At 31.6% G+C, this 72,089-nt stretch overlaps 2 protein-coding genes and 2 pseudogenes across 4 annotated transcripts; 3 read left to right on the top strand and 1 right to left on the bottom strand.

Annotated features, from left to right (window-relative positions):
- Nucleotides 1-14,417: 14,417 nt before the first annotated feature.
- Nucleotides 14,418-22,840, top strand: LOC118061192 (probable disease resistance protein At4g27220; annotated as a pseudogene).
- Nucleotides 22,841-44,547: 21,707 nt separating this feature from the next.
- LOC118061193 (uncharacterized) lies at nt 44,548-51,540 on the top strand. Of its 3 annotated transcripts, XR_012170765.1 has the most exons (6): nt 44,548-44,770; nt 45,338-48,483; nt 49,457-50,086; nt 50,197-50,862; nt 50,981-51,177; nt 51,286-51,540. XR_012170765.1 is itself a non-coding variant. In XM_073411451.1 (5 exons), the coding sequence occupies exons 2-5, from the start codon at nt 45,385-45,387 to the stop codon at nt 51,125-51,127; spliced, it is 4,542 nt and encodes a 1,513-aa protein (XP_073267552.1). In that variant the 5' UTR covers nt 44,548-44,770; nt 45,338-45,384; the 3' UTR covers nt 51,128-51,540. The 3 variants fall into 3 exon arrangements, 2 of the variants coding, with proteins under 2 accessions (XP_073267552.1, XP_034930473.2); XM_073411451.1 differs by having other exon boundaries at nt 50,981-51,540; XM_035074582.2 differs by lacking the exon at nt 44,548-44,770 and having other exon boundaries at nt 44,961-48,483; nt 50,981-51,540.
- A 991-nt stretch (nt 51,541-52,531) lies between these two features.
- Nucleotides 52,532-55,033, bottom strand: LOC118061194 (uncharacterized; annotated as a pseudogene).
- Nucleotides 55,034-63,867: 8,834 nt separating this feature from the next.
- Nucleotides 63,868-65,789, top strand: LOC118061191 (benzyl alcohol O-benzoyltransferase). Its single transcript, XM_035074581.2, has 2 exons — nt 63,868-64,408; nt 64,575-65,789. Exons 1-2 carry the CDS (start codon nt 63,962-63,964, stop codon nt 65,526-65,528), a joined length of 1,401 nt encoding a protein of 466 aa, XP_034930472.1. The 5' UTR covers nt 63,868-63,961; the 3' UTR covers nt 65,529-65,789.
- Nucleotides 65,790-72,089: the final 6,300 nt, after the last annotated feature.

The following is a 72,089-nucleotide window of genomic DNA, read 5'->3' as shown; positions in this document are numbered from 1 at the left end:
CTAATTAACTTCTGATTTTTTGTATTATACCTCATACATAATTGCTGGAAGATAAAATAATTTATTTTTTATTCATGTTTATTTGCTTTCTATCTATTTTACATGCAAAAGTTTATCTTATAATACTTTTAACCAAACATATTTTTTAAAAAAACCCAACTAAAAGTGTTTTTGTTAAACCTATTTTTTTAAATCACAACTATAATATTTATTATTATTGTATGTTTGGTAATGTGGTGTAGAATGCTTTTACAAAAATGTTTTTCAATTGAAATGCATTAAAATAATTTTTTTCAATTAAAAAAAAAACACTTCAAAATCATTAAAAATACTTTGAGACTTTTATTATTGTTCGTGTAAAAATATTTTTTTTTCCACTGGTATATCTGAGAGGTTTTCAAGGAAGCCAACAAGTGGATTGGCTCAGCAAATACCATGAAAGGTTACTGGTATTTCTTGGAGGTTTTCAAGGAAAGCAAGAAGAGGATTGGCCCTCACACAAATCATTATAATTGTATATTTGGTAAGCTGTCTTTTATTCCCAGCTTTTGCATGCATTCTGAGTTGCATTTGTTACTGTTCAAGTGAAATTTAATTCACTTGAACAGTAATCGGGCAATGTGTATTTTTATTTTTTTTGTGTTGTAAAAATAGAAATCTATGAAAAAGAGAGCACGTTTTGATACCACGTTTTTTAGACCATTTCAAAAGAAAAGGAGATTTATGATTTTATGTTATTTTTATTTTAAGGTCTGGTTTTTCTTTTGTATTGTAAAAAATAAAAATCTCGCATTTAGAATACCTGGTTTTCAACGCAATGTGACAAATATACATATATAGAAAAAAAAAATGGTTTTCTTGTGTGTTGCATACGGCCAATACCCTAACATGTTTTGAATTTTTTTTTATATACAAAAATATTGGAAGTTTTAAAAATGTGTTTTCGCATGGATTTCGTAAACACAACAAAAAAATTATTTTCTTGCATTTCTGGATTTTACAACATGTTTGTAAAACTGTAAAGGGTATTGACAAATATTCTAAAAAAATATAAAAATCTTATTTTTTTGGGAATTTATCTATTTTTCACCGCTAATGTTTGGATAAAAATATATGGAACCTGATAAAAAAACAATTTCTTCTTCAATATTTTTAGTCATGATTTGTAAGTCTTGATATAAAGAAAATGAGGAATGAATTTCTCATGCCTCCAATAAGTGTATGTTCAAGCCTCATTCTCAATGTGGAGGGGCGAGAGTATTAAACTTCAGGATTAAGATATTATTTGGTTATTATTTTGAGATAAAAAAATATAAAGATAATGGAAATATAAAAGATATATCTTTATATATTTTTTATTTTAAAAATATTAAAAAAAATATAAAAAATTATTTCAAAAAAAAATTATTTTATGTAGCTATTTTCATCTTCACCATCAAACACATTTTCATCACTCCTGCATTTATTTATTTTGTTTTAAAATGCTAACTAAAAATAACTTAATTTTTAAATCTGAGTTTATAAAAAAGATATGAATATCATAATATAGGATAAATTTTTTAAGAAGAAACAACAACAACAATAAGAATAATAATAATAATAATAATAAACCTTTCCAAATTTTTGTGCTATAAAATAAAAATAACCTCAACAAATCTAAATACTAATTTTACATTTATCCACAAGCAAGTTGTGAATTGGTGGCCCATTCCAGACTGTCAAGTCAAGCATTGAACCTTGAACTTTTCAAATTGCATTTTCCTTTTCAATATTTTGTTCCAAATTGCATTTTCCCCTTCATTTTTTTGTAGATTGATTGAATGGTACAGTCCTCATTTTCATTTACTTTTGGAAATAACCAAAAAATTCCTTTCAAGTTACTAAACGACGTGCAGCTCAATCAATGCCTTCATTGCCTACAGCCTCTAAAAAATCAACTCATTAGTTAGTTTCGTCCTTGGCTCGCTTAGAATGACATCCACCCGAATGTTTGACATGTGGCACTTGAAAATCAGATTAAGTGAATGTTAGATGTTCCGTTAATCTTTGAATTCTAGAAATTAAATTTTTTTTTAGCTAAAATGAGTGATAGGGAGATATCTAATAAGTTAAAAAGACTGATGTCTAGAATGCTAAGATGATAAGTAGTTGTTACTTGCAAATTTGATAGATGTAACTTACATGCTCAAAAAAAGAATACAAATTATATATATTTTAAAAAGATAAATTTTAAAAATATATATACTAAAATTATTAATAATGAAGATATCATGACCCTTAAACTTGGAAGATTCATTGAGTATTTATAATCCACAAGTTTTGTTTTTTGTGAAGAGGAGAAATTGAAAAGTAATTTTATCCTTATGGTATTTTGAATTGTATTTCACTCAAAATAAAAATATTGAGGGACTCGTATGGGGTGTTGAAAAATTAATTTGATCCTTGTGGTATTTTAAATTATATTTTACTCAAAATAATAATATTGAATCAATATAAAATAGTGAGAGATCTATGTGGGATCTTGAAAATATTAATTTCATCCCTGTATTTTGAATTATATTTTAGTCAATAATATATATTAATTTAATATAAAATATTAAAAAACCTACGTGGGTCTTGAAAAAATTTGAATGGAAGGTAGGCTCAGACATGTTACATATCCACAAGTATTGTCTAAACCCACACATTGGATTCAAAATATACGCTAAAGCTCATAAAGATGCTGGGATGTATGCGGAACAAGGTAGATGGGTCAAGGCACCGTCTGGATTCAAGGGCAGTTAAGCTTTGGGAGGTTTTTTTATCCCATTAAATTTTGGTCTAAAGCAAATAGAAAGTTATTGTTTTGTTGATAGTTAGTCATTTTCTTTTATTGACTCGGTTTCTACGGGTGCTGACTAGTTATTCATGGTGAAGTGATAATCTCTTCTTTTGTTCTACATATGCACACGATGTTTAGGCTGGGAATAAATTTAGCTTCGCCTGTTTACCTAGAAAATTGAGGGAAAGTAGCTGAAATAATTTAAAACCATTTAAGGTTTTTGCCAGTTTAGTTCACTTTCCGGTAGTTTCGCAGATACCAAACACATTGTTATGTGTTGAATAAATAATTAACCACCAATTAAAGCAGAAGGAACATTTGTTCTTGAATCCTGAGATAATCAAGTAGGAAAATTTTGCATTTTATGAAGTTTTTTTTTTCTTAGTTATGATGATTTATTTTCTTGGAGGTCCCTAAAAGTGGAATAATGGTCCCAAAATTTACAAAGTTTTCCAACAATCAAACAGTGCCTTTTTGAAATTACTCAATTATTAATCGCTTGGTGTTTTCTTGACAATACATTACTTGTTCTCTGGTTGTCCAATGAATTGACCTCTTACAACCACATGCCTGTTACTGTGGTTGATTAGAGTTCTATCTTCAAAAGTTCAATCTTCAGATCTTCTTCTAAATTCTTTAATTTTGCTCTCATATGGAATTATGAAAATATTATCTTTTTTATATTATTGAAATGATGTCAAGTCTTAAAGACTGTTAGCCATGTGTTACTAATTATCTTCTGATTTTTTGTATTGTACCTCGTAAATAATTGCTGGAAGATAAAATAATTTATTTTTTATTTGTTTTTTTATCTATTTTACATGTAAAAGTTATCTTACAATACTTTTAATCAAATATATTTTTAAAAAAAAAAAACCACAACTAAAAATATTTTTGTTAAACCTTTTTTTTCAAATCACAACCATAAAAATTATCATTATTGTATGTATGGTAATGTGGTGTAGAATGCTTTTACAAAAATATTTTTCAATTAAAAATGTATTAAAATAAATTTTTTCAATTAAAAAAAACACTTCAAAATCATTAAAACAAAATACTTAAAAAATTTAATTAACAACATTAATTTAATATTTTTTAAAAATTAAATACATTTTAAAAATTAATTAATTTAAATCAAAAAATTAAATTAACAAGTTTTTCCTTTATATTATACTATATACTAAAAGATATCAGCCTTTCACTATGGATTCGTATAGTGAAAAGCTAAAGGCTGATTGTACCCTTTAGTGGGCAAACTAGCATGCCTTGAATTTAGGGATATAATGATCTTTTTCATGGGACACATTGGTCATTATTTCAAAGAGAAGGGCTAAATGATATTTTTGCATTTTCTTTGCACAATCTGATTATTTAATTACCCTTGGAGAACAAAGAAAATCACTTGGGTCTAGGGGCTTATTAGTCTTTAACTTGATTTTTCAACAAGTATATTACTTCATTGCCCTTGAAAATTTATAACAATTATCTTTGACTCTGAGGCTCTTTTGTCATTTAAATGTGGTCATTTAGTAGTTATTAGGTGTTATTGGAGATAATAAGATAATTTGATAAATAAGAAAATTAAATTTTAAAAAAAAAACAGAATCATGTGAACAATGTTTGCCACCTCCAAATGGTGTGTGCAGCGTCATTTGAAAGCCAAAATGGTGATTCCAAGGAGGCTTCCGAAGAATCTCAACATCCCCCCACGAATCAACAACGCGTGTAGCATTATAGCGGTTAGTGTAATGCGTGTGACCTTTTGTTTTTTTTCTTCCCCCCCCTCTCCTACTCGATTTTCGCATTGGGATTAAAAAATCAAATTAGTCCATAAAGTTTATTGTACTTGTGATTTCATCCCTATTCTCTTTATTATAATTTTTTAAATTTAGAATACTTTATGAAATTATGTGGTTTTTTCAATTTCATCCTTATTCTCTTTGTTGCTTTTTTATTATTATTATTATTTATTTAGAATAGTCTACTAAATTAAGAATTGTTTTCAATTTCAGATGGTTTTCACAATTTGTTTTTTTTCAATTTCATCATTTTTTAGTTTTTTTTTTTCTGTTAAATCTAATCCCTTTTTTTTTATTATTGTCTTTTTTTGACCTTGCAAGATGTTTTTAGATTGATTTTTTTATTATGTCATCCTCCAACATTTAATTAGCCGAGTCTTTAGCTTCTTAGTTGAGTCCGGGTCTAAAATTTAACGGTTTATTAGTTTAAGAGATTGATCTCAGTTTCTTTGTTTTTTTATTCCTATCCTCCAGCATTTTGTTATTTATTAATTCACTTTATATGATATTTTTTTTAGTCTTTTTTAAAAATAATGCAGTTGCCTTGTTTTTTTTTTTTTTTTTTTTTTGTCTTTGTTGAGTTTAGTTTTTATGACGGAATTTTATTTTTCAATTGAATTAAATTGATTGATTTCATCTTCTAACATTTAATTGTTTAGGTGTTGAGCTCCTGTTTTGAGCTTGGGTTAAGAATTTAATGGATTGCTGGTTTGAGAGTTTAACCTAACTTTATAGGGTTCACTCGGGCTTCTTTGGTGTTTTGTTTCTTTTTTTAATCTCTCTTTTTTTTTTTCATATTTCAACCTATAACATTCTTTTTTTATTCTCTTTCTACAGGATTTTTCTTTCTGTTTAAAATAGCAAGGTTGCCTTAAAGTTTTTTCTTTCTATCTTTGTTAAATTTTGCTTCTTTAAAAGGATTTTTTTTAATTTCATCCTCTTGCATTTAATTTGAGGCAATACATGAGAGAATTTTGTTTTTTTTAATTAATTTTTTTGAAAATTGGTATCTTTTTTTCTACTTTTTTTTTCTATAGAGTTATCCTGATATTATGTCTCAAATCATCGATTCAATAGATTTACCAAGTTTGACTTAGACTTACATGTAAAAGTTATCTTACAATACTTTTAACCAAATATATATATTTTTTTTTAAAAAACCGCAACTAAAAGTATTTTTGTTAAACCTATTTTTTCAAATCGCAACCATAAAAGCTATCATTATTGTATGTTTGGTAATGTGGTGTAAAATGCTTTTACAAAAATATTTTTCAATTAAAAATGTATTAAAATAAGTTTTTCAATTAAAAAAAACACTTCAAAATCATTAAAAAATACTTAAAAAATTAAATTAACAACATTAATTTAATATTTTTTTAAATTAAATACATTTTCAAAAGTAATTAATTTAAATCAAAAAATTAAATTAACATTTTTTTCCTTTATATTATACTATATACTAAAAAATATCAGCCTTTCACATGGATTCACATAGTGAAAGGCTAAATGTTGATTTTATCTTTTAGTGGGCAAAGTAGCATGCCTTGAATTTAGAGATATAATGGTCTTTTTCATGGGACACATTGATCATTATTTGAAAGGGTAGGGCTAAATTATCTTCTTGCATTTTCTTTGCACAATGTGATTATTTAATTACCCTTGGAGAGCAAAGAAAATCGCTTGGGTCTAGGGACTTTTTAGTCTTTGACTTGATTTTTCAACAAGTATATTACTTCATTGTCATTGGAAATTTAAAATAATTATACTACTCTGAGGCTTTTTTATCATTTAGATGTGGTTATTTAGAAGTTACTGGGTGTCATTAGAGACAATAAGATAATTTGGTAAATAAAAAATTAGATTAAAAAAATACAGAATTAAGTGAACAATGTTTGCCACTTCCGAACGGTGTGTGCGACGTCATCCGATACCCAAAACGGTGATTCCAGGGAGGCTTCTGAAGGATCTCAATGTCCCCCTACTAATCAACGACATGTGTAGCACTATAGCAATTGCTGTGATGCGTGTGGCCTTTTGTTTGTTTTTCTTTTCCCCTCTCTCCTACTCAATTTTCGTGTTGGGGTTAAAAAATCAAATCAGTCCCTAAAGTTTATTGTACTTATGATTTCATCCCTATTCTCTTTATTATAATTTTTTAAATTTAGAATACTTTATGAAATTATGTGGTTTTTAATTTCATCATTGTTCTCTTTGTTGCCTTTTTATTTATTTATTTAGAATAGTCTACTAAATTAAGAATTGTTTTCAATTTTAGATGGTTTTTCACAATTTTGTTTTGACCTTGCAAGATTTTTTTAGATTGATTTTTTTTATTATGTCATCCTCCAAAATTTAATTAGCCAGGTTTTTAGCTTCTTAGTTGAGTTCGAGTCTAAAATTTAACGGTTTGTTGGTTTAAGAGATTGACCCTAGTTTCTTTGTTTTTTTTTTTTCCATCCTCCAACATTTTGTTATTTTTTAATTCATTTCATATGGTATTTTTTTAGTCTTTTTGAAAATAACATAGGTTGCTTTGGTTTTTTTTTTTTTTTTTTTTGTCTTTGTTGAATTTAGTTTTTATGAAGGAATTTTATTTTTCAATTGAATTAAATTAATTGATTTCATCTTCCAACATTTATTTTTTTAAGTGTTGAGCTCTTGCGTTGAGCCTGAGTCAAGAATTTAATGGATTGCGGGTATGAGAGTTTAACCCGAGTTTATAGGATTCACTCGGGCTTCTTTGGTGTTTTGTTTCTTTGTAAAGCTCTTTTATTTTTTCATATTTCAACCTCGAACATTTGTTTTTACTCTCTTTCTATAAGGTTTATCTTTCTTTTTAAAATAACAAGGGTTGCCTCAAAGTTTTTTATTTTCGATCTTCGTTAAATTTTGCTTCTTTAAAAGGAATTTTTTTTAATTTAATTTAATTTTTTTATTTCATCCTCTTACATTTAATTTGAGGCAATACATGAGAGAATTTTGCTTTTTTAATTAAGGTTTTTGAAAATTGGTATTTGTTTTTCTACTTTTTTTCTATAGAGTTACTCTGATATTATGTCTCAAGTCATGGGTTTAATATATTTACCAAGTTTGACTCAGGTTTTTTTTTTTTCATTTCTTTTTATTTTTTTTATCTTGAGTCAATGATCAAAATCTTAAATTTTTTTAAAAAATTGCATCGTCAATAGTGTTTTTTTTTCTTCTAAATCTATATTTCTTTCTCTACTTTCATACTTCAATATTTTTTTGTACATTGATTGGTTGGTTGGTTGAATGGTACAGTCCTCATTTTCATTTACTTTTGGAAATACACAAAAAAAATCCCTTTCAAGTTTCAAGTTACAAAACGACGTGCAGCTCAATCAATGCCTTCTTTGCCTACCGCCTTCAAAAAATCAACTCCTTAGTTAGTTTCGTCCTTGTCTCGCGTAGAACGACATCCACTTTAAATGACAGCCACACGAGATGTTTGACTTGTGGCTAGAATATGAATTATGTGTTCACAATTAGTTTTAATTCTAGTAATTTGATTATTTTAATGAGTTACGGTGGCTGATAGGTAGTATCTACTAAGTTAAGTAGAAGGTGCTAATAAATCAAGATGACTAGTAAATAAATATCTATAAAAGGTTTTGTTTGATGAGTAGGATGATTTTTAAATGTTTAAATATCTATATAGATAAAGAAAATATAATAATATTTTAGAAAGATAAATTTTAAAAATACATATGCTAAAAATATTAAAAATAAAAATATTATAAACCTTAAACTTTGAGGATTCATGTAATATTTATAATTTATAAGTCTTGTTTTTTTAATAAAGAAAAAAGATCGAAAAATAATTTTATCTCTGTAATATTTTATGTTATATGTTATTTAAAATAATATGTGTTGACATCAAAACATTAAAAAGAAAAAAAGTATATCAAAAAATATTAATTAAAAACAAATAAATAAAATTTTATTTTAAAAAAAATACTTGTAAAATATCTAAGTAATCATTCAAATTATTTTATTTTCTTAAAAGAAAAAAAAAGTCACGTACGAGAGAACCTGTGTTATTAATAGGGTTGTTCACGGTTCGGTTCAGACTACAAAAATCTACCGAACTGAGTAACTTAAATTTTGAAAAATTTAAACCGGACCGGACCGAAAACCAGTTCAAACCGGACCAGTTCGGTTCGGTGAAATTCGGTTTTTTTTCCATAAAACCGAGAAATCCAATCCTATCATATATGCCAAAGAGATGGAGATATTGATTTTTGTTTGGCTTGCGTAGAAGAGATGGAGATATGGGTTGTGCAGAAGAGATGGAGATGATGCACAGAAATAAAACGAGAAGCCAAGGAGATCGAGATGTGGGTTTTTGTTCGGCTTGCGCAGCAGAGATGAAGATGATGGACAGAAATAAAAAGAGAAGCCAAGGAGATGGAGATGTGGGTGGATGACTTAGCTTTTGAGTTTTGAGATGGAAAGTGGAGGGCAGCGGCTTTTTATGTTATCAGTTTTGAGATGGAGAGTGGAGGGCGGGGCAATTTGTTAGGGTTAGGTTAATTGCAGTATTTATACTCCTCTTTTTTTTTTGGTTGGGTCGGTTCGGTTCATCGATTTCAGTTTTAAAACCGAAACCGAACCAAACCGGCAAGATTTTATGGTTTTACAAATCAGTTTAATCGGTTTTTCATCTTGGTTTGATTTTCTCGGTTAAATTTTTTTTAACTTTTTTGATTTTCTCGATTATTCAGTTTTTTTGAACACCCTTAATTATTAATATCACATGCAAACTTCTTAAAACATTATTGGAATCATTATTGACCATTATATTATTGTCCTCGTGAAAATGACATCTTCTCACTATTATGAGAAGAACATGAGAGTGTTTTGAAAAGCGGGGACAGAGTGAGAAACAAGAACATGATTTTAAGGCACGTGGTCAGTTCCTTGTATGGTCCTCAATCAGGACGGTACTGTGTGGTGCTAAAAGACAAGGCAGAATAAGGTTAAAGGGACCTAATTTACAAATTTTTACTCTTAAGGTGTACAGTGGAAATCCACTCTCCCTTGATAATTTCTATATTTCCATCAAACTTATTATAGGGTTTGTTTTCTTGTATATTATTGTTTTAATAAAAATAATTAATTTGAGTTAATTTGATTATTTATAAGTGAATTTAAAGACCAAGTAATCTATAAATTGTTTTTCGAGGTTAGTCCATAATCAGGTCAAGTACAACAGAAAATGATAAAAGTAAAACTAGAGAAAGATTAATGATTGATATTTTAGATGTAAGCTGTGTTTAAGGATTATTTTTATTTAAAAATATATTTAAATCATTTTTTAAAATATTTTATATTAATATATTAAAATAAAAAAAATTCTAATTTAATATATTTTGAATTAAAACTCATTCAAAATCAGTTAAAAAAACATAAAAAAAAATATAAATAAAAACTCGGTGCAGGTCTTTGATTGCACACACGAGAGTTACTGATCAACAACCTTGTTGGTTACTATCAATTGGTTGTAAGGATGAGATAAGGTCGAACGAGTGGCAACAATCTATTGGCTTCTCAGATTACCTTATCTCCATGTCACAGGTCCTTTCTCTTTTAGGCCCCGTTTGTTTGCTGGAAAGTAGTTTTTATTTGGAAAATGAATTCCGGAGAAAATGAATTCCGGAAAAGTGAATTCCGAGAAAGTATTTTCCGATGTTTGGAAGTGTAATGGAAAATAAGTTGGAAAACACTTTCCAGTGTTTAGTTATGTCATGAAAAATGAGCTGGAAAATAATTTATTAATATTTTATTTTTCTCAAGTTTATTAAAATAATAAGAAACAAATCTTACAAATTAAAAAGTTGAATGAGAATGAAATTGAAAAAAAAATATAATTTCATAAATTATCTCAAATAAAATAAATAATAATCAAAATAATAGAGATCAAATCTAAAAAATTAAAAAAAAAATGAAAGATGAAGAAATTAAAATAATAATAATCAATATTTCATAAATTATTTCAAATAAAATAAGTAACAATCAAAAGAATGAGGTTCAAATTTGATAGATAAAAAAATTTAAATAAAAAATGATAAGAAAAAAACAATAGCAATTATAAAAATAAGGACCAAAGTTAATATAAAAATAAAATTTTAAGAGATGAAATTGAAAAATAAATATTCAAAACAAAATATATGTAGCAATCAAAAGTTTGAGGATCAAATTTGATATAATCAGCAAATAATAATATTTCTAAATTTTTCACAACTTCCGGAAAGTGTTTTCCCCTTAAGGCTCCGTTTGTTTGCAGGAAAGTAGTTTCTTTTGGAAAGTGAATTCCGGGAAAGTATTTTTCGATGTTTGGTAGTGTTATGAAAAATAAACTAGAAAACACTTTCCAGTGTTTGGTTGTGTTATGGAAAATGAACTGGAAAATAATTTATTAATGAATTAATTTTTTTTTCAAGTTTATCTAATATATATAAAATATTTAATGTCACTTACAATAAAAAAATTGAAATCTAAAAAGTATAATGATGATTTTTTTTATTATATCCTATATTTATACATAGCTTATTTTATAAAATATAACTATATATGTCATATCATATTATAGAGAAATAAGCTTGTGAAATATTTTTTCGTTGACCAACTTTCCTAATGACAAACAAACACAGGAAAGTTTGGAAAATGGTTTCCCGAAAACTACTTTCCGGAAAACAAACATGGCCTTAGGCCTTGTTTGTTTCCAGGAATTCATTTTCCTGGAAACCACTTTCCCATGTTTGGCAAGCACAAGGAAAATCAGTCAAAGGAAACTCAATTCCAGTCAACGGACAAATTAAAACGTTAGCGTAGGAAAGTGTTTTCCTGTTTTTAAAACCGGAAAACACTTTCCTTTTTTTTATTAGCAAAAAGTGTTCTTTGTCTCAATAAACCAAATCTCTCCCAAATAATTCACGCAGATCAACTGCAAGCATCTTTCATCTTCCAGGTAATTTTTTTCCCTTGTTTATCTATTATTTCACTGCAACCATGCTCTGTAAATGGTTAGAAGCCAGGTATTTCATTGCAACCTCCCATGCTCTGTTAATTTCACTGGAACCTCTGTAAACCAAAACCCATGGGAAGGCAACCCATTCAACCATAGCAAACCGAAATCATAAGGAAAAATCAACCACAGCAAACCGAAATCATAAGGAAAAATCAACCACAGCAAACCCAGAAATTGAACCCAGAAATTAACCAAACAAAGACCCATACACATACACGGCAAAATTATTTCTTTTCGCCATTGTTGTTATCACAACAAACAATCACCACTGTCACAACAAACAATATGGTGAATTCAATTCAATTAGAAGGAAAGGCATTGGATCCGGGAATGGAAATGGAGAATTGGAGAGGGAACCTGTTGGTAGAGAGCTGCATAGAATCGCTTGGGGTATGTGGGGCCAGAGCTTGCCCTCGCCATCGCCATTTCTTACAATAATTACTCTGCGTGTGTGTGTTGTTGTAAAATTTGAATTCATTTTGAGTGAGATTGGAAGGGAATGAATGAATGAGAGAAATATTAAGAAAGGAGGAAAAAAAATGTTTGGGATCGGTTATGCAGAAGGAGTGCTTGTAGTGATAGGCATGTTTGGTGGGGTTTTGTAATAATTTGGTTTTGTAATAATTTTGGTGGGGATTGCTTTTTTTTTTTCTTTTCTTTTTTTAAATATTAAAGAGATAATTGCCTTTACGTGTACAAAAAACCCATAAAAATATTTTTGTATGTATTTATCTTTTAAAAAATTCTTTATACAAAAAAAAAAACCCAAATATATAACTCTTACCATAAACTAATTTGGCTTCTTTCATATGGAAAAAAAAAACTTATTTTAAGCTTTTAAAATTGAAAAAAAATATATTAATAGGTTTTACGTAAAAAAATATTTCACAAGCTTATTTCTCTATAATATGATATGACATATATAGTTATATTTTATAAAATAAGCTATGTATAAATATAGGATATAATAAAAAAAATTCATCATTATACTTTTTAGATTTCAATTTTTTTTATTGTAAGTGATATTAAATATTTTATATATATTAGATAAACTTGAAAAAAAAATTAATTCATTAATAAATTATTTTCCAGTTCATTTTCCATAACACAACCAAACACTGGAAAGTGTTTTCCAGTTTATTTTTCATAACACTACCAAACATCGGAAAATACTTTCCCGGAATTCACTTTCCAAAAGAAACTACTTTCCTGCAAACAAACGGAGCCTTAATTGTTTTCCAAATTTGAAACTGTAATTTGTAATTGTAATTCCCAGCATAGCATATCCGAGGGAAATCACAACAACTCGAGAAAAACAACACCCTATTAAATCAAATTAAAAAAAAAACAATTTGAAGCATCGAAGGGAGAAATAGAAAAAATGGAAGGACTGAAATGAAATAAAACCTTGGTGGGATGCTATCAACAGCCTTGTTCTTTTAGCTTTCTGTATAATGTAATGGGCAGGTCTTATTACTTGAGTGTGTGATGCAAGAGATAGTCATTGCAGATTTTAGTTGACTAAGTTTGATCCTTTGTGGAGTTCCTTGCAAGTCTCTTTTTTTTCTCCTTATTCATAATTTTCAAAAAAAAATATAACATTTACCGATCATAGCTTTAGATTAATTGTTCGTGCAGGTGTCAAAGTGATCTTCATCAGCCTTCCATTCCTTTCTCTCCTTGCTAGGTGAGTACTTGTACATATTATTCTTTTATTTGTTCGTAATTATCTTTATATTATGCTTTTTATCTTAATTATTTCATAAAATTGCATTTTTGTGGGAATTGCTGCTTTAAACTCACAAGTGTAAACTATTTTGTTTCAATGTATTCGTTAGATCGGTGGTATGCTATCTTTCACTAATGAAATTCTTTTTATTGGTTTTGAGAAGCAAAAAAAAAGTATTTCTATCTTTTGTTTTATGGAAAAAGCACATAGATCTATGAACTATATATAATCGAGGAAAATAGTGTTTAAAATTAAGATAATAAAATTGAAACCAAATCAGCTTCGTTAGATAAAGCTGTTGTGTAAATAAGTGATTTTACTCATGGCATAGATAGACATAGTCATTACAGATTTTAGTTGCCTAAGATTGAGCCTTTGTTGAGTTCGTTCCATTAATTATGTCATCAAATTGCATTTTTTTTTATGGGAATTGCTGCTCTGACTCGTAAGTTAGAATCCATGTAAACTATTTTGTTGTAGTACTTCTCCTCTTTTCAACATAAAATCGTTCTTTTATAAATATATTCATTAGATTGATGATATGCTATCTTTTCTTTTTATTGGTTTTGAGAAATAAAAAAAAAGGTATTTCTATCTTTTTTATGGAAAAGCACAGAGATCTAAGAACTATTGTGTAAATAATTGTAAGGGTAAGCGTGAATTTTAACACATTGCATGGATAGATATTGATGAGGGGACATAAGGATTACAATGATCTATGAACTATTGTGTAAATAATTGATATGTTAGGACAAGGAATTAAAATGTTTATCGTTCTACTTATACCTTGCCTTGTTGCTCTTGAAGCTGGCTTCCATACAGAGCTAAAGGCCTTCTCCTTTTGTTCCTCTCGCTATATTTTATTATTGAGCAGTCAGTACCAGTGCTTTCCGCATATATTTTCACAAATTAAGGTAATAAAATTACTATTCTCATTCTCTCAATGCCTGTTTTACTTGTAATGACTCACTCTCACGTTCTGTATCCTTATTTCTTTGATTTTCAGACCGGTGGAAAATGGCTATCGAAAGTGTTGGTGGATCCGTTGTATCCAAGATAACAGAGCTCTTGGTGGAACCAGCAATAAGGCAGTTCCGTTACATGTTCTGTTTCAACAATTTTGTTCAAGAATTCAATGAACAAAAGAAGAAACTGGCTTTGACACTAGATCGTCAAAAGCAGCTTTCGAACAGAATCCAAATGTCATAGACATTCAGGATTCACGCCTTCAGAATCGTCAAAAGCAGCTTTCGAACAGATTATGAAAGCTCTCAAAGATGAGAATGTCAATATGATCGGACTGTACGGCATGGGAGGGGTGGGTAAAACCACTCTAGTGAAAGAAGTAGGAAGGAAAGCCAAAGAGTCGCAGCTGTTTGATGAAGTTTTGATGGCTACGCTGTCCCAGAATCCAAATGTCATAGACATTCAGGATCGAATGGCAGATAGTTTAGGTCTGCATTTTGACGAAAAGACTAGAGAAGGGAGAGCAGATCGATTATGGCAGAGACAGAAGACAGAGAAGAAGATGCTTATAATCCTGGATGATGTTTGGAAAGTTATTAACTTGAAAGAGATACGGATCCCATTTGGTGATGCTCACAGGGGTTGTAAAATTGTTCTAACAACACGTCTTGAAAACATATGTTCTTCTATGAAGTGCCAGCCAAAAGTGTTCTTAAGTCTCTTATCAGAAAATGAAGCATGGGCTTAATTCAAAATCAATGCAGGTTTACATGATGAGGACTCTACCTTCAACACAGTGGCGAAGGAGGTTGCGAGAGAATGTAAAGAATTGCCTATAGCACTTGTGAAAGTGGGAAGGGCTTTAAGAGATAAATCTGCTGTTGAGTGGGAAGAAGCGTCTAAAGAGCTCAAAAACTCTCAATTTCGGCATATGGATGAAATTGACGGACAAAGAAATGCATATGCATGTCTTAAGTTGAGCTATGATTATCTGAAGCACGAGAAAACCAAGTTATGTTTCTTGCTATGCTGTTTATTTCCAGAAGATTACAACATTCCAATTGAGGACTTGACAAGATACGCAGTTGGCTATGGGTTACATCAAGATGTGGAGTCCATTGAAGATGCAAAGAAACGAGTTTATGTGGCAATCAAAAACCTCAAAGCTTGTTGTATGCTGTTAGGAACTGAAACTGAAGAATATGTGAAAATGCATGACTTGGTTCGTGATGTTGCTATTCGGATAGCATCATCAGAAAAAAAGACGGATTCATGGTAAAGGCTGGCTTTGGGTTGAAGGAGTGGCCAATGAGCAATAAAAGATTTGAAGGTTGTACAGTAGTTTCGTTAATGGGCAATACACTAGCAGAACTTCCTGAAGAATTGGTGTGTCCACAGCTCAAAGTTCTATTATTAGAACTGGATCGTGGTTTGAATGTTCCAGAGAGGTTTTTTGAAGGGATGAAAGCAATAGAAGTTTTGTCTCTGAAGGGAGGCTGTTTGTCATTGCAATCACTTCAATTCTCAACGAACCTTCAATCGTTGCTGTTGAGAAGGTGTGAGTGCAAGGACCTCAATTGGTTGAGAAAGCTGCAAAGACTTGAGATTCTTGGTTTCATGTGGTGCTCCTCCGTTGAAGAATTACCCGATGAAATTGGGACGCTCAAGGAGTTAAGGTTGTTGGATTTGACAGGTTGTCAAAATCTAAGAAGGATTCCTGTGAATTTGATAGGAAGGTTGAAGAAGTTAGAAGAACTGTTGATCATGAGCTTCAAGGATTGGGATGTTGTTGGATGTGACAGCACAGAAGGAATGAATGCAAGCCTAACAGAACTAAGTTCGCTTTCTCATTTAGCTGTATTATCATTGTGGATACCGAAGGTTGAATGCATTCCCAGAGATTTTGTTTTTCCCAGGTTGCTCAAATATGATATAGTGTTAGGGGATGGGTATTCAAAAACAGAATACCCAATCTCGACAAGATTATATTTGGGTGATATCAGCGCCGCATCCTTAAATGCAAAGACATTTGAGCAGTTGTTTCCTACTGTGTCTCAAATTAGTTTTCGTAGAGTGAAGGGTTTAAGAAATATAGTATTGTCCTCTGATCAGATGACCACCCATGGCCATGGGTCGCAAAAGGACTTCTTACAAAGATTAGAATATTCGCACTCTGTTTCCAGCAAAATGGCGGCAAGCTTTGAAAAATCTAGGGAGAGTGAAATCTTATGATTGCAGATCATTGGAAGAGGTATTTGAATTTGATGAGGCTAAAGAAGGAATTAACAAGGAGAAGGAGCTGCCGCTACTATCATCTTTAACAACGTTACGGTTGTCAGATTTACCTGAGCTCAAATGTATATGGAAGGGGCCCACCAGACATGTCAGCCTCCAAAGTCTTATTCATCTGCAGTTGTCGTTTCTTGACAAACTGACATTTATCTTCACACCATCCCTCGCTCAAAGTCTTATTCATCTGGAAACACTACATGTACAAGAATGCGGTGGATTGAAGCGTCTTATCAGAGAGAAGGATGACGAAGGGGAAATAATTCCAGAGTCTCTTGGCTTCCCAAAATTAAAAACTCTCTCTATAATATTCTGTGAAGAACTGGAATATGTCTTTCCTGTCTCCAAGTCTTCAGAACCTGGAAGAGATGGAGATTTTTGAAGCTGACAATTATTCCTATAGAGCTGTTCAAGCAGGTCTGAACTTTCTCTCTAGATGGTCTGCTTCTCGGTTTACACCAGCACATATAGCAATTCATCCTAGTTTGCCTAAATGGGAGAAACCTCCTCCTGGTTTTATCAAATGCAATATAGATGCAGCAGTTGACAATAATCAAGAGGCTATGGGAGCAGTGTTTGTCTTGCATGATGAGGAGGGGGCTTTGATAATGCGTGGCTGCTGGCATGCTAATGATTTTTTCCCCAAAGTTAGCAGAGGTATTATATATATATATATATATATATATATATATATATATATATATATTATATATATATAATATATTGGCATCACCCTTGAATATGAACCAAATATAACCTAAATAACCCTAATTTTTTTCATTTAATTTTTGATTTTCTGAAAGGATTTGATTATTACAACATAAAATAGGATAAAAGTTGAAAAACAAAAAGCACCCACACCTACATAATAAAATGGGCTAATTATATGGTCACAATCACATTAGCAGATGTCGGCTATAAATTACAAAATCAAAATAACCTTAACCAAAATTGATTACCCAAAATTAATTTTAAAATTAGATTTATTTAACTTATATCTAAAATATATTAATATGAATTTCTTCCTATTAAAATATATGGAACTTGATAAAAAACAATTTCTTCTTCAATATTTTTAATCATGATTTGTAAATCTTGATATAAAGAAAATGAGGAATGAATTTCTCGTGCCTCCAATAAGTATATGTTCAAGCCTCATTCTCAATGTAGAGGGGCGAGAGTATTAAACTTCAGGATTAAGATATTATTTGGTTATTATTTTGAGATAAAAAATATAAAGATAATGAAAATATAAAAGATATGTCTTTATATATTTTTATTTTAAAAAATTAAAAAAAATATATTTTAAAAAAAATTACTTTATGTAGCTATTTTCATCTTCACCATCAAACACATTTTCTTCACTCCTGCATTTATTTATTTTGTTTTAAAATACTAACTAAATACAGCTTAATTTTTAAATTTGAGTTTATAAAAAAGATATGAATATCACAACATAGAATAAAAGTTTTAAGAAGAAATACTCACAACAACAACACCACCAACAACAACAATAATAAAACCTTTCTAAATTTGTGCTATAAATGACAAAATAAAAATATCCACAACAAATCTATTCCTAATTTCACATTAATCCACAAGCAAGTTGTCAATTGGTGGCCCATTCCATACTGTCAAGTCAATCCTTGAACTTTTCAAATTGCATTTTTCTTTTCAATATTTTGTTCCAAATTACATTTTCCCTTTCATTTTTTTGTACATTGATTGAATGATACAGTCCTCATTTTCATTTACTTTTGTAAATAAACAAAAAATTCCTTTCAAGTTTCAAGTTACTAAACGACGTGCAGCTCAATCAATGCCTTCATTGCCTACAGCCTTTAAAAAATCAAGTCATTAGTTAGTTTCGTCCTTGGCTCGCTTGGAACGACATCCACCCCAATGTTTGACATGTGGCACTTGAAAATCAGATTAAGAGAATGTTAGATGTTCCGTTAATCTTTTAATTCTAGAAATTTTTTTTAAAAAAATTTAGCTAAAATGAGTGGTAGGAGATATCTAGTAAGTTAAAAAAACTGATTTCTAAATGCTACGATGATAAGTAGTTGTTACTTTCAAATTTTATAGATGTGAGTATTCTTAAGTGCTCAAGAAAGAAATTATATAGAGAGAAAAAATATAATAATATTTTAAAAAAATAAACTCTAAAAATATATATGCTAAAATTATTAAAAATGAAGATATTATGAATTTTGAACTTTGAAAATTTATTTAGTATTTATAACTCACAAGTCTTGTTTATTTGTAAAGAGGAGAAGTTGAAAAGTAATTTGATCATTGTGGTATTTTGAGTTATATTTCACTCAAAATAAAATATTGAGGGACTCGTATGGGGTCTTGAAAAAATTAATTTGATCCTTATGGTATTTTGAATTGTATTTCACTCAAAGTAATAGTATTGAATCAATATAAAATATATTAAGAGATCCATGTGGGATCTTGAAAATATTAATTTTATCTTTATGGTATTTTAAATTATATTTTATTTAAAATAATATGTATTAAATCAATATAAAATATTAAAAAACTTGTGTGGGGTCTTGAAAATTTTTTGAATGGAGAGGTAGGCTCAGATGAGTTATTTAAGTTTGTTATGAGTGAAAAATAGATCTACACGTGTTATATATCCACATGTATTGCCTAAACCCACACATATTGTATTCAAAATAGACGCTAAAGCCCATAAAGATGCTGGAATGCCGAACAAGGTATATGGGTCAAGGCAGCATCTGGATTCAAGGGCAGTTAAGCTTTGGGAGGTTTTTTTATCCCATTAAATTTGGGTCTAAAGCAAATAGAAAGTTATTGTTTTGTTGATAGTTAGTCCTTTTCTTTTATTGACTTGGTTTCTTTGGGTGTTGACTAGTTATTTATGGTGAAGTGATAATCTCTTCTTTTGTTCTACTGGAATTCTTGATGTTTAGGTTGGGAATAAATTTAGCTCCTCTTGTTTACCTAAAAATTGAGGGAAAGTAGCTGAAATAATTTAAAACCATTTAAGATTTTTGTCAGTTTCCTGTAATTTCTCGGATACCAAACACGTTGTTATGTGTTGAATAAATAATTAACCACCAATTAAAGCAGAAGGAACATTTGTGCTTGAATCCTGAGACAGTTGAGTAGGAAAGCTGTGCATTTTATGAAGTTTTTTTTTTCTTAGTTATGATGATTTATTTTCTTGGAGGTACCTAAAAGTGGAATAATGGTCCCAAAATTTACAAAGTTTTCCTGCAATCAAACAGTGCTTTTTTTAAATTGCTCAATTATTAATCGCTTGGTGTTTTCTTGACAACACATTACTTTAATTTTGTGGTTGATTAGAGCTCTATCTTCAAAAGTTTAATCTTCAAATCTTCTTCTAAATTCTTTAATTTTGCTCTCATATTGAATTTATGAAAATGTTATCTTTTTTATATTGTTAAAATGATGTCAAGTCTTAAACACTGTTAGCCATGTGCTCCTAATTAACTTCTGATTTTTTGTATTATACCTCATGCATAATTGCTGGAAGATAAAATAATTTATTTTTTATTCATGTTTATTTGCTTTCTATCTATTTTACATGTAAAAGTTTATCTTATAATACTTTTAACCAAACATATTATTAAAAAAACCCAACTAAAAGTGTTTTTGTTAAACTTATTTTTTTAAATCGCAACTATAAAAGCTATCATTATTATATGTTTTGTAACGTGGTGTAGAATGCTTTTACAAAAATGTTTTTCAATTGAAAATGTATTAAAATAATTTTTTTCAATTAAAAAAAAACACTTCAAAATCATTAAAAATACTTAAAAAATTAAATTAACAACATTAATTTAATATTTTTTAAAAAATCAAATACAGTTTAAAAAGTAATTAATTTAAATCAAAAATTAAATTAATGAGTTTTTCCTTTATTTGAAAGGGATGGGCTAAACGATATTTTTACATTTTCTTTGCACAATGTGATTATTTAATTACCCTTGGAAAACAAAGAAAATCACTTGGGTCTAGGGGCTTATTAGTCTTTGACTTGATTTTTCAACAAGTATGTTACTTCATTGTCCTTGAAAATTTAAAATAATTATTTGACTCTGAGGCTCTTTTATCATTTAGATGTGGTCATTTAGTAGTTATTGGATGTCATTGGAGACAATAAGATAATTTGGTAAATAAAAAATTAAATAAAAAAATAGAATCAAGTGAAATATGTTTGCCACCTCCGAACGATGTGTGTGGCGTCATCCAATACCCAAAACGGTGATTCCAGGGAGGCTTCTGAAGGATCTCAATGTCCCCCTACAAATCAACGACGTGTGTAGCACTATAGCGGTTGGTGTGACGCATGTGGCCTTTTGTTTTTTTTTTCCTTTTCCCCTCTCTCCTACTCGATTTTCGTGTTGGGATTAAAAAATCAAATCAATCCCTAAAGTTATTATACTTATGACTTCATCCCTATTCTCTTTATTATAACTTTTTTAATTTAGAATACTTTATGAAATTATGTGAAATTATGTGGTTTTTTCAATTTCATCATTGTTCTCTTTGTTGCCTTTTTTTTTTTTTAGAATAGTCTACTAAATTAAGAATTGTTTTCAATTTTAGATGGTTTTCACAAAAAAATTTACCTTGCAAGGTTTTTTTAGATTGATTTTTTTATTATGTCATCCTCCAACATTTTAATAGCCAGGTCTTTAGCTTTTTAGTTGAGTCGGAGTCTAAAATTTAGCGGTTTGTTGGTTTAAGAGATTGACCCCGATTTCTTTGTTTTTTTCCTTTTTTTTTTCCATCCTCCAACATTTTGTTATTTTTTAATTCACTTTATATGGTCTTTTTTAGTCTTTTTTAAAATAACACAGGTTGCCTTGTTTTTTTTTTTTTTTTTTTGTCTTTGTTGAATTTAGTTTTTATGAAGGAATTTTATTTTAAAATTGAATTAAATTGATTGATTTTATCTTCCAACATTTATTTTTTTAGGTATTAAGCTCCTACGTTGAGCCTGAGTCAAGAATTTAATGGATTGCGGGTTTAAGAGTTTAACTCAAGTTTATAGGGTTCACTCGAGCTTCTTTGGTGTTTTGTTTCTTTTTTAAGCTCTTTTTTTTTTTTTTCATATTTCAAACCTCTAACATTCTTTTTATGTTTTTATTTATTGGTATCACCCTTGAATATTAAACAAATATAACCTAAATAACCTAATTTTTTTCATTTAATTTCTGATTCTCTTAAAGCATTTGATTATTACAAGGATAAAAATTAAAAAAACAAAAGGCACCCACACACCAACATGATCAATCGGCTATAAATTACAATATCAAAATAACCTCAGCCAACATTGATTACTCCAAATTAATTTTAAAACTAGATTTATTTGACTTATATCTAAAAAATATTAATCTGAATTTCTTCCTATAAAAAAATATGTGAGCAGAGTATTTCATGAAACCTAATAAAAATAAGAGTCTTCTTCAATATATTTTTTTTTATCATCATTTGTAAATCTTGATAGAAAAAATGAGGAATGTATTTCTCATGCCTCATCACTCCTATATTTGTTTATTATATCCTAAATACTAACTAAGCACAACCTAATTTTTAAATCTGAATTTCTTAAAAGCATTTAATTATCATAACATGTGAATAAAATTTTGTGCTCCAAACGACAAAATAAAAATAACCTCAACAAACATGATTAGTACTAATTAATTTTTACATTAATACACAAGCAAGTTGTCAACTGTTGGAGGGAAGAACATGTGCTGTCAAATTTATGGAAGGTTTATTTAATCAAACTCTTGGTTAATACCAGTCAATAAAAAGACAAAAAGAAGGGAGAGAGAGCGCTTAAAAGTAGAAACACCATGAGCTTAAATTAACCAACGAGTTGACTGGTTTATCTGAGAGATTTTCAAGGAAGCCAGCAAGGGGATTGGCTCAGCAAATACCATGAAAGGTTACTGGTATTTCTTGGAGGTTTTCAAGGAAAGCAAGAAGAGGATTGGCCCTCACACAGATCATTATAATTGTATATTTGTGCTAATTGTCAGGAGGTCCGCTCTTTACAGAAAACATAAAAAAAGGAATACAGAAACCATCGCCAGTGTGAACAGCTTCCTGGTGTTCATATTTTAGGCAGGAAGAGGAAAGAATACTGTAAGAATTCAAGAGGCAAGCGAGTGTGAAAGCTTGAATTCCACATGTGGGCTAAGCATTTTAAAATTTATTTGGAGTAAAATTATAATTTTATTATTGTTCGTGTTATTTTTTACATGTCAAGTTGATCAAATCATATTGTATAAATTCTTATATTTTTACTTGTATTTAAAATTTAAATAGGATAATTCCTAGTTAATTTATTTTTAAATTTAAATTTAAATTATATATATAACCCCATAAAAACATGTCAAAATACCCCAATAAAAATCAATGCAGAGCCTTAATATACGGGACTTGTTAAAGATTTCTTTAAATTGCTTGAAAACGACTCCGAAGTCCATGCCAAGTACACGAAGAAAAAGTGACTCTAGAGACAAGGCCATCTAATTAATTAGGAAACATTTATTATCTTTTACGGCATTAAAAATGAACAGAAGGAGGACTCACTGTAACCCTTCTTATAATTTTTTATCCACCGTAATAATTATTTTGTTATTCTTATAAAATATAAAGATATTTGTTTTTAATTGTAAATTTGGTTGAGAGTAGCTATTGTTATCTTCTTCTTTTTTTCTAAACTAAATAAAAAAATAAACACCATAAACAAAAATAGTTTTCTAAATTAAATAAAAATAACTAAAAAATAAATAATTTCCCCTAAGAATCCTCGTGTACTTATCCTGAGTTATTTAAATGTTTGTCTCTAGCTACTGGGGAGCACCGCCATGAAAAGTTGCGTGAGTGCCTTTGCGCTTCATGGATTTCTAACATATAATCATCCACTACCAAATCATTCCCACTCAGATAAAATATGCCAAGCATCAGTCCCACTCTCCACTACCAAATCATTCTTTATTGATGATGTTTGGACATTACTGCGGAAGAAGATGAAGTTCTAGAATCTAAATTATATTTCTATCGCAAAACCATATTTCAAATCGATTTATATATGGACAAGTGAATTCGCATCAGAATCCTATGCAACTTTTCAAACGTGCAGCTAACTCTTTAGAAATATTATATTGATAATTGGCATATTCAAAAGTGTACGAGGATCGATGACCAATCTTCAGATTACTTAAATTCAACAGTTTTAGAAAACAATATAGCCCTGAAGTCCAGCTTTAGGTGCATGTTTTCTGCACCTATTTGACATGTTTTTTGCACATATTTAAAACAATCGCATTATCAGTATGAACAAAAAGTCGCATTATCTTCTCTCTTTTCTCCAAATATTTGACACACGGGAAAAATAAAACTAGTTGTTAATCTATAGCATACCTAAAACCATCATCTTTGCGTAAAAGTACATCAGTCATGCTAAAGCGTCCTGATACTTTATCAAATAGATAATAAATTTATATTTTACCAAGTATAAGATATCAGTAAGCCACCTTTTATTCATAAAAAAAAGTCTACCAGCCACCTTAGTGTTGGTAAATGCGAATCGAGAGTCAACATTCAACACTACAAAGTACAAACTACTCAATTTAATGGAAAGAAAAAAACAAATAAAAAGTAGACATATAAGATTTAATGTGGGTAATTAAGCAAAAATCTATCTCCTCGGCACACCTAGAGTAACCATTCTTTACTTGAGAGGAAATATAAGAATATCAACGTGATTTTTATACTTGAATATAAATTCCAAAACTTCTTTGGTAAACCTACTCACTCACTCACTCACTCACTCAAAAGAAAAAAATTTGATGAACAAGAAAGAAAACAGCCTGGTGACTATTCTCATAGGCAAAGCCATGATGATTCGTAGTTAAGGGGGACACACATAAAAATACTATCCCTTCACACAAATTTATGTATAACTTTTTTATACATTTCTAAGAATTATCTTTATAATTAATTGCTTATTATTTTTTTTTATTTAAAATAGTTTTAAAAATAATAGAAAATTGAAACTTAAGAAACATGTTTAATAAAAAAAAAAAAAAAGGTTAACGGATGCATGTTATGTGATTCAAAGAGTTATTATTCTGTCTTATATAACAATGCTATAACAAAAGGCTGATATTAAATATATTACTATCGATATAAGATTTACCAGACTTGAATCTAATGAGATTCTCGTTATAAAATACATGTTCTTATTCATAGAGTTTATAAAGGTTATTACCCTTTTTTATATTGTTGAAATGATGTCAAAGTCTTAAAGACTGTTAGCCATGTGTTACTAATTAACTTCTGATTTTTTGCATTGTACGTCGTACATAATTGCTGGAAGATAAAATGCTTGAGACGAGTTTCTAGAGTAGATAGACTAGAGAAGGGGAAGCAGAAGAGCCAGCCTGAAATTTGATTAAAATGAAATAAAAAGTAAGCGCGTATGTCACTGGGTTATTTTTTATTCTTTTTTTTTTATTTATTTTACATGCAAAAGTTATCTTAGAATACTTTTAACCAAATATATTTAAAAACAAAAAAAAAATCACAACTAAAAGTGTTTTTGTTAAATTTATTTTTTCAAATCACAACTATAAAAGCTATTATTATTATATGTTTGGTAATGTGGTGTAAAATGATTTAAAAAAATATTTTTCAATTAAAAATGTATTAAAATAATTTTTTTTCAATTAAAAAAAACACTTCAAAATTAATTAACAACATTAATTTAATATTTTTTAAAATTAAATACAGTTTCAAAAGTTATTAATTTAAATCAAAAAATTAAATTAACAAGTTTTTCTTCTATATTATACTATATACTAAAAGATAGTAGCCTTTCACTGTGGATTCGTGTGGATTCGTATAGTGAAAGGCTAAAGGTTGATTTTACCCTTTAATGAGCAAAGTAGCATGCCTTGAATTTAGAGATATAATGGTTTTTTCATGGGACACATTGGTCATTATTTCAAAGGGAAGGGCTAAATGATATTCTTGCATTTTCTTTGCACAATGTGATGATTTAATTACCCTTGAAAAACAAGCTTGCACAAGGGAAGGGCTTATTAATCCTTGACTTGATTTTTCAACAAGTATGTTACTTTATTGCCCCTGAAAATTTAAAACAATTATTTTTTACTCTAACACTTTTTTGTCATTAGATGTGGCCATTTAGTAGTTATTGGGTGTCATTGGAGATAATAAGATAATTTGGTAAATTAAAAAATTAATTTTTTTTTTTAAAAAAAAACAGAATCATGTGAACAATGTTTGCCACCTCCGAACGGTGTGTGTAGCGTCATTCAATAGCCAAAATAGTGATTCCAGGGAGGCTTCCGAAGAATCTCAACGTCCCACCCCCCACGAATCAATGACGCATGTAGCACTATAGTGGTTGGTGTGACCCGTGTGACCTTTTGTTTTTTTCCCCTCTCTCCTTCTCGATTTTCGTGTTGAGATTAAAAAATCAAATTAGTCCCTAAAGTTTATTGTACTTATGATTTCATCCCTATTCTCTTTATTATAATTTGTTAAATTTAGAATACTTTATGAAATTATATGAAATTATGTGGTTTTTTCAATTTCATCCTTATTCTCTTTGTCGCATTGTTTTTTATTTAGAATAGTCTACTAAATTAAGAATTGTTTTCAATTTCAGATGGTTTTTACAATTGTTTTTTTTTTCAATGTCATTATTTTTTAGTTTTTTCTTGTTAAATCTAATCCTTTTTTATTATTGTATTTTTTTGACCTTGCAAGATTTTTTTAGATTGATTTTTACTATTATGTCATCCTCCAACATTTAATTAGTCGGGTCTTTAGCTTCTTAGTTGAGTCCGGGTCTAAAATTTAACGGTTTATTGGTTTAAGAGATTGACCCCAATTTTGTTGTTTTTTTTTCACTTTTTTTTTCCATCCTCCAGCATTTTGTTATTTCTTAATCCACTTTATATGGTATTTTTTAGTCTTTTTAAAAATAACGTAGATTGCCTTGTTTTGTTTTTTTTGTCTTTGTTGAATTTAGTTTTTATGAAGGAATTTTATTTTTAAATTGAATTAAATTGATTGATTTTATCTTCCAACATTTAATTTTTTAGGTTTTGAGCTCCTACGTTAAGCTTGGGTCAAGAATTTAATGGATTGCGGGTTTGAGACTTTAACCTGAGTTTATAGGGTTCACTTGGGCTTCTTTGGTGTTTTGCTTCTTTTTTTAATCTCTTTTCTTTTTTCTTATTTCAACCTATAACATTCTTTTTTTACTCTCTTTTTAAAGGATTTATCTTTCTTTTTAAAATAACAAGGGTTGCCTCAAAGTTTTTTCTTTCAATCTTTGTTAAATTTTGCTTCTTTAAAAGGATTTTTTTTAATTTCATCCTCTTGTATTTAAATTGAGGCAATACATGAGAGAATTTTGTTTTTTAAATTAAGTTTTTTGAAAATTGGTATATTTTTTTCCACTTTTTTTTTCTATAGAGTTATCCTGATATTATATCTCAAGTCATCGATTCAATAGATTTACCAAGTTTGACTTAGGTTTTTTTTTCATTTCTTTTCTTTTTTTTATCTCAAGTCAATGATCAAAATCTTAAATTTTTTTAAAAAATGCATCGTCAATAGTGTTTTTTTTTTACTTGGTTTTTTTTTTCTAAATCTATATTTCTTTTTATATTTTCATATTTCAACATTTAGTTTATTAGAGACCGGGTTTAATAATTTATTATGGTTTGCTTTATATATGGTTAGTTCAGTTTCTTTACACTATAAACTAAAAGAGGTGGTGGATTCACTATTCATTCCAATAATGTTTTTTAATTTTGTTTTTTGTTTTCTAAATGTATATATTATTTCCCTAATTTCATATTTCAACATTTAGTTTATTGGAGGCTAGGCTTAATAATTTATCATAGTTTGCTTTATATATGGTTAGCTAAGTCTAATAACTCATATTACGGGATTGACGAGTTAGCTCAATTTTTTTTTTGTCTTTTTATAATTGGTATTTTTTCAATTTTATCATTCAATATTGGGTTGATTATGAATTAAGCTTCATGATTTATTTTGGTTTGTTTTTTATGAGGTTATCTTGATTTTATGACTCAGCTCACGTGTTTTGTGAATTAAGTCGTGAAGACTCAAGTCTTTTATTATATAATATTTTTAGATTGATTTTTTTTTCAATTTCAACCTTTAACAATAAGTTTATTGAAAATTAAGATTTATAATTTGTTTTTATTTATTTTTTAGAAAGTTATCACAATCTCGTGACCTTGGTTGCGAGTTTGACAAGTTAATCTATGTTGAGACTCACACTATTTTTATTGTTTACTTTCTATGAAAAGTTAAAATAGTTTAGTAATAAAATTAATATAAAAAATAAATTGGGGTGCAAAATTGATAACACCCATGTAGTTTAATGGTGTGTGTGTGTGTACATATATTTTTTTAAAAGCTATCATTTTGAAAGTTTTATTAAAAAGTCATATTTTTACCAATCATTAAGATTGTGTTTTGATCCATAAAATTAATTAATTTAATTTAAACTAACTTTTACATGATTTAATTTAAAACTTGAGTTAGATAAAAAAAAAAACAAACTAAATTATAAAATTAACTTATTAAATCAATAATATAATTAAAAGATTCTTCATACTTTTAATATTTTTTTACATTTAAAAACAATTATCCAATGAATAACAGTTCAATAAACTAGCTGAACTACTTCATGAACGATATGTTTTAAATTAGCAATTAAATATCAAAGGATTTATGGGACACTCCCAATGATATTAATTTGTAAAATACTTAATTTTTTTAGGTGATTGTAACATAAATCCTTAATTGAAAAATCAAAATAATTTAGTAATAAAATTAATATAAAAAATAAATTGGGTGCAAAATTGATAACACCCATGTAGTTTGATGGTATATATATTTTTTTAAAAAAGCTATCATTTAAAAAGTTTTATTAAAAATTAAGTCATGTTTTTACCGGTTATTAAAATTATATTTTAATCCATAAAATCAATCAATTTAATTTAATCTAACTTTTACATGATTTAATTAGAAAGTTAGATAAAAAAAACTAAATTGCATGATTTTATAATTAATTTATTAAACCAGATTTAATAATATAATTAAAAGATTCTTCAAAATTTACATGATTTAATTAGAAAGGTAGATAGAAACTAGATCATAAGACACTAACGTCAGATGAACTACTTAATGATTGATATGGTTTAAATGAGCAATTAAAATATCAAAAGATTTCTAGGGTACTCCCAAGATGTTTAATTATTAGAGGGTTAATTTTAGTTCCCTGATATCTTCTGATTGTTGCTGGTTGTAGATTTCGTACTTCTTCCACCTTGATGATTGCTACTCATATCAAAGGATTTGCAAACTACTTCATGTTTTCTTCTTCTTCTTCTTCTTTTTTAAGTTGAAAATTCAGTTGAACCAACTAGATCTGATCTAGATTTAATCCACTTAAAATTAAAAAAAAATTAAAAGAAAAAAAAAAAAGCTTCTTTAATAAAATTAATTAATCTAAATTGAGGCAATAATCCAATAACCCATGAATTCAATGTATGTTTAGGAGTGTGATACTGGTTGATTTTCAAAGTGTTTTTTTTTCGGAAATACATCACAATAATATATATTTTAAAAAAAATAATTTTTGACATAAACACATCAAAATAATAAAAAACATATTAAAAAATATTGATTTAAAATAAATAAATAAATTAATAAATAAAATTTAGTTTTTTTAAAAAATACTTGTGAAATATCTAAGTAATCATTCAAATTATTTTATTTTTTAAAATGAAAAAAAAGTCGCGCACGAGAGAACCTTTGTTATTAATATAACATGCAAACTTCTTAAAACATTATTGTAATCATTATTGACCATTATATTATTGTCCTCGTGAAAATGATAGGGAATTGACATCTTCTCACTTGTGCATATTATTCTTAATTTTATTTGTTTGTCATTATCTTTATATTATGCGTTTTATCATAATTATGTCATAAATTTGCATTTTTGGGGTAATTGCTGCTTTAAACGCGTAAGTGTAAACTATTTTGTTTCAATGTATTCGTTACATCGATGGTATGCTATCTTTCACTAATGAAATTCTTTTTATTGGTTTTGAGAAGGGAAAAAAAAGTATTTCTCTCTTTGTTTTATGAAAAAAAGCACAGAGATCTATGAACTATAAAAAAAAGATAGACATTTCGAGGAAATGAGTGTGTAAAATTAACGTAATAAAATTGAAACCAAATCAGTTTCATTAGATAAAGCTATTGTGTAAATCAGTGCGACTTTTAGCCAAATTAAATTAAGTGTTCGAATATGTGATAAAGTAATTTTGAATGTTTAATTTTTTATTTTGTACAATGAAGTATTTAAGTAAATGTATATTAATTCAATATTAATGTGACTGTTAGTGACAGGAGCGATAACACTCGAGATAATATTTAAAGTTAATACTATTAATCGATTGATTGAAATAAAAGATAAAATCAGAAGAAAATTAAAGTTTTGGAGTCAATTAAAAGTTAAATTAAAACATTTTGCTGCTAAAAATCATTTTGTAAAAGACTTTCAATTATAGGGGTTTAATTGACACATACCAAGGGTGAAATTGAATGAAGAAGAAGCAGAGGTCCCATTAATGGCAGCCATTCAATGCATTTTGTTTTCTTCAGTTAAAACCATGCCTTTATCACTGGGGACCCAGTGGGAGAATTAAGTTTCACTCTCACTACATGCGCGTGCTTCGAACGTGAGATTCTTTATCATATTTTAAAAGATCTACTCGCGTGAAACACACGATTTAGCTAATTGTTCCTGAGAGTGTCAGACTTGATGTAGTTCGGACCGGTGAATGATTTACGCCTTTGTTTTTTTATGTTTTTTTAAAAAATTAAATGTTTGTTTATTTTTTTATTTTAAATTTTTTTTTTATATATTTTTTAGATCATGATATGTTGATATCATAAATAATTTTTTAAAAATAAAAAAATATCATTTTAAATGTATTTCCAAGTAAAAAATAATCAAAATCACATTCCTAAATACCCCTTAATCATCATGTTAACCTTTTACATTGACCTTGAGATCATTTTTTTACAAAAAAAAAATGAGTTTTTTTTTTAAATTAAATTATTTTTTAATTTTTGATAATATCATAAAAAAATAAACTAAAAAATAATTGTAACCTTTTTTCATATTATTTTAGCATGCTTTATTTCTTTACACCCCTTCATGGTGTTTTGTTTTATATATATATATATATATATATATATATATATATATAAAAGTTTATTTGATTGATAAAACATTTTTGTTTGTTGTTTGATGAAATATTGTTTGATTTTTTTCTTATTTTTTTTTAACATTTGAGGGCACTTTTTGTTGTTGCAAACCTTTACTATGGTTTTCTTTACTATTGCCCATTATCTAATTTATGGATTTGATGACTTAACCCGAGTTAATTTAAATTAAAATGAAATATTATCATTTTAATGTATAAAAAAAAACTCAAAAAGTCATTCATTTGATTTTTTTTCCTTAGTATCAAACTAGATTTTACCTAGGTCGCATCGGAAGGCGAGTTTAATTTTGAAACCTAATCCATGTAAGGGCTTGATTTGGGAGGTTTCTTAACTTCTAAAAAAAAAAAAGGTCACTTGAAAATAATGAAAGAGAGATAAAGTTGGTGAAAGAGCATTTTTTAGAAACGAAACTTATTGTTTTTTGGTATTAACGAGTTTTATTATACGAGAAAAGTTTGATGGTAAATATTTCTATTAAATTAGCTCTATTTTTAAATAATGATTGATTTTTTATATGACTTTAGTTGCATGATATTTCAAAGAAATTAGTTTGATTTGTTCTAAACATAATTAAAATAAAAAGAACAATCAATGTAAAATATCTGCATGTTTATCTATATTTTCTTTCTATTATAAAGATTAACTTTATGCTTTAATATTAAATTAGTGATAACAACTCCTTTTGATTTATTAGTTCATATATATTTTTAATTTATTTTATAAAATACAAGTAGCATCTTTTTATATATCAATCAAAAAATTGTTAAGTACTGGACTTTATAATTTATTTTGATGTATTTTTTATAAAATTATTGTGATTTAAAACAAACATTTCGGTAATAGAATGAGGCTAGATTTTCTTAACGTTAATTTTTAAAATATTTTAGCGGTTGTCACACCCCCACAAAAAATTTTATAAAGGCACGACATCGGCTGGCGATTTTCGTTGTGTTCTAAGGATTTGGTTCTTTTGGAGTCGCCACCTAGTATTTGGTCACTAGGAACCCTAACTGGTCTTTCAGAGATTCTAAGGCAAGGGACTGGTTGCGTAAAGGGAAGGTACTAGCACCCCTAATACGCCCTACCTGAGGTAAGCTGCTTGGTGTTTGGTTTGCTCTATAGTCTATGGTGTTGGTGTTTTCTAAACCCGTCAACTAGTAAATCGCAAGGAAAAGAGAATAAAAAAAACGAAGAAAATTTCACAATTCTTAAAAAACAATTACTTTTCCCGACTCATAAACCGTGGAGAAAAAAAATTTAATTTTTGAAATGTTCTCGATCGCAACCAAAGCTTCTTTCAAACATGTGCGTTGATTTATTACTCCCGATAATATTTTGGATGTTCGTCCTTTTAAGGATTTCTTCATCCAAACATTAGCGGTGAACAATAACCACAACTTCTCCTCCCAAAATAAGATTTTTATAGTTTTTGGAATATTGGCCAATACCCTTTGGAGTTTTACAAACAGGTTGTAAAATCCACAAATGCAAGAAAATGATTTGTGTTTAAGAAATCCATGCGAAAACACATTTTCAAAAAAAACTTCCAATATTTTTTTTTTATATATAAAAAGAACATTCAAAACATGTTAGTGTATTGGCCGTATGCATGAAAACGAAACATTTTTTTTTTTTATAAACTCTTTTTTTTTTTTACGAAAACAGGTGTTTTTTTAAATACTGAAATTATATCCCCATAGTATAAAAAAATTGCAAATCAATATATACCAAAAACAAACAATATATTTTTTTTTACTTTTCAGAAATTTTTTTTATTTTTTTTTTTATTTTTTTTTTTTTGAGAAAAAAAAATATACATATATACACACACATGCATAATATAATAATATAATAATATAATATAATATTAATATATTAAATGGGCTGGGCCGGCCCAATTAACTGGGCCGGATTTCAGCCCCAAAAAAATTGTTGGGCCGGACTCGGCCCAACAGCAACCTACTTTGGTCTGGGCCGGACCGGCCCAGACCCATATCATTGGGCCAGACACTGTCTGGCCCAACAAAAAAAAAATGAACGGGGGGGGGGGAATTATTTCCCCCCATGCCTCCTGCATGCAGAAACGATTCTGCATGCAGGAGGCCAAACCACGCCGGCCTCACAATAAAATGCAGGGGGGTCAGGATGGCGTACCTGGCGCGGCGGAGACGGTGGCTTGCTGGCGGTGCTGCGGTGGAGCGGCTCGTGGATGGCGGTTTAGGGCGGCGTTGCTGCTGTTTCAGTGGCGAAAAATTCTTCTTCCTCCCTTCTCCTTCGTTTTTTTTCGTTCTCAGTGGCTGTCGGTTCTTGGTTTGGTTTTGGGTTTTTTTTTTTGGTTTCGGTTTCTTTCTTCTTGGTTTGTTTCTGCTCTTCTCTCTCTATTCGGGTCGTTCTCTCTCCTTCTCTCTCCCGGTCCTCTCTCGGGTTTTTTTCTCTTCGGTTTTCTTCTATATTTATAGGGGCAGAACGGGTGGGAGACCATGGTTAGTGCGCCTTCAATCACGCAACGGCTGGTCGGCCATTGACGCTTTCGGTGGTGGTGGTGGGGGCGAGGAGAGAGAGGCGGGAAGTTTTTCAAAATTTTCGTCTTCTGTTGCTGCTAAACCGGGGGAAGGAAGAAGATGAACAGTGTCGTTCAAAACGACACCGTTCTGGTCTTCCCTTTTTTTTTTTTTTTTTCATATATGAAACGGCGTCGTTTTGGATAAAACGCGCCGTTTCATTTAAATGGGCAAACTTCAAATCAGTCCTCCGAATTCGGTCCCCGCCCCTCTTGTTGGCCGCCTTTTTCACTTTAGTCCTTGGCCTCTGATTTATGCAATTGAGCCCTCAATTGATTAATAAACTTTCAATTTCTTCAATTAGGCCCCTGAACCGAATAATTGCAGCCCCTCCATTTACGCGCCTCTTCCAATTTGGTCCCTGGTTTCGGATTTTCTTAATTAAGTCCCTAATTGGCCATTAAACTTCAATATTTATGCAATTAAGCCCCTGATTTGACTTAATAAAATCCTAAAAAATATAATTTAGCCCCAGAACTTTAATTTCTTCAATTTAAAGCCCAAATTGACTTAAAAATCAATTTTTCTTGCAATCAAATCTTCTATAAATTCAAATAAAAATCCAATTAAGTCCATAACATCCAAATTTGGGGCTTTTCTCCTCAAAATTCAAATTTTCCTTCTAAAAAGGCTGTCAAAAAATTCAATCCTTGTATTTTTAAATTCCTTGACCAATTTTCTGACTGTTTTCCGAGCGCTTCTGCCCCCTGTTATTTTTCTAACCTCTTTTGGTTATTTATTTTATTTTTCATGGGGACCCAAAAATGGGTTACAACAGATGCCCCCTCTTTATAATACTTACGGAGCATGAATTTTGCGCAGTAAGTGTTATAAAGATAAACCCACAACGGAACTCCCGAAACTGATCTGGTCGAAGCTTAATTGATCTGAAACCTTGTCTTTTGCAACAATCCTCTTTATCCCAAAAACTATGATCCAAATTTAGTCATCTCGAGATCCTTATCCAGCGATCTTCTGAATTCTTACTTTAGTTTGATCAATATGGAAATCCATCCGAGATCCCATCTAGTGATCTCCTTTAACCTGGAACCCCATCTGGCGATTCCTTTACAAAAAAAAGTGTGTATGGTCTCATTATGATGGGTGACCTGCCCGAGTGGAAAGGGAAAGAGTGGTCTCATTCTTTGGGTGACCTACCCAGGGGGAAGAATGGCCTCATTCTTATGGGTGACCTACCCATATAAAAAAATGGAGAAGGGTCTCATTGTATGGGTGACCTACCCAAGAAAAACGATGGTCTCATTGTATGGGTGACCTACCCAAGAAAAATGATGGTCTCATTGTATGGGTGACCTACCCAGAAAAGTGATGGTCTCATTGTATGGGTGACGAACCCGAGAAAAATGATGGTCTCATTGTATGGGTGACCTACCCAGAAAAATGATGGTCTCATTGTATGGGTGACGAACCCAAGAAAAAAATGCTGGTCTCATTGTATGGGTGACCGACCCAAGAAAAATGCTGGTCTCATTGTACGGGTGACGAACCCTAGTGCTGGTCTCATTGTACGGGTGACGAACCCTAGAAAAATGATGGTCTCATTGTATGGGTGACCGACCCAAGAAAAATAATGGTCTCATTGTATGGGTGACCTACCCAGAAAAATAATGGTCTCATTGTATGGGTGACCTACCCAGGGGGAAGAATTCTTAGTAAACTCCAATGCTTTTCCAAGAAATGGTTTCAATATGAGGTCCCTTCTGGCGACCTTCCTTGATGAATATCGAAGTATGAGATCCCCTCTGGCGATCTCCTTTAACTTGGAATCCCATCTGGCGATTCCTTTTATTCAAAGCCGAAATATGAGGTCCCTTCTGGCGACCTCCTTGGATGAATATCGAAATATGAGATCCCTTCTGGCGATCTCCTTTAACCAACTTGGAATCCCATCTGGTGATTCCTTTTTTAACCAACATGAAATACGAGGTCCCATCTGGCGACCTCCAAATAGTGAAACATGAGATCCCTTCTGGCGATCTCCTTTAATCATCTTGGAATCCCATCTGGCGATTCCTTTTAACAAACATGGAATATAAGGTCCCATCTGGCGACCCCCAAAATAGTGAAATATGAGATCCCTTCTGGCGATCTCCATCAACTTGGAATCCCATCTGGCAATTCCTTTTATGAAATATGAGGTCCCTTCTGGCGACCTTCATCGAAATACGAGATCCCTTCTGGCGATCTCAAACAACTTGGAATCCCATCTGGCGATTCCTTTTTATCAAACATGAAATATGAGGTCCCATTGGCGACCTCCAAATAGTGAAATGCGAGATCCCTTCTGGCGATCTCCATCAACTTGGAATCCCATCTGGCGATTCCTTTTATTCAAACATGAAATATGAGGTCCCTTCTGGCGACCTCCATTGACGAATATCAAAATACGAGATCCCTTCTGGCGATCTCAAACAACTTGGAATCCCATCTGGCGATTCCTTTTTACCGAATGCTATCGATGTCGTTCTTCCTGCTGGCAGGGTTTGAGAATCCTTATCTTCTCTTCTTGTTGTTCTAGAATCAACTCAATGATTCTTTCTTCGTCCATAATCTTGTTGGAATGCACTAAGATCTCCTCCTGTAACGATCCAAAAAAAAAAAAAAAAAACATACATGCAATGATTTATGATTAGATGCAATGCATGCATTCGTACCTGGTTTTGAAACATAGGTCCCATCCTCTTCTTCTAGTTCATGAGACTCCCTTTGCTTTTGAAGTCGTATGCTGGATTCATCTCTCGTGTTGCCTATCATATTCTTGGAGAAGAAGTCTTTGACTTTCTTCAAGTAGTCCTTTTCTCAAAATGTATGACTTGTATTTGCCTTTTTGTCATGCTTTTATCAAATGCTTTAGCTTGGTTTTCAAATCTAGGCTTTCGTAAAACTTTTCATAAAACATCTCGTCTTGCCCCCTAGTATAGGGGTGCGATATTAGTCTGGGTTTTTATATAGAGAAGCAATTCATTCAGCCGGTGATAAACTTTTTTAGTGAGTGAATAGATAATGATTTTTTTTTTTATTTCAAAATGCCATTGTTATGGTTGATAAACTTTGTTCTTTAAAAGACAATTACAAAGTGACCACTTAAACATTTATCCATGCTATCAGAGATAGGGTTGTACTTTAGGGTTAGCTTTTCTTAAATTTCATATTAAACCATTTTATTGATACTTTATTTGTAACCACTCAAACTTGTTAAAAAAATGCATAAACTCATCATTTATTTAAAGAAAAGGTAAGCTCAAAGACAAACACAAAAATATGGCTGACAATATGAGCTCTGAATGCTCACTAGAGAAAATAAAAGTAAAGACAAAAGCAAATGACAAAAACATGCTAAGGCAAATAAAGTTGTTTTACATTTTGAAAACTACGAGAAGTTCTTGGGTCAACCCGTTCTGAAACTTCTTCTAGTGTGTGGAAAGTCAACCGAGGCAATGCTTCATCTTCCTTCCCCACTTGCATTTCCTTGTCTTCTCCTTCGATCTCGCCTTCTTCATTATTGACGACTCTTGACCAAGGTTTTCCAACCTTTATCCCCTATCACTTTTGTCATGACCATGCAATGGATTTGAATTGATATTGGGTGTGTCTTCAAATGACACCCATCCTATCTTGATGAGCTTCAACAACTTGTTCTTGAAACCGTAGCACGTTTCAAGACAATGCCCAGGAATACCAGCATGGTACTCGCAAGTCAACTCGGGCTTATACCAGATGGGGAATGGTGGCTGTAGTGGTAATGTAGGGATAGGAGCTATTTGTCCAATGCTTAGTAGTTTGGCATATATATCCTTCAGAGGCATGGGTAATGGCGGTAGTTGTTCTGAAATGTATCTTGTGTTTGGTCGTTGGTGGTTGTTTTGGGTGTTTGACTGGCCATTTGCTCGATTAGGGGAAAAAGGTTTGTTAAAGTTTATGTGGGCCACATGAGAGGTAGGTATTTGTGGGTTATATGAATCTGTTATCTTGTCATTGGACCCACCTTCGAAGTTGTTAACGGGACCTTTCATTTTTCTTCCGATAAAACCCTTTGTCTCCAATGGCTCAATTATGCGTCCAGCTTTAATCCCTTGCTCGATTCTTTCCGCTATGCGTACAACATCATAGAAATGTTGAGATGAGCTACCCATTAAATGCTCATAGTAGGGTGCCTTGAATGTATTGGCGAACAAATTCACCATCTCCGTTTCTATTAAAGGGGGTTGCACATGCATGGCCTCGTCCCTCCACCTTTGCACATAAGCCCTTACAGATTCTTGGCTTCTCTTTTTCCATTGACATAAGGCTCATTCGATCTGGAGCAATTTCCAAATTGAACTTGTATTGCTTAAGGAAAGCCTCAACTAAATCCTTCCATTTCTTGATCTTGGCATTATCCAGCCTCATGTACCAACTTAGCGCCGACCCCGATAGACTATCTTGGAAAAAGTAGATCAATAACTTATCGTCATGAATCACCTCAGCCATCTTATTGCAATAAGATCGAAGGTGAGTGTTTGGGCATTCCAACCCAGTGTACTTTATAAACTCCGGTATCCTAAATTTTTTTTGGTACCGTGATGTTTGGTACCAAACATATTTTCAGACGCTCGCATGGGGTCAAACCAGTCATTTTCCCTCGACTGCTCTTAACCTTTCTTCCAAAGTTGATATCTTGTCATCATTCATAAAACCAGTGGACCTATTATCAGAAGGCCCATCTGCTTGTGATGTGAGCTTGAGGGGCTGAACGGGAATGTCAGGTGCAAAGTGCTGCCCCGTCACTGAATCTGCCCCCAAGTTCTGAGATATCCCCGGGACATGAACTGACGGCGCTCCTATAGTGGTTGGGTAGATGTTCCCTCCCCGTTCTTCGTTCTTAAAAGTTGCTCAAGCAGATTGGTCAGTCGAGAAACTTCATTTTTCACAGATTCCAAACTCGGTCTGGTAGTGTGACTCTAACTGAGCTCTTTCTTCGTTTTCCATTCTTGATCTGGACCGGGTTTTGGTGGACTCTGGATGTGGGACCTATGTTTCACGATCTGGAGATGCATGCATAGATGTATGAGAAAATGTATGATTGTGATGGATGCATGCATGTTTTATTGTGAACGAAAAAAATAACCATCCCATTATAAGCATTCTCTTGTCACATTGCTTTGATAGAAGTTCTGCCTTTCGAGTCGTTTTGCTAGAATCATGTTCACCAAGAGACAGATTTTGCATAAGAAGATGGGTCAACGCCCTTTTCATTAATGCTTGGATAAAAAAATACAACATGCTAATCTCTTTCCTCCATAAACTCCTTAGCCAAAGGTAAGAAAGCAAAGCCGCGGTTCTCAATCTTCCCTAAAAAGGCATCGGTTTCGGCTAGGCTTCGGCGATAGCGAATGATGTCTCCTCCCACATTCCGTGCATTGATTCTAATAATTCGAGCATGTGCAGCAGCTTCATCCATTTGCTCATCGGTTTTGGTCATTTTTTCTATGAGCAACATGTTTGTTCTGTTCAAAGCAATGTTGTTGGCGTCGATTCGATCCTTGTGCTTTTCCGTTGCTACTAGCTTCTCGTCCAAATACTTCGTTTCGGCTAAGTATTGAAGACAGGTTTCTTTGTTTCGATATGGCTCACCATCCAAATATACAACAGTTGCGTGCAGCATCTCATTGCTCCTTTTCCAGCTTTTCTACAATGGTTAAGTGTCAAAAATGTTTCGGCTAAGATAGCAACCACTGGATTGATCTGTGTGTTCTCATACTCCACATAAGCAGCGGCGGCCTCCAAGCTTACTAAACCAGTCTGACTTGGGAACAACACAAGGCCAAATATACCTAAGGCAATCAATCTCTCTTTTTCTACTTCTGACTCCTTTTCCAACTCTAGCATCCTCCATTTCAAACCGGTGCCATTCTTTTCCAGAAACTTTTCCAAGTTGGAGATTCTGAGCAGTTTTGCCAGCTCAGGGATGATCTTGTCGGATCTCAAAGGAGAATAAATCCGATACAGGTCATTCGGAAACTCGGTCAACAATCCATATTCCTCAATCGTGGGGCACAAGTCTATGCTTCCAAAGGAGAAACATCGGTATTCTGGATCCCAAAAATGAACTAAGGCTCGCACCGCTGGGCTTAACACTTCTACCTTTGCGATTTCCATCAAACGTCCGTATTTCCTAAAAAATGCATCTTTATCCACATTCTGAAAATGAGTCGTTAACTTGTTCACCTCATTCAATATGCAATTCAGGTTCTTGATTGGCGACATCTTCTTAGCATCGCTTCTAAGGCAGTCTCCTTCAATCAATTGTGACAGTTCAGAATTCTTTCCATACTCTATGGAAGATTTGGTGATGGTCATTTCGTTCATAAATCCTGCAATTCAAAATGCATGGGGGTTAGTCTTGTTTCGATGCAAAAGGTTTATATCGGAACATACACCCTAAGGATAGGTTCTAGTTCTTTTACGTGAGACATAGGGTAGGTTTACTACTAGGTCTCTAAAAGAGGGTCTCTTGCTGTTCCAGTGATCACCCTCGTAAAGGCGATATGGAGGTCCAGCAGATAGTGGGATGGCACGTGTACCAATCACTATCAGTCTAAACACTCAGCAAAGAGTTGGGGTTTACACAAACTTAAGCCTTGACTCAAGTCATAAGGCAAGCTGCTAGTCCCCCACTTAAACTTAGAGTTACATGTGTGTGCCCTCCAAAACATAATAATAATAATAAAGTGATGCATGACTATGGCATGTATGATAGAATGTAAAGATATATGCTAAAGCTTTTAAACAAAACATCATAAGAAAACAAAAACCAATAACATATAACATAAACAAACAAACAAATCAAGCTTAGTCCTAACGTCCCCAGTGGAGTCGCCATTCTGTCACACCCCCACAAAAAATTTTATAAAGGCACGACATCGGCTGGCGATTTTCGTTGTGTTCTAAGGATTTGGTTCTTTTGGAGTCGCCACCTAGTATTTGGTCACTAGGAACCCTAACTGGTCTTTCAGAGATTCTAAGGCAAGGGACTGGTTGCGTAAAGGGAAGGTACTAGCACCCCTAATACGCCCTACCTGAGGTAAGCTGCTTGGTGTTTGGTTTGCTCTATAGTCTATGGTGTTGGTGTTTTCTAAACCCGTCAACTAGTAAATCGCAAGGAAAAGAGAATAAAAAAAACGAAGAAAATTTCACAATTCTTAAAAAACAATTACTTTTCCCGACTCATAAACCGTGGAGAAAAAAAAATTTAATTTTTGAAATGTTCTCGATCGCAACCAAAGCTTCTTTCAAACATGTGCGTTGATTTATTACTCCCGATAATATTTTGGATGTTCGTCCTTTTAAGGATTTCTTCATCCAAACATTAGCGGTGAACAATAACCACAACTTCTCCTCCCAAAATAAGATTTTTATAGTTTTTGGAATATTGGCCAATACCCTTTGGAGTTTTACAAACAGGTTGTAAAATCCACAAATGCAAGAAAATGATTTGTGTTTAAGAAATCCATGCGAAAACACATTTTCAAAAAAACTTCCAATATTTTTTTTTATATATAAAAAGAACATTCAAAACATGTTAGTGTATTGGCCGTATGCATGAAAACGAAACATTTTTTTTTTTTTATAAACTCTTTTTTTTTTTTTACGAAAACAGGTGTTTTTTAAATACTGAAATTATATCCCCATAGTATAAAAAATTGCAAATCAATATATACCAAAAACAACAATATATTTTTTTTTACTTTTCAGAAATTTTTTTTTTTTTTTTTTTTATTTTTTTTTTGAGAAAAAAAAATATAACATATATAACACACACATGCATAATATAATAATATAATAATATAATATAATATTAATATATTAAATGGGCTGGGCCGGCCCAATTAACTGGGCCGGATTTCAGCCCCAAAAAAATTGTTGGCCGGACTCGGCCCCAACAGCAACCTACTTTGGTCTGGGCCGGACCGGCCCAGACCCATATCATTGGGCCAGACACTGTCTGGCCCAACAAAAAAAAAAATGAACGGGGGGGGGGGAATTATTCCCCCCCATGCCTCCTGCATGCAGAAACGATTCTGCATGCAGGAGGCCAAACCACGCCGCCTCACAATAAAATGCAGGGGGGTCAGGATGGCGTACCTGGCGCGGCGGAGACGGTGGCTTGCTGGCGGTGCTGCGGTGGAGCGGCTCGTGGATGGCGGTTTAGGGCGGCGTTGCTGCTGTTTCAGTGGCGAAAAATTCTTCTTCCTCCCTTCTCCTTCGTTTTTTTTCGTTCTCAGTGGCTGTCGGTTCTTGGTTTGGTTTTGGTTTTTTTTTTTTTGGTTTCGGTTTCTTTCTTCTTGGTTTGTTTCTGCTCTTCTCTCTCTATTCGGGTCGTTCTCTCTCCTTCTCTCTCCCGGTCCTCTCTCGGTTTTTTTCTCTTCGGTTTTCTTCTATATTTATAGGGGCAGAACGGGTGGGAGACCATGGTTAGTGCGCCTTCAATCACGCAACGGCTGGTCGGCCATTGACGCTTTCGGTGGTGGTGTGGGGGCGAGGAGAGAGAGGCGGGAAGTTTTTTCAAAATTTTCGTCTTCTGTTGCTGCTAAACCGGGGGAAGGAAGAAGATGAACAGTGTCGTTCAAAACGACACCGTTTCTGGTCTTCCCTTTTTTTTTTTTTTTTTTTTCATATATGAAACGGCGTCGTTTTGGATAAAAACGCGCCGTTTCATTTAAATGGGCAAACTTCAAATCAGTCCTCCCGAATTCGGTCCCCGCCCCTCTTGTTGGCCGCCTTTTTCACTTTAGTCCTTGGCCTCTGATTTATGCAATTGAGCCCTCAATTGATTAATAAACTTTCAATTTCTTCAATTAGGCCCCTGAACCGAATAATTGCAGCCCCTCCATTTACGCGCCTCTTCCAATTTTGGTTCCCTGGTTTCGATTTTCTTAATTAAGTCCCTAATTGGCCATTAAACTTCAATATTTATGCAATTAAAGCCCCTGATTTGACTTAATAAAATCCTAAAAAATATAATTTAGCCCCAGAACTTTAATTTCTTCAATTTAAAGCCCAAATTGACTTAAAAATCAAATTTTTCTTGCAATCAAATCTTCTATAAATTCAAATAAAAATCCAATTAAGTCCATAACATCCAAATTTTGGGCTTTTCTCCTCAAAATTCAAATTTTCCTTCTAAAAAGGGCTGTCAAAAAATTCAATCCTTGTATTTTTAAATTCCTTGACCAATTTTCTGACTGTTTTCCGAGCGCTTCTGCCCCCTGTTATTTTTCTAACCTCTTTTGGTTATTTATTTTATTTTTCATGGGGACCCAAAAATGGGTTACAACAGCGGTAATGGATTGGTGATATCTTCTGATTGTTGCTAGTTGTAGATTTCCCTCCTTCTAGCACCTTGACAACAGCTACTAATATCAAAGGATATGCAAACTAACTTCATAATTTGTTTTTTGTTTTTTTAAGTTGAAATTCAGCTGAACCAAACATCCATATTTGATAAAGTTAAAATTAAAAAAAATTAAAAAAATTATGTGATTTTATAAAATTAATTAATCTAAATTGATATAATAATTCAGAAATGTAATATCAGTTGGTTTTTAAAGTGTTTTTTTTTAATACAATAAAATAATATATATGTTTTAAAAATTATTTTTGACATCAGAAATTTAAAATAATTAAAAAATATTAATTTGAAGTAAATAAATAAATATAATTTTTTAAAAAAATACTTAGTGAAATATCTAAGTAATCATTCAAATTATTTGATTTTCTTAAATGAAAAAAAAGACGCGTACGAGAGAACCTTTATTATTATTATTATTAATATCACATGCAAACTTTTTTAAATACTATTATTTTCTTGAAAATAACAGGGAATTGACTATTATTTTCCTCGTGAAAATCACCATTACTATCTTTGCTATTAACATCACATGCAAAGTTTTGAAAACAACATTATTGTCCTCGTGAATCGACCTCTTCTCACCATTATTTTCTTTTTTTCGTCAGGACCGCTGAAATAAGAACATGAGAGTGTTTTGAAAAGCGGGGACAGAGTGAGAAACAAGAACATGATTTTATGGCCTCAATCAGAGAGGAAATTTGTGGTGCTAAAAGACAAGGCAGAATAAGGTTAAAGGAACCTAATTTACAAATTTTACTCTTAAGATGTATAGTGGAAATTTTACTCTTAAGGTTAATTTCTATATTTTACATCGGTATATTAGAATCTAAAAAAAAACACTAATTTGATATATTTTGGAACAAAACCGTCCCAATCCAGTTAAAAAAACAAAAAAATAACAGTTTTTATTTTAATAAAAATAATTAACTTGAGTTGAGTGAATTTAAAGACCAAGTTTAGTCCATGGTCAGGTCAAGTACAACACCTATGCCATGTTCGAGAGGTGAATCTAATAATTAAGGAGATAATAAAAGAAGAAGATTGAGAATGCAAAAGTATATGTACTTAATATTGTGATGTAAGATATTTTTTAAAAATTATTATTTTTTAAAATATTAAAATAATCTTTTTAATATTTTACATCGGTAATTAGAATATGAAAAAAAACACTAATTTGATATATTTTGGAACAAAACTCATCCAACGGTGCCAACTGGAAATTAACTAGGGAGAGTATATTTCAATAAAAATAAAACAAAGGATAACAATGAAAAACTCGGTGCAGGTCTTTTGATTTCACACATGAGAGTTACTGAACAACAACCTTGTTGACAATCCCTCCTTTTCTCATTAAAAAAGAAAAAGAAAAAAGAAGAAGCATCAATGCCGATTGCCTTAATTTAATAGAGGATCGACAAAAAAAAAAAGAGACTTTTTTTAGGATTTTGGGCTTACTTTTAGGCATAGGGCATATGCGAGGGCAAGTCTTACTGCTTGAGTGTATGATGCGGAGATCGTCATTGCAGATTTTAGTGGCCTAAGTTTGATCCTTTGTTGAGTTCCTTGCAAGTCTTTTTGTCTCCTTATTCATAATTTTCAAAACAAAAAAAAAAAAAAAAACAAATTGACCGATCATAGCTTTAGATTAATTATATGTGTTGCTGGAAGCGATGAGGAGCTAGTATCATTCGTGCAGGTCTCGAAGTGATCATCATCAGCCTTCCATTCCTTTCTCTCTTTGCTAGGTGAGCACTTGTGCATATTATTCTTAATTTTATTTGTTTGTCATTATATTTATATTATGCCTTTATCTTAATTATTTCATAAAATTGCATTTTTATGGGAATTGCTGCTTTAAATTCTTAAGTGTAAACTATTTTGTTTCAATGTATTCGTTAGATCGGTGGTATGCTATCTTTCACTAATGAAATTCTGTTTATTGGTTTTGAGAAGAAAAAAAAAAGTATTTCTATCTTTGTTTTATGGAAAAAAGCACATAGATCTATCTATGAACTATATATATCGAGGAAATGAGTGTTTAAAATTAAGATAATAAAATTGAAACCAAATCAGCTTCATTAGATAAAGCTGTTGTGTAAATAAGCGTATGATGCAGAGATAGTCATTACAGATTTTAGTTGGCTAAGACTGATCCTTTGTTGAGTTCGTTCCATTAATTATACTTCCTTGCAAGTCTTTTTTGTCTCCTTATTCATAACTTTTTTTAAAAAAAAAAAACATTGACCGATCATAGCTTTAGATTGATTAGATGTGTTGTTGGAAGCGATGAGCAGCTCGTATCATTCGTGCAGGTGTCAAAGTGATCATCATCAACCTTCCATACAGAGACTGGTGGAAAATGGCTATCGAAAGTGTTGGTGGGTCCGTTGTATCTAAGATAGCAGAGCTCTTAGTGGAACCAGCAATCAAGCAGTTCCGTTACATGTTCTGTTTCAACAATTTTGTTCAAGAATTCGATGAACAAATGATGAACCTGGCTTTGGCATTTTATCGTCTGCAAGATGCTGTCAACGTTGCTGAAAGGAATGCTGAAGAAATTGAGATTGATGTCAGCACATGGCTGGAAAATGCAAAAAACGAAATTGAAGGTGTGAATCGTTTGCAAAATGAAAAAGGAAAAATCATCAAATGCAGTACTTGGTGTCCAAATTCGATGCGACAATTCAAGTTAAGCAAGGCACTGGCAAAGAAGACGGAGACTTTGAGAAAACTTGAAGAAAATAGCAGAAAGTTTCCAAAAGTGTCCCACAAAGCACCTCTTCAAGAGATAAAATTTCTTCCATCAAAGGAATTCACACTCTCAGAATCGTCAAAAGAAGCTTTCAAACAGATTATGAAAGCTCTCAAAGATGACAAAGTCAATATGATCAGACTGTACGGCATGGGAGGGGTGGGTAAAACCACCCTGGTGAAAGAAGTATCCAGGAGGGCCAAAGAGCAGCAGTTGTTTGATGAAGTTTTGATGGCTACGATGTCCCAGAATCCAAATGTAACAGACATCCAGGATCAAATGGCAGATAGTTTAGATCTGAAATTTATCAAGGAGAGTAAAGGAGGGAGAGCAAATGAACTATGGCCGAGACTGCAGGGAAAGAAGATGCTTATAGTCCTGGATGATGTTTGGAAAGATATTGACTTCCAAGAGATAGGGATCCCAATTGGTGATGATAACAGGGGTTGTAAAATTCTTCTAACAACACGTAATCAAGAACTATGTTCTTATTTGGCGTGCCAGCAAAAAGTGTTGTTAAGTCCCTTAACTGAAATTGAAGCTTGGGCTTTATTCAAAGGCAACGCAGGTTTAAGTGATGAGGACTTTGACTTGAACAGAGTGGCAAAGGAGGTTGCGAGAAAATGCCAAGGATTGCCTTTAGCACTTGCGGCAGTAGGAAGGGCTCTAAAAGGTCAATCTAAAAATGAGTGGAAATTAGCATCTAAAAACCTCAAAAAATCTCAATCTCGGCACATGGAAAACGTTGATGACCGAAGTAATCCATATGCATGTCTTAAATTGAGCTTTGATTATTTGAAGCACGATGAAACCAAGTTCTGTTTCTTGCTATGCTGTTTATTTCCAGAAGATTACAGCATTCCAATTGAGGACTTGACGAGATACGCAGTTGGCTATGGGTTACATAAAGATGCGGAGTCCATTGAAGATGCAAGGGAACAAGTTTATGCGGAGATGAAAGCCCTCAAAGATAGGTGTATGCTGTTGGGCACTGAAAGTGAAGAAAATGTGAAAATGCATGACTTGTTTCGTGAAGTTGCTATTGACATAGCAACTAAAGAATATGGATTCATGGTAAGTGCTGGCAATGGGTGGGAGAGTGTAAATAATAGTGTTACAACAATTTCGTTAATGGGCAATAAACTAGCAGAACTTCCTGAAGGATTGGTGTGTCCACAGCTCAAAGTTCTTTTATTAGAACTGGATCGTGGTTTGAATGTTCCAGAGAGGTTTTTTGAAGGGATGAAAGCAATAGAAGTTTTGTCTCTAGAGGGAGGGTGTTTGTCATTGCAATCACTTCAATTCTCAACGAACCTTCAATCGTTGCTGTTGAGAAGTTGTGAATGCAAGGACCTCATTGGGTTGAGAGAGCTGCAAAGACTTGAGATTCTTGGTTTCATGTGGTGCTCCTCCGTTGAAGAATTACCTGATGAAATTGGGGAGCTCAAGGAGTTAAGGTTGTTGGATTTGACAGATTGTGACAATCTAAGAAGGATTCCTGTGAATTTGATAGGAAGGTTGAAGAAGTTAGAAGAACTGCTGATCGGGGATGCGAGCTTCAAGGGATGGGATGTTGTTGGATGTGACAGCACAGAAGGAATGAATGCAAGCCTAACAGAGCTAAGTTCGCTGTCTCATTTAGCTGTATTATCATTGAAGATACCGACGGTTGAATGCATTCCCAGAGATTTTGTTTTTCCCAGCTTGCTCAAATATGATATAGTGTTAGGGGATATAGCGTTAGAGGATAGAGTGTTAGGGTATTCAAAAGGAGTATACCCACCAAGATTATATTTGGGTGATATAAGCGCCACATCCTTAAATGCGAAGACATTTGAGCAGTTGTTTCCTACCGTGTCTCAAATTAGTTTATGGGGAGTGAAGGGTTTAGAAAATATAGTATTATCCTCTGATCAGATGACCACCCATGGCCATGGGTCGCAAAAGGACTTCTTACAAAGATTAGAACATGTCAAAGTGAGAGAATGTAGGGATATTCGCACTCTGTTTCCAGCAAAATGGCGGCAAGCTTTGAAAAATCTAAGGAGTGTGGAAATTAAATTATGCAATTCATTGGAAGAGGTATTTGAATTGGGTGAGGAAAAGGAGCTGCCGCTGCTATCATCTTTAACAACGTTACGGCTGTGCTATTTACCTGAGCTCAAATGTATATGGAAGGGGCCCACTAGACATGTCAGCCTCCAAAGTCTTACTCTTTTGAAGTTGGAATCTCTTAACAAACTGACATTTATCTTCACATCGTCCCTCGCTCGAAGTCTTATTCATCTGGAAACACTACAGATAGATCAATGCCGTGGATTGAAGCGTCTTATCAGAGAGAAGGATGACGAAGGGGAAATAATTACAGAGTCTCTTGGCTTCCCAAAATTAAAGACTCTCTCTATAACTAAATGTTTTATGCTGGAATATGTCTTTCCTGTCTCTGTGTCTCCAAGTCTTCAGAACCTGGAAGAGATGGAGATTCGTGAAGCTGACAATTTAAAGCAAGTATTTTACAGTGGAGAAGGAGATGACATCATCGTCAAGTCTAAAATTAAAGATGGCATCATCGACTTCCCTCAGCTAAGAAAATTGTCTCTTTCAAAGTGCAGTTTTTTTGGTCCAAAGGATTTTGCTGCCCAATTGCCTTCTTTGCAAGAGTTAACCATTTTTGGTCCAAAGTGTAATTTGTTGGCACAGCTTCAAGTACGTCCTTTATATTTCTCCCCTGATTTTTTCTTTTTAAATTTAAATTGTCGAATTCAATACATTGTGATAATTTCTTATTTCTTCCTTCAGATTTCTAAGACTAAAGTAAAGTAAATACTTTAGCCATCCACTGAATTTAATTGATGATTTAAATTGGCTTAGGAAGTTAGACATCAATTACTGTAATGTAATTTCTTATTTCTTCCATCAGATTTCTAAAACTAAAGTAATGGATAAATGCTACAAAATCCTTTAGCCATCCACTAAATTTAAAAGGAGTGAAATTGAGGCTCTTCCACCAATTAATGGAAAGTATTTAAAAGGAGTGAATAGTGAGCATTTTATTTCAGTGCTGCAACTTATGAAAGATGCTTCAAAAAATTAATAAAAATTGGTTTTTTTTAATCCAATTTTCTAAACAATTAGATTCAAAAAGTAAAAATTGAAACTTTCCTTTTAAACACTATTTTCTCATTCAAAAACTTCGAAAGCAACAAATTTGTATATATATTTTTCTTGTTTTTTCTTACAATTGTTTTCACTTTTTTAATGAAAAAAATAATATAAATGATTTTATATAAATTATTTTAAAAAAATAATCAAGCATTTTTATTAAAACATTTTACTAATATGTAAAATTCAAATTATTTTCTTTTATATTTTTATTTTTGGACAATGTCATAATTTTTTTATTATAAATCGAATATACAAAATTAATTTTTTTGAGTTAATAACTATAATTTTTTTCATGATTGCTTTTAATTTAACTTATATAAAATAATAGTTTATATTTAGATTATCATAAATATGAAAAAAAATATGATTTTATATTCTCATGACCCTTTGCCCTGTCTATTTATATCTTCTTGTTGATAATTGGTTGATCTATTTAACAAAATTATATAATAGTTCCAAAGTGCACAAAAATTACTAGGAATTATATCTAACAAATTGGTACCTTTTGATGCAGGGGTTAACAAGTTTGGAAACATTAAGTTTGTCCTGCGTGCTTCCTAACTTGAGGTGTATATGGAAGGGTCTCATGCTAAGCCATTTGACTTCTTTGACGGTGTATAGCTGTAAGAGACTGACACATGTATTCACACATAGTATGATTGCTAGTCTACTTCAACTGCAAATTCTAGAGATATCAAATTGCGAGGAATTGGAGCAAATTATTGCCAAGGATAATAATGATGAAAAGCATCAGATATTGTCAGAAAGTGATCTCCAATCTGCATGCTTTCCAAATTTGTGTCGACTTCAGATTAGAGGATGCAACAAGTTGAAGAGTCTCTTCCCGGTAGCCATGGCTTCAGGTCTCAAAAAGCTCCAAATACTTGAAGTAAGAGAATCCTCTCAATTATTAGGAGTATTTGGGCAGGGTGATCATGCTTCACCTGTCAATGTTGAGAAGGAGATGGTGCTCCCTGATCTGCAGGAGTTGTTGCTTATACAATTACCAAGTATTTCTTGCTTTAGTCTCGGATTTTATGATTTCTTGTTCCCTCATTTGGAGAAGTTGAAGGTGCATGGATGCCCAAAGCTGACCATAGAATCTGCTACTACATCAAATGACACAATGAGTGCTCAATCAAAGGTGCTCCTGATTTGACTTGATTTCTTGCCTCTCGTTTAGTTTTAAAAGTGCACAATAATTACTAGGAATTACATCTAACAAATGGGTACCCTTGTTTTCTTTTGATGTAGGCATTTATGAATTTGAAAGAAATATATATTGGAAACTTGGAAGGAGTACAAGACTTAATGATGCAGGTTGGAAGTTTGGTAACTAATATAAGTGGTCGGCATGAACTTTCACTCTTGAGTTTGAAAACATTACACTTGAATCAGTGTAAGAGGCTGACACATGTATTCATAGACAGCATGATTGCTAGTCTTGTTCAACTGAAAGTTCTAGAGATATCAAATTGTGATGAATTGGAGCAAATCATTGCTAACGATAATGATGATGAAAATGATCAGATATTGTCAGGGAGTGATCTCCAATCTTCAAGCCTCCCCAATTTGTTTCATCTTGAGATCAGAGGATGCAACAAGTTGAAGAGTCTCTTCCCAGTAGCAATGGCTTCAGGTCTCAAAAAGCTCTCCATGCTTAAAGTAAGAGAATCCTCTCAATTATTGGGAGTATTTGGGCAGGATGATCATGCTTCACCTGCCAATATTGAGAAGGAGATGGTGCTCCCTGATCTGTGGTATCTATGTCTTGAAAAATTACCAAGCATTGTCTACTTCAGTCATGGATGCTATGATTTCATATTCCCTTGTTTGAGGAGGTTGGAGGTGCGTCAATGTCCAAAGCTGACCACAACATTTGCTACTACATCAAATGGTTCAATGAGTGCTCAATCAGAGGTGCTGCATATTTGACATGATTTCTTGCCTCTCTTTTAAGTGTTTTTATTTCTTGTTTCCCTCAATAATTAAACTTACAAGTTAAAATGCGTATGTCATGCTTGAATTGGCTTTGCAGGTATGTCCAAAATTAAAAACTCTCTCTATATGGGGCTGTGATGAACTTGAATTGGCTTTGCTCCGTGCCAACCAGCACTGCTTAAGGTGGGAAGAGGAAGAGGAAAAAGAAAAAGAGGAAAAAGAGAAAGAGGATGGAGTCAAATGATTAGTTTGGCATTGGAATTTGAAAAACATGCTAGTAATTCATTCTTGCAGGTAAAATGGCTGCAACTATTTATCTGCTATCCTTTTTTAAATGGTTGGATTAAATCAACAAATACGATATGCCTATTTCATGATCTTTGTTCTTGATGTTTGCATTAGGTTGGTTGGTTACCTATTTCACGATCAACTCGACATTGGTGGGAAGTAATTCCAGCTGTTTCATTAGCTACAACAATTTGTCTTATTTCATGTGTTTGTTGTGTGAACTTCCATAAATAAGGGTAATGTCATGTAATGTTATGTGTTTAGTGATTTATTGTGCGAACCTTTAAAAAAAGGTTTTTGTTTGTTTGCCTATTTGTGTTTCTTTTCAAGTGTCTGAACCCTAAAAAACAAGAGCATAATATTTACTCATTTGTGTGCTTATTGTTTATGTGTGGATTTTTGTTCTTCTCATTTTGATGTTCTATTTCTATTATGAATTCTTTATGCGGTAAGATTATATAAAATAATAAATCAAAAGGCATTAATGAAAAAGAAATCACCTTTCTATTTATTTGGGTTGCGTAAAGCTAAACTTACTAGATTAATTTTATCTCACACAACAATTAATCCATTAAATTTGGACTATTGTTGAAAAAACATGCTAAATACAACATCATAAGCCAGGCCAAGCCTATATCATAAATATAAACTTAAGCAACTTCTACCCAAAAAAGTGAGGAACAAGTACCTCATGGGGATTGACCTCCAAGGGACAAAGTTAGCACAATGGTGACCTACATAGAAGATTATTCTTGTGGAGACATGATAAATCGGCTATAAATTACAAAATCAAAATAACCTCCAATTTTATTTTTGTCGTACATCTTTTCTTGTCAATTTATTTTGAAAACTTAATGGGCACTAGTTTTTAAAGCAAAATTTACAAAAAAAAAAAAAAAATCTTCCGCTGCTCTTTTTCTTTAAGTAACATGTATAAATGATCTAAAACATCAATAAAAGGCCTCCTGAGTTGGAAATTAAGCATGGGGAGAGACATCTTGTCTTGCTCAAATAAATGAATTGTAACACAAAATGACTAAAGGAAAAATGATTTATTGATCGTAGCATTTACGGTGTTAAAAGCTAGTGAATCCCATGTTAGGTTTGTACATATATAAAGCAAAGTTATGAAACTCTGTAAATTCATGGTTCAGCTCAAGATCCAAGTAATAAGTTGAATAAATTAATTTAAGTTTATTTGTAGCAATTTAAAATAAAATTATTTTTAAAAAAATTAAAATAGATTTTAACAATAAATTGCTAGATCAATCAAGGTCAAATTTAGCTAAAACAATTAAAATAGATTTTAACAACAATTAATTCGCTAGATCAATTAGGTCAAATTTAGCTTAGAATCGGATTGAGCAGGTGTTATATTAACATTTCAAACCAAATCGTAATAGAGTAATAGTATTCTTGATTCAACCTATACATAACAAGACTAAACCCTTTTTCGTCGGATTCGTGCAGTCCATCTAAGCTGAGGGCCTTAAGCTAGCACCAAAAGAATAATCGCATTTTCAATGCGAAAAGCTAGAGTATCAAGATTTGCATGACGTCATATTGATCTATCTACATTTTGAAAGGCAAGAAAAACCCACAAGGCAAAGGACATGTCTTTAATTCTATTACCTTCATATACGTTTTTTCAAACATTCAGACAATTATCAGGGTTTCACCTATCCTACATTGGCCTAGAACATATATAAAAGGAAAAAAAATCTATTTTTCATACACAGAATCATAATTTTCAAGAATTCAAGTACACAGGACTTGAACCATGATTACAAAATCAAAGTTAAGCATTGAGGTCCATTCTGGGTTTCGTTGTAGCTAATGGAGATGGAACAGTGAAGTTGCAACTAGGGCACTTGGGATTTGTCTTCAATGTAATCACATTAGCAAGCAACCAGGACAAGCAGCAACAAATATCCCTGTTGAAGAGAATGTAGTGCTAATCTCATCTTCTTTAATGTCACTGGCTGGTGCGGTTGGTGGTGGTGATCTCTTCTTAGTCATGGTCTCTCTCTCTGCTCTTTGCAAAGCAGACTTGACCTTATCAAGAGTGCAAACACTTTCACAATGACTTGAAGGTACAAGTTTCAATTCCAAGCAGCTTTCTTCCAAGAACCTCAATGGCGGAGACTTGGAATCTTGAACCTCTGATTCTTGGGTGGTTCTCTGTTTGTGATGCTTCCTGTTGTTAAGGGATGGTAATGGCAAGCTTACAGAGTTGCATCTCTGTGAGCATACCTTCCCTGCAGACTGCTAGAAAACCCCAATTCATCAAACATATTATTCGACTAAGCCAAAAACAAGAACACTCTGTTCTTCTACACTAAAAAATAAAAGATATATGTTTCGTGTCTACTGAAAAATATGTATTTAATCGAAATGATAACCAGAAGCCTAAATTCTGTACAAAAACTGTTCATCAATATGAGAGAAACTATCAAGATTGTTCCTTGGCTATAAAAAAGATTGGGGATAAAACCATATATACCTTTAAATTAAGAGGCACATCCCAAGTTTTTGTGAATTGCAATTCCAGGTCCAAATCTTTGTTACTAACCTTTGAAAACCCTCCAGGCAAGTCTTTTGTGATCAAAATCTCTGAATTGCTACTGTTGTTGGGTATCAATATATGCTATATAGAAAAAGATAGATATATAAAAAAGAAGAAAAATACTCTACTTATTAAAAGTGATAAATTATTTGTCTTTTTGAAAAAAAAAAAATTCTTCCCAATTTATTGATACAATTAATTGATTTTTTTATTTGATAATTAGATATACTCACATTGATACGTAAATTAAAATCAAGTTTTGTCTTCAAATAATTTTTAATAACATACACACGATTATATAGATCGATGTTAAATGAGAAATGATTACAAAGATTGCACACTCTCAACTAATCTTATGTAGGGGAGTGAAAACGCATGGAGCAGCTGCCAACCGATGCACAGTTCTATAACAATCATCGTTGTATCACGTGTAATCTTTCAAAATCAATTACCATGAGAGAAGGCACATTTTTTAAAGTTTTTGCATCAATTGTTTTAAGTGTCCATATCCATTATAAAATCACATGCATAGATATTATTAAACAATGGTTTGATAATTCTTCTACGTATAACTTTGTTTAAACTGAATTTTATTTTAAATTAATTTATAGATAAACCTGGTTGACTACAATATTTTTTTCAAAACAATACTATTTTATTAAAAACTAAATCAACATTATTTTTAGTTTAATTTTACAAAATCATGACCTAAATTTTGATTAACAAACTTCTAATAAGATATAATATTTATGACTAGTGATTGATAGTATAATTAATGTTGTTTTTTAAAGTGTTTTTTATTTTATAATTATATTAAAATAATATATTTTTTTATTTTTTAAAATTTATTTTTAATATCATTATAATAAAACAATAAAAAATAAATTTTCACTTACTAACTAGACGGTGTCTATATATTTTTTTATTAATATGATTGTTCGGATCAGTTTATTCGTACCTTAATTAATTTCACAAACTCTAAAATTAATAATTATGTAAGTTTTTAATAACTCTAAAATTTTTATAAGATTTAAATTAAAGATTATATTTAATATAATTAATAAATAATATGATTTTTTTAATTTCTTAAAATTTCTAAAAGTATAATATGTACAAATTAAAAGAAAAATACTATTCTAAAAACAAATAAAATTTTGTATGTGAAAGGTACTTTTTTTTATTAGTAACCTATCCCAGATAGGTTTAAAAACAAATCAAATGAAAGTTAACCCCGTGAAACAAAATCCGTTTGATTTTAATTATTTTAATTAACCTAAATTAATTTACCAGACTCATGTACTGAATTCACTCAGTCGAGTTTAATAACATTTATTGAAATTTGTTTCTTCTTAGTTAGGGAATCATCCTAAGCACACAATTCTGCAAGTCTTGACTCAGGAGAGAGGCCCATTTCCTTAAGAGTATTGAAAGTTGGAAATATAATAAAGGCCCAAAGTGTAGAAGTCCCACTTGAACTGAACCTAGTCGGAGGCTTTGGATGTCTATGAATGTTAAAATTATAGCATAGTTATTAAAATGCATTAAACTTTTAACTTAAAATTTATTTAAGATCGGCTTAATATTTAAATAGCTTGGAAAGAAAATTAATAGGATAAAAATCAGGTAAGATTTGGTTAACAATTTTATTTTTATCATTTTAATTTGGAACGAAGTTATTTTTTAATTTTATTTATCCTAAAAACAATTCTTAATGAGTTGGCAGCAACCAATGTTGTTAAACTTATAAGTTCACTCATAAAATTATATGATTTTACAAGTAAATTTATATATAACTTGTAAATTCAGGTTAAAAACTCGAATCTTAACAAACTCGGTTTAAATCGGTCAAACTCGGTCTACTCGGTCTGAGTTTACGAATTTGATGAAATTTACAAAATTTGTTAACTCACAGTCCCGGCTTTGCTTTTTTCCCAAACCTTAAATTCTCAAGTTTCAACCTTAGCACTGCTAGCATCAGCAACACTAATTCGGGTCTGGGATTTTGTTGGGGAAGTAGACAGGGCGAGTGAGAGAGGGGGAGGAAGAGGAAGAGGGGAGCATCAGCTACGCTAATTGGGGTTTGGGATTTTGTCGAGGATGTAGACAAGCAGGTGAGAGAGGGGGAGGAGAGAAAGAGGGGGATTTGAGAGACAGAATTTTAAGATGATGAAAATGATAGCCATGGAAGGAGGAGTAAAGTAAAGAAAGGCAAGAAAGGAGGAGAAGGACGGTGTGATTTTTGAAAGGAGGTTGGTGCAGTCACAGTGGTAAGAAGAAGTTTATGTGGTGCACAGTTGAGGTGAATATTTTACTTGTGTGGTCCACAATTGATGTGAATAATTTACTTATAGTTTAATTAAATTGTTTTGGTTTTAATTTATTTTTATGTAATTTAATATTTTAAAAATAAATTGACATGTTTTTACAACTTGTGAAGCTAAAGCAGCAAATTGGGTTACAAGTTTTTTATTTTTTATTTTTATTATTCTTATAATTTCAATACCCAAAAAGGATTTTATTGATGTTCTTGAAATATCGCATGCAAATAACTTGTACATTGAAAAAAAAACAAAATGAACAAAAAAAATGTTCTTAAAATGATGGCTAATCTTGTGGTGACATTTTTTTTTTAATTTCAATCAATATATCTAGGATTCAACTAATGAATGACCCTTAAAATAACTATTAAAAATAATTTAATATTTTTAATCAATTAATTATTTGAATTATGTATTTTAAGGTATTTGTACATTTATATTATTTATTTTGTATTTATTTTAATTATGTTGTATTATTATTTGCTACTTAATTGAAATTGTTAATATATAATTAGTTAAAATATTTTACTTATAATTTTACGATTTTACAACCCGAGTTTATATTATATATTTCGTGTTGTGTTAAAAAACGATTTTAACAATCTTAGCAGCAACAATCAAGCTAAAGACAAAACATATTTGTTTCCTAGGCCGACCACACAACTTTGCTTACAATATATTTGATGTGGTAAACTATGACTGTTTTGGGAGTCATTGATCTTTTGCTGTCAGCTTCACTGCCTAGAAGATGCATATTTAACAATTATCAACTGATAGAGGAAGCCTATATCCAAACCAATCACACAACCTTTCGTCTTCCAATTTCCTTCTATTTTTATATGTACACAATTAACATATCCTCAATTACCCTTTTGATTTTTATTTTTTTTGGTTGTGAAAAAAATTAAACAGACAGATGAAAATCCAGACCCTTTTTTTTAATGAATAAATTATGTGAATAAAATTTATAAAAGAGGTAGAGGAGGGCATGCACAGCACTAGATAGAAGTCAAAGTATCAATGTTGATGCTCCTCAAAAAGTCAATGCTGGTGAAGTTGGCAGCAAAAATAAATAATAATATTAATAATAATAACAACAACAAAATAATTGAGGAGCTACTAGCCAAAGAGCCAAACGAAATAGCAGAAGACTACTAGCAAGTATACGGTGTTGCGAAGGTCGTTTACTTTGGTACGTATTTGAAAAATAGGTAAAATAAGAAATTATTGTTTTTTTTTATTGGTAGAAAGAAATAATGATTGTCCTCATTTAATATTTTGGTTATTATAAACCCTAACTGGTCTAAAAGATCGGTCACAGGAATTGATTATATAAATATAATATATTAACACTAAAAATACATTATATTTAAAGTAAGATGCATTGTTTAATTATCTTATGTATACTAAGGTATTGTCGTGTTTTCTAATGATAGGTAAGTTTAAGGTTTAAAAAACGTTATTCTCAGTAAGACGATTTTTATCTTATTGAGTAAAATCTAATCGTTTAAATATTAACAAAAAGAAAAACTAACTCTTATTTAATATTAGATATACGTCTTATGTATAAATTTATAATCTTAGATATTAAAAGAAAAAAAAATGATTTTCTTTGTATTTTTAAAATATTGGTCTGGTTTTCGTAACTTTACTGGCTATTAAAGCTCAAAATGCATGCTAACACATATTTTTTTGAATTCTTAAAATTCCAAGTTTTCTCCAAAATGTTGCAATATATATATATATATATATATATATATATATATATGGAAAAACAAAAAAAAATATCTTGTTTTCATGCATACCACTAAAAAATATAAGAAATTTCATATCTTATTTTCATACCAAAACAAATACCGAATTTGTATTTATACAATATAAAAATACAAACTAATATTAATCAAAATTGATAGAAAAATACACTAGAAAGCCACAAATTATTTTTTGAAAAGATTTTGAAATTTTTCATAATTGCATAAAGATAATGTATTAGCACCCAAAATATATCATATCTTTACTATGACTACTCTAAAAATTAATTCAAAAGGTATTAATTCTTAATTATACTACAAAAATAATATCAACAAAACAAACAATAATATTTTTACTATTAATACTCTAAAAATTAATTATACTAAAAAAAGAATATTAAGAAAACTAATAATAATATTTTTAATACCAATACTTGTAATTATATTAAAAGTGTAGGTAACCCAAAGCGCCAAGTGACGCTGTGTTGTGCGGGCTTGGGGTAGTGCTACCCAAGCACCATGTGCCGCTTGATTTGCCTACGGCTAGGATCCAATTCTGTATTGGGTTCTGCCCTGCTAGGCCAAAGGCTAGCCTTGGGCCATGCTTGTGAGTGCCCAAGCTAATACACCACCTAGTACTTGGACTGCAGCCAAGAGGAAGCAGGCCTAACACAACGTGGCGGTTGGGTTGTCCGCCTTTAAAAAAGAACCCAAACGTCACGTGTCCCAACGTGGTTATTTTTATAGTAATAAATTTTTTTTAAAATTTATTGATGATGATAATAATATTTATGCTCTTATAAATTTTACTGAAAATACTAAAATTTTTATAATACAAATACTAATATTTTTAGTAGCAATAATATGAATTATTATAAAAATCATATTATTTATAACACCAAATATAATAATATTTTAGAGATGAATACTGTTAATTATACTAAAAAATAATATTAATAGAACAAATAATAATAATTTTGAAATCAACACTATTAATTAGACTAAAAAAGACACAAGCAGTAAGGAGTTTTTGGAGAACAGAAAGATGCGACTCATTCCTCTTAATTAAAGTCCTTGCAAATCAATTCAATGCCCACTCCACTCATTATTAAAATCCTTTTGATTTTTTATTTTATTAATATAGGTGTCCGAGATAATTTATATATATTTCGACTAATTTTATAAATCCTGAAATTAATGATTATATAAATTTTTAATAATCCTAAAATTTATGAGATTAAAACTAATATTTTCTAGATAACAAAACACTAGTTGAACTACACTAGTTAAAAATCCTTTTAATTTTAATTTACCTGAATCATAATTCAGATCTTGTACTGAGTTGACTCAGTCGATTGAAATTTGTTTCTTCTTAGCTACGGCATCATCCCAAGCACACAATCCTGCAAGTCTTAGACTCAGGAGAGAGGCCCATTGCCTTAAGAGTAATGAAAGGTGGAAATATAATAAAGGCCCAAAGTGAAGATATATCGTCAAGTCCCACTTGAACTGAACCTAGTCGTAGGCTTTGGATTCCTTGGAAACCCATATGATTTAGGTGTCAATATAAATACTTGAACAAATTCACCCAAATAAATCTGCGACTTAACAGATTAATTTACAATTCAAATTAATCTATAATTTAATTGATTCATAAAATCATATTAAAAATAAGATTTATGTTTATTTTTTTTAAATAAAAATAATAAAATTGAATTGTTTTGATAACTCGATTTGACTAATCCAGTGACAAACTTTTTTTTAAGCATATTTTTATAACATAACTAATTTTGTACCAGTTCACATAATGTAATAAAAATAGGAAAGGTATGTATATACATGTATTTGACAAACGATAAACGTCCAAAACTCAAGATATGAACCAAAACAGTCTAAATCCCTTTTTGCTACTAGTTGAGCTCTCTTGAATTAAATAACTTAAGAGAATTTAAATGTGTTTAATAACGTTATTGAAATTATATTTTTTATTTAAAATTAATTTTTTAATATTTTAAAATTGTTTTGATATACTAATATTAAATATATATATATATATATATATATATTTTTTTTTAAATTATAATTTTAATACATTTTTAAGAAGAAATGCTTTAAATCATAATTATTACCAAACTTCTAAAAACCTCCTTTTATTTCTATTAAAAACCCTATAATTTAGACATCACGACAATGACCTTCAACCTTGTTTATTGTCCATTAAAAATGAGAAAAAATTGATCAATCGATTGATGTTCTTGTATTAATTGGACAAGTTAATTTTCAACAAGTTAATATATTTTTAACCATGCCATGTTAAATTATTGACCCTGAAATTGTAAGAGTAAACTTTAAACTAAGTAAAAAAGATTGGTGGAAATAAAATAAGCTGCTCTCTCTCCCTCCATCTTCCTCCCCCTCCCTCCCTCTATAAGGTCAGAATTAGAAAATTTGAAGTCCTTTTCCTTCCTTCACCCAAAGGAAAGGTGGCTGGCCTTGGTTTTGGTGTTGTTGAAATGTCATAATCTACAACCTCATCTTCTTTTTATAACAAAACAACTATATCCAGCTCATCCTAAGACATGCCATCGTTGTAGATGTTTATTACACTATTGACTTAGTATTCTCATATTTTTAATTTGTTATGAGTGTTCTTTCAGAAATGGCTTTGAACAGGCATATTGACCTTTTCTTCTATTAAAAAAAAAAAAAACCTAAGTTAGCTGGTGTTAGGTAAGTTTCAATGTCCAATGTCTAATGTACACAATACAATATGCATATATATTTTTTGATTCGAATGCTAAGATGTATTTTCATTTCAATTAATATTAAATTATCTTTCCAGAATATTATATCCCTCTGATGTATTAAAAAAGACTTAATAAATTTATTTAGAAGTTGGTCTCGAGATTTGAACTAAAATAATAATAATAAAAAAAAAATCTCCTTAAACATCAAATCAACTTCTTAAAATTTATATAAAAAAACTTACTAATTAAATTTAAATCTATCATAAAAAAACCTAATGAGAATCTCATAAAAAAACATAATGAATCTCATAAACATCGAATCCTACCTAATTAAGAATATACTTAGAGTATACACGGGACCAAACTCCATTTGATATTTAATATCGAAGAATAATCCAAAATAATTTTGAGGGGAGCTCAATTAGTCAGGTTTTAATTTTGTTTTTCAATAATCACGAATTCTAGTTTTAATATGGTTATTGGAGGTTTATATGATCGTTAATTTCAGGACCAGTGAGATTAGTTAAGATATACACAAGCTGGCCCACATATTTATATTAATAATAATAATAATAAATAATCCAAGAGAATACATACAAATACAAGTCGAAACCTACGGCCATTTTCGTTAGGAGAAAATATACCTGCTACCCGTGTATTGAGTCAACTTGATATGCACTCGTAATTAAGAATATACTTAGAGTATACACGGGACCAACCTCCATTTGATATTTAATACTGAAGATAGGTAGGCAGAAGCTAATTCATTTGTAGGATTCGATGTTGATCTCTCTGGATTAAATAATTATATTCTTTGCTTCGTATCGGCTGGCAAGAATCGAGAGGTAACTCATTAATCGCAAGATCAATCTTTATATTTTTATAGATTTCGACTTGTTCAAAGTAAATATATAATTAGAATATTTTGCAATAAAATAAATTATAATTAAATAATTGAATAAATTCATTCATTCATCAGCGTTATTTACTGAAACAACATTAAATTAATAACTGAACAAGTTGATTAATTCAAACAACACGCATTCAATCTTTGAATATTTCGACTTGTTCATGTAAATATTTTTATAGATTTCGACTTGTTCAGTGATTTCAATGTAAATGTATTAGAATCTTTTGCAATAAAATAAATTATAATTAAATCTTTGAATAAATTCATTCATTCATCAATGTTATGTTACTGAAACGACATTAAATTAATCACTGAACGTTAAGTGAATGAACGTTAAACAATTCAACAAGTTGAGATTAGAAACAAGTTGATTCAAACAACACGCATGCATTCAATCAACATAATTAATGAAGACCATTCATCAGTCATTTATTTAATGTAGAATAAAAACTTGTATTAATTTATCGTTCACCTAACCACTTTGTAATTTTATGGATTGCTTACTACAGACTTCGACATGATCGGTTTGGACGAGGATGACTTGATTTGGAAAAATAAAATAAAATTATGATAAGTGAAAGATGGCTTAAGAGTACTCTTATTCATACAAAAAATCTAATAACTACCATGATTTATTTTGTAATATGGATTTTATATATCCATTATTTGGTACCTATACTTTTTATTCTTTTTATTGGAGCCTCTTATGTTTTTTTTTAATAATTGATTGAGTCCCTCTACTCTTTCTTTTGTTTTGTAATAGTCCTTCCATCATAATACTATGATTTCATGCGCTTACATGGAATTAATTTTTCTTTTAGATACTGAATTGAATGCTGGACGACGCATAATCCAATAACTCCTATTTTGTTTTTAAAAAATTCTCTCTTTTGATATGAAAATTAAATAATTAAAATTAAATAAATAAATTAAGAAAAAAGCATTAGCCTAAACAAACCTAATTAATTAAAGTAGTTAAATTAATTTCCACATGTTTATTTATTTTCTCTATTTCTTTCATTACATAATCTAAAAAATAAAAGAGTTAATTCAGTAGAAAAAAAATGTCATGTAGACACATATCAGTTCGATGTATTGAAAAGATTTAATAAATTTATTTATAAGTTGGTCTCCAAATTTGAACTAAAATAATAATAATAATAATAATAAGACAAAACATACTTGTTTCCTCAACTTTGCTTACAATAGTTAATGACTTTTTGTGAGCCATTGATCTTTTGCTGTTAGCTTCACTGCCTAAAAGATACATATTTAACAATTATCAACTGATAGATGAAGCCTATATCCAAACCAATCGCACAGCCTTTCGTCCTCCAATTTCCTTCTATTTTTCTTATGTACACAATTAACATATCCTCAATTACCCTTTTGATTTTTATTTTTTTAATGAATTAATTACTTGAATAAAATTTATAAGAGACGTAGAGGAGGGCATGAAGAGCACTAGCTAGAGAGCCAAATAAATTGCAGAAGACGTCACACCTTCATTAATTATTGGTTGTAAATGCCTATGTAAGGAAACAATATATAATCTTATGTGCAGAACTTGAGAGGGATTCACAGACATTTTGGTCCAGGGAAGGCCACAACCGGGCCATTTTGTATTGCTTCTAAGACCTCCAAGAAACCCAAAAGAAGAAAAAACTCTTTTTATACTTGAAATTTATATATTTTATGTTTAAATTTTATCAAATAAAATAAAATAATGAGATTTAAACTAAAGACCGTTTAATCAATAAAATTTTAATATTATATTAAAAATTTATTATAATTTAAAAATTTAAATGAGATTTCAATATATAATTTATATATATTTTTAATGGAAAAATATAACCCGTAAGGAATCACCTCCATTAGGCCTTCATTAGGAACGTAGTTTCCCAAAATCTATCCCCTCTAAACTTGAAAGATAAATCAAGGGAGAGAGGGTTTCTCAATATTATGAAAGGAAAACCAACATGGTTAGTACTGGGCATGACCATTTTGGGGTAATAATTTTAGGATAATCTACAAGGTTGGTGTGATCACATTTCCAAGCCCCACAAATGAAATTTTCAGAAGCCCTTTTAATTTTCATATATGTTTGAATTTTCTTCTTATTCGTCCATTTTTTAGTTCCTTCACAGAATTTTCAACGAAGAATAAAGGAAAAAACTATGAGTATAACAGTAAATTAATAAAAAGATTCTTCTGTGGGGAATCATGAACCAGAATAATAATGAATTGGAAATGAGTTAGGTGTTGTAGTGGGTAACGAGTACCTCACTGGTTGATGAATTCATGGTTTTATAAACTTATCATTTACTACTGTTCCTGCTCCTACCTTTCACACCTACTGCATGTCCACACAATCATTATTACTATAAATATGTAGCAAGTTTGCCTTCCCATGCATTCCATTTCAAGCAGAAATATTCTTGACTGCTGAGGTAGAGCCACCATTTATCACAGTTTGCAGCAAACACACTTTTTGTGCGATGGCAACACCAACTTCGATATCGTTCGCAGTCCGAAGGTGCGAACCAGAATTGGTTGCACCAGCTAAGGCCACACCTCATGAATTCAGACAGCTTTCTGATATTGATCGCCAACTATACCTCCAATTTCAATCACCACATTACAACTTGTATGCACACAATCCATCGATGCAAGGGAAAGATCCTGTGAAGGTAATAAAGGAGGCAATTGCGCAGGCACTTGTGTATTATTACCCTTTTGCTGGTAGGATTAGATCACAGGGGCCAGACAATAAGCTTATGGTTGATTGTACTGGTGAGGGTGTCTTGTTCATCGAAGCCGATGCCGATGCCACGGTTGAGCAGTTTGGTGATCCAATTCCATCTCCATTCCCATGCTTTCAGGAGCTTCTTTACAACGTCCCAGGATCAGAAGGGATCCTCAATACCCCATTATTGCTTTTCCAGGTACGTATAGGACATTATTGGCTAATGTTTATTCATTCTTTCATTATTATTATCGAGAAAATGATTGCTCCGTATGCTTATTCAAAAATATAATTAAAACAATGATGGTAATATTCCATCAATTACATTCTCATAAAGTAGTAATAATTTTACATTATATTAACAGGTGACACGCTTGAAGTGTGGTGGTTTTGTACTTGGGTTCCGTCTTAATCACCCAATGACTGATGCACTTGGCATAGTTCAGCTATTGAATGCCATAGGTGAGATTGCACGAGGTGCTCATGCCCCTTCAATTCTACCTGTGTGGCAAAGGGAACTCCTCTGTGCTAGGAATCCGCCACGAGTTACTTGCAGACACAATGAATATGGTAATGATGCTCCTGTTGCTGTTGATCCTACAGCCAAGGTGCCTGAATTCCACGGCCAGGTTCCCGCTGTAGCCCACCGTAGTTTTGTTCTCAACCGCAAGGAATTATCCAACATTCGTAGATGGATTCCTTCTCATTTACACCCATGTTCAAATTTTGAGGTAATAAGTGCATGCTTATGGAGATGCTATGCCATAGCATCTCAAGCTAACCCTAATGAGGAGATGCGCATGCAAATGCTTGTGAACGCACGTTCCAAATTTAACCCTCCATTACCGAAAGGATATTATGGTAACGTCCTAGCTTTGCCAGCAGCTGTAACAAATGCTAGGAAGCTTTGCTTAAACTCTTTAGGGTATGCATTGGAATTGATAAGAAATACCAAGAATAGAATAACTGAGGAGTACATGAGATCATTGGCTGATCTAATGGAGATAACCAAAGGGCAGCCTATAGGGTTACAATCATATGTTGTGTCAGACTTAACAAGTATTGGGTTCGATCAGGTGGACTATGGATGGGGCAACACGATTTATACTGGGCCACCCAAGGCCATGCCTGATGAAATTTCTATTGCAGGAACCTATTTCCTGCCGTATCGATTCAAGAACGGAGAGCGTGGGGTTATGCTTTTGGTTTCCTTACGTGCACCAGTTATGGAGAGATTTGCAATACTATTAGAGGAATTGGCAAGGCATGACCCAGAAAGAAGCCAAGAACAACAAGAAATGATACCAAGCTCCCTATAAGACGGAGGAGAAGCTATGATATTATTCTATTCTTGGCCGGAGAAGCCTTTGGTACCAAAAAAATATTACCAGCAACCCCGTACTCTTTGACCTTGTTGTGATTGTATACTTAGATATATGAGTTGGAGTTTTCATGAAAATCTGGTGATATGTGGTTTCAAATTGTTTACAGTTGTAAAATTTAAGTCCCATGACTGTTATTTTGTTTAGTGTGATATCACTTTTGTATTCAATAATAAGATCAATATTTTGTTTCCAATAGTTTGATTGATCCTTGTTTCGTGAGTTAATTAGGGTTTTGATCTTTTATATAAAATTAGGGTTTTGATCAACATATGCCATTTTGTTGAACAAAAATAATTGGAAATCCATTGATTTTTTCTACTTTTTTGCCTGAGTCAAAGCAACACCATAATAACTTAGGAAAGCTGCATGGAATTTTTTTTTAATTTTATATAGATTATCAGTTTTGCTAAAAAGTATAATGAGTCTAAGTTCAACTATAATAATGATTTTATAATATTTAAATAAAAATTATTAACAATATGTTAGTCATACGATTATTAATGACATGGCAAGTATCTAAATAAAGACTTGGGGAAAACTGGAAGGTTTTTGAATTTCGGAGAGCCAAAAGATTTAAACAGAAGGAAGAAGAGTAATAATTTTCAAAGAATAATTTTAAGTTTTTTTTAAGGAATCAAGTGAAAAAATCAACTCTCTGCTCTTTCTCTCTATATAATATAAGAGGTGAAAATGGGCGCTTGAATGATGACAATATTATCTCGATTATCCTAAAAAAATAAATGTCATTGCTATTATTTGACAAAAGAAAAATGAAAAAATATATATAAAAAAAAGGAGAAAAATTCAATGCTAGTGAGGTTGACGTATAAGAGTTTGCAAAACAGAAACTACTTTAAAAGCAAAATACTCTATAAAGTAGATCTAAATAAAAATGAAAAAAAAAAATCAATTACAATGAGCTTTGTTAAAAAAAAGAAAACTCTATAGTGTAATTTTTTTCCCCTTTTCCCACATATCTTTATATCACAAGTATATAGCAAGAGAATCCCAAACGAAATAGAATGAATAAAAAAAAATCAAATAATATGATAACGTATAAGTTTTTGTGGATGAAAAATCAATTACAATGAGCTTTGTTAAAAAAAAGAAAACTCTATAGTGTAATTTTTTTTTCCCCTTTTCCCACATATCTTTATATCACAAGTATATAGCAAGAGAATCCCAAACGAAATAGAATGAATAAAAAAAAATCAAACAATATGATAACGTATAAGTTTTTGTGGATGCCGTTACCGATGAAATTATAATTGGATTCAAACATGGAAGCTCGTATAATGATGTGTTACTTATACCGACAGAATTGTCAATGGATTGATAGACAAAATAATTATATGTACACAATTAACATATCCTCAATTACCCTTTTGATTTTTATTTTTTTGGTTGTGAAAAAAATTAAATAGACAGATGAAAATCTAGACCCTTTTTTTTAATTAACTATGTGAATAAAATTTATAAAAAGAGGTAGAGGAGGGCATGCACAGCACTAGATAGAAATCAATGTATCAATGTTGATGCTCCTCAAAAAAGTCAATGCTGGTGAAGTTGGCAGCAAAAATAAATAATAATAATAATAATAATAACAAAATAATTGAGGAGCTACTAGCTAGAGAGCCAAACCAAATTGCACAAGAAGAGTAGCTAGTATGCGGTGTCGTGATTGTTGTTATCTAATTTTTAACTTATTTTTTTAATAAAATTTTAAAAATATCTAAAAATAGTGAAAAATAACGAAAATCTAAAAAATATGTTTTTTTAATATATTTGCATTGTTTTTAGTATATTCAACATCATCTCAAAAGAATTTAAATTTTCAAAGATCTTTGGAACACGTTTGACTTTTAATGTGTTACTTTTTTTAAAAAAAGCACCCACACTCCAACATAATAAATGCGCTTATAAAATGGCTCATTAGGTAATCTGGGTTACAAATAACAAAACCAAAATAACCTCAACTAACATTTATTACTCCAAATTAATTTTAGAGTTAGATTTATTAGCATAGTTTTGAAACCCGACCCGGTGGTCGACCCGGTCTAATGACCGGGTCATGGGTTAGATGGGTTGATCCGGGTCAACCCAAAATTTTTTTTTTTAAGAAAATCCCACATTCTCTCATTCCCCATCATGCACACACTGAAGAAAAAAAACTAGAAAACCTGGAGAGTAAGAGAGAAATTAATTAACTTTTCTCTTCTAGCCGTCGGTGACTTCTTCTTCTCCAGCAATAGCACCTTGGTCACATACCAATTATGAGCCTCAATCTCCAGCAACAGCATGCACACCCAAAACGAAAAGAGACTGAAGGTCTCCAAACATCTTGGTTGATGAAGGGCACTTCTTCGCATTCAGATAAGAAGAATTCCTTGCTGCTGGGGCTTGCCTGGTCTTTTTCGCGAGAATCTTTTTTCTTGCAGAACTCTGCGTCCTGGGACTTAATGCTATTGCTGCCATTGCTTGAGTTCTTTGCAACAGCAGGTAAGTTCAGATCTTGCTGTTCCGGATTGGTGTTTGTCTCCAAGTGAATCGGTCCTTGGATGATGAACTCATCAAGTTCTTTTGACTCACAATATTGAGGTTCCAGGATTGAAGAATCTTGAGAACAGGTGATGGGATCTTTGGGAAATGAGTCCATGCCAACTTGACTATTGTATGGTTCTGATTTTGGACCCGTTGATGCAATTTTACCACTGCTTCCAAGATCTTGAAACGATTCAGTAGAATCGGGCAAATTGCTTCCTTTCCATTCCTCTGCTATTCCTTCAAGATCAGAAGACTCATCGGCATCATCTTCTGGGAGTTTTTCAAGATCAAAATTTCTCAAAGGTTTGCAATGAGTAGGGATGAACTCAAGGAGATCGGGTCTCAGCCGAGTTTGTTTGGGTCACCCGGGTTCCGGGTCAACCCACCGGGTCGACCGGGTTTTGCCAGGCCAATTCCCAAACGGGTTTTTACTTAGACCCGGACCGGTCCCAGGCCTGGGTCGGCCGGGTCCCGGGTCGACCTGCCGGGCTGGTCCGAGTTTTAAAACTATGTTTATTAGCATTGGTAAATATTCAATTCCGGGTAATTTCAATTCTGAAATTGGTAATAACCTCAACTAACATTCATTACTCCAAATTAATTTTAGAGTTAGATTTATTAGCATTGGTAAATATTCAATTCCGGGTAATTTCAATTTTGAAATTGGTAATTACTCAACTATGAATATTTCCAACTCTAGTATTGGTAAAAATTCTACTATGAATAATTTCAACTTTGGTGTGGTAAAAATTCACAACTAAAAAACAATCAGTATATATGTTTTTATTCCTGATTTTGATATCAGTAAATAAATTGATAAGATACATTTATTTATTTTTTGTTTTCTGAGACATGCACAATTTTTATTTCTTCATTTTTATTTTATTTTATGTTTTTGGAGCTGGGTCCAGCTCAGTCCATGTGGGTTGGGCTTGACCTAGCCAGCCCAGTCAGGTCACTGGCCCAAACCAACAAGAGGCAAGCGTGGAGTATCTCCATGCGTGCATGCACAATGCGAAGGTAATTAATTTACCTTCGTACAGTGCAATGCTCCTCTGAAAATGAGGCAGAGAAAAACAAAAGGATAAACTGGCGTACCTATTTTGCCGGGGACGATGAAGACGACAGTGATGCTCCTCCTGAGTGATTGGGCGACACTTAGCAAGGGACCCGTTTCAAACTTCCCTCATGTTCTTTTGGCTTTGCTTCTTTGGCTACTACTTGTTGTAACCCATTTTTGGGTCCCCACAAAAAAAAAATTATATATATATATATATATATATAATAACTGTTGTTACTCATTTTTGAGCCATACGTGCTATTGGAGATGGTGTATAGTTCAGGAGTTTAGGCTAATTAGGAGTCTTTTAAATGATAAATTCGTTCCTTTTCTATTTGGTTTCTAAGGTTGGATAAATCCCTCAGAAGCTGCACTAAAAAATTGGCTCTGCCGTTGTTGCAATTTTTTGTTCCAACTTAGGTTTTGATTCTAATGCAATATCCGACCATCTCGGCTATATTTTGTCACTCATAACATGTTGAAAATTTACCTACATTTTTATTGGGTCCTAGGGCTCGCTATTTTATGGCAGACTCTCAGTCATATCGGGATACCCGACATTCGTCAGTTTTCGAATCAGATCAGGAGACCATTTTTTTTTACCAACTAGATTGCAGCCCAATTCTGTTCTGTAAAACGATTTTATCTCACCTTGAATCCTTCATGAAAGTTGTAGTTCTACATGTGTAGATGAATTTGGGTTTTTGAATCACTTGATTTCGATATCAGAAGCTCAAGATATTCATGTTTGAATATCTTACGAGGAAACAAAAATTCTGCCGCAAAACTTTTCTGCCGCAGAAAGGATTTCTGCCCCCGAGTTTGCAAGACTGAAATGAAAAAAACTGAAGTAAGGGAGTTAATTGCAGATAAAAATGGGAAGAAACTTGGCTGGGTTTTGGGAAAAAAATAGAAAAATGGATAGGATCAGTAAAAGACAGAAAAAATCTGTCACCATGAATTACGTGGCTGCTGCTGTATTTCTTTTGCAGCAATACAAACGACGCCGTCATACATTACTTCGCATTTATTCTTTTCTTTCTTCAGCTAAGGAAAGCAGCGGCACCGTTTTGAAACAGCCCCTGTGGCACTGTTTATGTGCATTGTTCAGAACGGTACGTCCCTCTGCAACCGTTGCCTGCTAATTTTTGAAAACCTCTCGTCCTTGCACCCTCTGCAACCTGGCATATACAACACAACCCCCCTTTTCACGCAAAAATTTACAGCTGCAACTCATAGCTCCAGTCCAAGGAAACCGCTTTGCCCCTCACTGTGCCAGCTGTGAAACAAGACGCAAAGAGGAGCCTCATCATCATCTAAGGGCTGAGATTGTTTCCCTAACAGAGACGGTGGAGATGAGAGAATGTGAGGGTGGTCTCCAGTTCAGGCATATATATGAGACTGCTTGGTAAAACGAAAGGAGGAGGAGAAAAAAAGGGAAGGAGGCGGAGAAGAGTAGAAAAGAGAGAAGGGAGAGAAGCAGAAAATCAGTTCAAGGAGGAGGGAAGATCACTGTCAGCTCATCTTACCTTGCCGAAAAGGATTTCACAAAACTCTAAAAAGGGTTTTAAAGAAGCTCCTAACGGCAGAAAGGGGAAGGCTTTCTTTGGTCTTCAGAATCAGCAAAGCAAAGGTTTTTCCACCTTTCTACACTTCCTCGTCTGCAAGCTACATCAGCAGGATTTAGCCCGTGATCATGCTCTTCAAAGTTCGTTCCTTTTACATTGAAACTGGTATGGCAGTTCTTTTTTTTCTCGCATGAAACTAGTCTGGCAGTGTTCCTATATTGATGAAAGGAGATAGGTCATGAGTCACACTACCTAGGATTGTGGGTTTAAAATCTTGCTTTCAGAATTTCGGCCCCCCCCCCCCCCCCGACGTGACAAGTTTATTTTGGTGCAGGATTAATAACTTTAGCTATGATGCCTGTGGTTTAATTGGTGCAATTAACCGTTGTTTTGAGTTTCAATCAGGACTTTGGTCCCCCCCGTGTGACCAACTTATTTTTCTGATATTTTTGCTAGCTTCAACTGTGATGTTTGCATTTAATATTTGTGATAAATAATGCTTTTAATAAAAAATATAAAAATATATTTTTGTGTGTTGCATACGGCCAATACCCTAACATGCTTTTTATGCCTTTTAAAAAACAAATATTTGAACTTTCAAAAATGTGTTTTCGCATGGATTTCTTAAACACAACAAAAAATTATTTTCTTGCATCTTGGATTTTACAACATGTTTGTAAATTCCAAAGAGTGTTGGCCAATATTCCAAAAATATAAAAATCTTGTTTTTGGGAATTTGTTTTTATTCACTATTAATATTTGGATAAAGAAATCTCAAAAGGGGTAAATATCCAAAATATTATTAGGAATAATTTGTTATTATTCATTATTAATATTTGGATAAAGAAACCCCAAAAGAGTTAATATCAAAAATATTATTAGGAATAATTCGTTATTATTCACCACAAATGTTTGGATAAAGAAACCCCAAAAGGGGTTACTATTCAAAATATTATTGGGAATAATTCATCATTGTTCACTATTAATATTTAGATAAAGAAACCCCAAGTGGTAAATATCAAAATATTTTCAGGAACAACAAAAGTCATTATCCTTTAATAACACAAGGGCAAATAAACCTATGAAACGTAAATGTCCAAAATATTATTAATAGGAATACAACTTGTTTATTTTTAACGGAAGGGTAGATTTATGCCTAAATTTTTTTTAGAATAATTTAATTGCGTATCCCTGAAAGAAGCCTCAATTATAATTGGGGACATTTCAAATTTTGTTTCAACAATTTAAGAGTCATAAAAATTTGAGATACTAAGGCAAAAATGGGCTTTTAAATACCTTGAATTTCCTTAGATTTCTAAACTT

Source organism: Populus alba, chromosome 1 (genome assembly GCF_005239225.2).
Source record: "Populus alba chromosome 1, ASM523922v2, whole genome shotgun sequence".
NCBI classification, from domain to species: Eukaryota; Viridiplantae; Streptophyta; class Magnoliopsida; order Malpighiales; family Salicaceae; genus Populus; species Populus alba.
This window is presented reverse-complemented; position numbering and strand designations above follow the sequence as displayed.

What these genes read in the sequence shown, in the direction of transcription:
- LOC118061191 (XM_035074581.2), top strand. Translation starts at nt 63,962, where the DNA reads ATGGCAACACCAACTTCGATATCGTTCGCAGTCCGAAGGTGCGAACCA. An exon ending in CCCCATTATTGCTTTTCCAG is followed by an intron (nt 64,409 to 64,574) that starts GTACGTATAGGA and finishes TTATATTAACAG; the next exon opens with GTGACACGCTTGAAGTGTGG.
- LOC118061193 (XM_073411451.1), top strand. Translation starts at nt 45,385, where the DNA reads ATGGCTATCGAAAGTGTTGGTGGGTCCGTTGTATCTAAGATAGCAGAG. An exon ending in ATTTGTTGGCACAGCTTCAA is followed by an intron (nt 48,484 to 49,456) that starts GTACGTCCTTTA and finishes CTTTTGATGCAG; the next exon opens with GGGTTAACAAGTTTGGAAAC. An exon ending in CAATGAGTGCTCAATCAGAG is followed by an intron (nt 50,863 to 50,980) that starts GTGCTGCATATT and finishes TTGGCTTTGCAG; the next exon opens with GTATGTCCAAAATTAAAAAC.